The sequence below is a fragment of the Cetorhinus maximus genome, chromosome 6, assembly GCF_964194155.1.
Source record: "Cetorhinus maximus chromosome 6, sCetMax3.hap1.1, whole genome shotgun sequence".
Classification (NCBI taxonomy): domain Eukaryota; kingdom Metazoa; phylum Chordata; class Chondrichthyes; order Lamniformes; family Cetorhinidae; genus Cetorhinus; species Cetorhinus maximus.
The window spans coordinates 13517142-13577839 of NC_135884.1; the positions used below are offsets into that span (position 1 = coordinate 13517142).

At 41.2% G+C, this 60698-nt stretch overlaps 1 protein-coding gene across 4 annotated transcripts; it reads left to right on the forward strand.

Annotated features, from left to right (window-relative positions):
• The first annotated feature begins 411 nt into the window (after window positions 1–411).
• On the forward strand, window positions 412–40253 carry LOC144681545 (RNA-binding protein 5-like). 4 transcript variants are annotated; one of them, XM_078543201.1, is made up of 26 exons: window positions 412–528; window positions 7388–7465; window positions 8786–8999; window positions 11139–11294; window positions 12620–12692; window positions 16751–16824; window positions 18342–18422; window positions 20165–20225; window positions 20762–20824; window positions 21879–22039; window positions 22816–22913; window positions 23646–23733; window positions 24217–24297; window positions 24949–25042; window positions 25862–25935; window positions 26278–26356; window positions 26457–26548; window positions 27024–27050; window positions 29297–29461; window positions 29790–29936; window positions 31657–31743; window positions 32633–32824; window positions 34116–34190; window positions 36065–36162; window positions 37687–37816; window positions 39903–40253. In XM_078543201.1, the coding sequence occupies exons 2-26, from the start codon at window positions 7440–7442 to the stop codon at window positions 40026–40028; spliced, it is 2562 nt and encodes an 853-aa protein (XP_078399327.1). In that variant the 5' UTR covers window positions 412–528; window positions 7388–7439; the 3' UTR covers window positions 40029–40253. The 4 variants fall into 4 exon arrangements, with proteins under 4 accessions (XP_078399327.1, XP_078399328.1, XP_078399329.1 ...); XM_078543202.1 differs by having other exon boundaries at window positions 18345–18422; XM_078543203.1 differs by lacking the exon at window positions 27024–27050.
• Window positions 40254–60698: the final 20445 nt, after the last annotated feature.

Consider the following 60698-nt stretch of genomic DNA (forward strand, 5'->3'; position numbering starts at 1 on the left):
AGTCATCATCAGTACCTATGTGACGAACATTCACACTCAGTTGACATCGACGATCATGGTCAGTTATTCCCGAGCTCCGCTTTCACCTGAGTCACTTCCCTTGGTTGTGGTCACTCCTGGAGTTAAGTCACAATGTGGACGAGCCACATAAATACTCCGATTGGGCGCTGCAATAAATGTGTGCATATTAAATTAGCTGAGTCTAGCTGCTCTGAAGGAGCAGAATTAGGACCCTCAAATACAGAACTACAACTCCCACCACTCCCCGGAAGCCATTTTCTTATTTGCGACCTTCAGGGAGGCAGGCTTCCCTTCCTCCCGGCGTGCAGCGCGTTAACGGGAATGGGCGCGGACCTCCTTTCTCCCGGCGCCCTCAGCGCGTCGAAGAAAAATGGGCGGACCTTCTTTCTCCCGGCGTGCAGCGCGGCGGCTTTGGTTCCGATCGGACGGGGAAGCAGGCGCCATTTTGTCGGTGTTAGCTGCGAAAAGAGGCGAAGCGGCAGGGAGAGGCGCCTTCTAGATAATTGGGTAAGTCTCAACCATTGTGGCACCGCTTTGAAGACTTATAGCCACCGACTGTGTCCCCCCCCCCCCCCCTCCCAGCGTCTGTAGTTTAGAGTTTGGCGGAAAAAGCGAGTGTTTAGCGGGACCAGGAGCTCGCCAGTGCATCGGGGCTGTCATGTTGGGAGGATTGAAATCCCGGCCAAGACATAAAGCCTCAGCCACTGGGCACTGCCACACACACCATCTTGCAGCGTATCATAGTGCAATGGCATCTCAACCAGACAGCTTGCATTCAACTCTACTTTTATTAATTGGCATGGGGATTGTATAAAACTACACTTTTACATTGTGTACCTTTTTAGAATACTCAAAATTTTATTATTTTGCAATCTGTTCTTTCCAAATTCAGCCTTCAAATGTTTTGAGATGGCTGGCAGCTGCATGTTCTTTTTTTTTATATATTACATTTTTCCTTTTAAAAGCTGTCCGACGCCGGATATTTTGCCTTCATATGTTCTGCTTTGCTAAATTTTATCGAGCGCCAATATGATCGAGAGCTATCTTCCTTCCGTTTTTTCATATGTATTTATATCTTCAAACCCTGGGTCACTGCAAAACTTGGAATTATATGGAATCTATAGTACAGAATCAGACGAACTGGTTTACACCAGAATTTATACTCCATGGGTGGCCTCCTCCCCACTCTTAATTATCTCTGCCAATTTTTGTCTATGTATTTCTATTCTGGTCTCCTTCATCTGTGTATAATTGCCACACTGTGGCACAAAGTTCAATATCCTTTCAACTTTCTGAATTATTCAATATTTTCTTAGTGCATATCTTATATTTATGTCCCCTTACTCTGGATTTGCCCACAAGTGGCAACAGGCTCCACATCCACCCCATTGAACCTCCTCATAATTTTGCCCAGCTCTATCTGGTCTCCTTTTTAGTTTCTTTTTCCAGAAAGAGCGATCCAGTTCCCCTCAACTTTCCTGGTAGTTGCCACTTCAATTTTGGCAAAATCCTGCTAAATCTTTCTGCACTTTCTCCAGCACTTCAGTATTCTTTTGTAGTGTGGAGATTGGCACAATACACCAGGTGTAGCTGAACCAAGACTCTGCATGTTTGAAATCTCCACCCCCCCCACTACTGTTTTACACTATTCCTCTAGAAATGATCCCTCCAACTTTGCATTCATTAGCCTTATTAACTTCTGTAACTACTTTTAGCAATTTATGTATCTGTAACCCCAGATCTTTGCCAGGTGCCTCATTTAGCTTTCTTTCCAAGAAGTATAGCTCCTTAATTCCTCCTACCTATATTGAACTTTAATTGCCATTTCACCGCCTGCTCAAAGACTGTTTTCCTATATTATGGTGCAATCCTCTATTTGCTATTCCTTTCAAATTGGTAACTTCTGCAAATTATGCCACCATACCTTAAATTTAAGGCTTCCATCTTTTTTAGGCACTTTCTATCCATTCTGCTACCTGACCCCTGATTGCATATGACCTTATCTCAAGTACCTTCTGCAGCATCATTAGCCTTTTGAAAGTTAGATCCACTGGGCAACTTCTGTTGCCTCCATCTTGGTGTCCACTTCTTGGGCCAGGAGTCCTCCCTCCTACTTAGTCCAACCTTTTACCCATCTCCCAAATTCTCCCTCCACCTGGACCCCGTCCTCTGGCCTGATATCCCTTTAGATACTGCTGGAGTGACACCTCAATTTCCCTGCTCGCCTCACTCAAATCTGTCTCCCTCTACACTTGCAGCACTCTGTTTTCTCAGGTCCAATCTTTAACGTTGTCATCAGGTTTGCAGACAAGGGGTGGTGCTTTTCTTGCCTGGTGTACTGAGCTCTACCTAGCAGAGGCCAAACGCCAGCTCTCTGACAGTTCCTCCCTGGGCCACAACGCCACTATTGAGCAGCAAGCCATTCTATCTAGGACTGTCACTGACATGGAGATTTTCCCTCCACAGCCTCCAACCTCATTTTCCCCCAGCCCTAAACAGCCTGCTTCTGCCTTTTTCCCAAAATCCATAAACAAGACTGTGCTGTTTCTGCTCCACTAAACTTATTTTGTTATGGCAGGCGGATGGTAAATGCCGAGCTGCCCAAATCCCAGAGGGAAACTTGAAGCAGCTGCCACAACTATTTGCAATTTGTACTTATTTCGAGATGGGGGCTTTGAATTCAGTAAAAAGGCCACAAAGCCTTATAGGTTTCTTGCAAAACTAAATTAAACCTTTATTAATAGAAGAAATGATTTTAAGCACTTACATAGATCTACAAATTACTACTATGATAACTTCTAAATCCCCTAATCTAAACCCCAGTTACACCTCTGTTAAGGCAACAGTAAGACACACACATGTTAAAAGACCCAGGCAAAGTAACACAATACCCTGAGCAGTCAAATTCAAAGTGAGTTTTTCTCAGCTTCGGTTCCTTGTAGACAGCAGCTTGAGGCTTACATGCTGGAGGCTTTTCACACTTGTGTTAGATCTTAGAATGACTGCCCTTACACCAGCCTCATCTCCTTTATTCAGATTTCCCCTTTGAATGCAAATTCCCATTGTTTCACTATGTCTTTGGACCTTACCCCTCTAATATTAAAAATCTATCAGAGCATCAGTTTTACAAATAATTTTTGGGAAAAATAAACACACTGTTTCTTAACTTCTCCTGGCTAGCTGTAACATTTCATCCCCCCTTTTGAATTCAATTTAGTCTGATTTATTTAAAAATACAAATGTTCCCTTCACACTTCACATTCTGAAACTTCCCCCATGTTTACCTATTTAACATTTCAAACCTAGCTCATCTTATACATCAAAGCCTTCAAACCAGCTGCCTTTAATTCAGTTAAGTCCCTCACACAGACACAGACCCCACTGTTAGTCTACAATAAATTCCAATAACATGAAAATTATTATATCTTCCTGACAATTTCTTTGAACTTATTTTGTGCTCGGTTGTATTTCTTCTCCCCAGTCTCTTCCTTCCTACATCCGTGACTCTTCAATGCCCTACATCAGTTCAACAGTTTCCAGTTTGCTGGCCCGAACTGTTGTCTCTTCACCATGGATATCCAATTTCTCAACACCTCCATCCCCCCACCGGGATGGTCTTGAGAGCATTCTGTGTCTTCCTTGAATGGAGGCCCAACCCGCCCCACTACTACACTCCTTCACCTGGCTGAACTTGTTCTCAAATTGAACAACTTCTCCTTCGACTTCACTTCCTCCAAATAAAAGGCATTGCTATACCTGCTCTTTTGAGGGGTGTGTGGATCACTCCTACTCGAGGCTCCTCCTCATCTCTTCTGGTAGATTGATGACTATGGGGTGGGCAACAAATGCTGGCCTTTCCAGTGATGCCCACGTCCCATGAAAGAATAGGAAAAAATATTGGTCCTGCCTTCTGCCCGCGCCATGAACTGGAAAATTTCATTGACTTTGTTTCCAGTTTGCACCCTTATCACCTTCACCTGATTCATCTTTGACTCTTCTGTTCCACAACTTCTCTGTTTCCGTTTCTGAGGATAGGCTTCAAACAATATTCACTACAAGCCCACGGGTGCATGACATGCCTTGACTACGTGTCCTCACACCTCACTTTATGTAAGACCTCTTGCATCTGTTTATGACAATGAACCTTCCATCCTATTGCTTTTGATTTTCTTCCTTTTTCCTCAAGAGACGATGGATTTCCCCCATTCGCACCTCATTTGGCCACATCTTTTTCTTTACCCATTACTGCTTTTGTACCATGATACATTTTATCATTTAATCCCTCCTGTCCTCCACCTGATCACGCACCTTCCCTTTTGACCTCCTTCCCTTCCCCCCTCCGCCCCCCCCCTCTCTCTCTCCCTCTCTCTCTCTCTCTCTCTCTCTCTCTCTCTCTCTCTCTCTCTCTCTCTCTCTCTTCCCCCCCCCCCCACTCCATTTGCTCAAAATCTAGTACATTTGTGTTTCCTCGGTTGTGTTGAAGGGTTGTCAACCTAAAATGTTAACTCTGTTTCTCCCTATAGATGGTGCCTGACCTGCTGAATGTTTGCAGCATTTTTTGTTCTGCTGGTCCAGGCTTTGTTTACTCTCTAACCTGACTGAATTATTTGAAGAAATATTTAGACAAAGGCTTTCATTTAACTATCCACACTAACTTTTTAAAATTTTGTCTCTAAATGGCCTGTTCTGTAATCTTTTGCCAAATGTTCTAGTGTCTTTCCTATCACCAGCACTAAGTAACTGTTGTATGGTTTCCTCGATTAGTTCTAACTCCTGTTTGAAGATGAGAATTACTTTTGCTGTTCATCAATCCTCTGGCACACTCCTTTTTCTATTGTGTTTCTGTATATGTACGCAGTGGTGTTTGGAGCTGGTGGATCTGTTTCCCAGTTCAACTTTGTCACCTTGCCTTGGGTGTCCCACCGCCATTGCTATTCACTCATTCTTTATTTCTTTAGTGCTTCCTTCCATCATTTGACTGAGTTGACCTGTTAATCCAACAGTCATTTGGCTTGCACTTCTGTATTTTTTTCCCTCCTTCTTTGATTCTGTTCATGTTTTAATCCTGAAGAATATGAAGGCAGGAACATTCTCTTCACAGATAATGTTATGATAGTGCTTTGGATGCACCTTTGAGGCAAGCACGTTGTTGGGCTATAATATAATGAGTTCAACATCCGATCTTGGTGTCTATGATGTCTGAAATGTAAGTGCTCCATTTTCCACCACAAACGCACTTCACACCTCTAGCACTAAGTTCACAAAACTTTGAATTATTATTATTGAACTCTTAGAATGCTTAGACAAAACAATACCTACAATATGGGTACATGTATTTTTTGTTCTTTAGTAATTGCACAAATAGTTGTTTAAGTACTGAGAGTCCTTGATGAACATGTTAGTTAACAACAAGCTAGGGTATTGTTTAATTATTTCTGTGGGTTATTTGCAAAAGCATGGTAAACAAGCCATTTGCAGGATGTTTGAAACAAATATCTTTAAGGCTGTGAATGGCCTGGAAACAGTTTGGGAAGTAAATATGTACAAGGAAATCTAGTTCATCTGGATTAGTTCACTGCTTATCGTGATTGTGCCTGGGATAAAGGTGAAATCGGAATTGAAGGAAATTACTGACACTTTAAGTCTTATGCCTGCATATACTTCCTGCTGTGTAAATTCCTGCATTCACGCTGATAATGGAAACTGATTATGAAAGATTGTTGAGCTGTAATAACACCATCTTAGTCAAAGCAGTGCTGCTTCTGTAGGGAGGTTATAATTGCAGTGCAGAACGTTTCCACTGTGTAAATGTTAGAACTGTAATGAAAGTATAAAAGTAAGGACTAAATGGGGTCTGAATTATGTGTCTGTGATCTTGTCCAGCTATTCTTTGGCTTCTAAACTCGCTTTGCCTGAAGACATGTGCTTCTGACTCCAAGTGCAAAGCCCAGTGAGCCTGACTGGTACACATTGTATTCAGTAAAGTCAGTTTTCAATATTAAATAACGGGGATTAAAGAACAAAACTTTTGCAAACATGCGTAGCTTATTATTGGATGTGCTGTGAAATAATTTTTACTTCAGTACATAGGGATTTGTTTTGAATTACTGGATAAAGTCATGTAGCATTTGGAACTTCAACTGAGAAACTGAAGTTGCTGGTCTCTGAACATGAGTGTGTGGGGATTTACTGAGCAAAGTATTAACAAAAGCACTGCTCCTGTGGGTTTGTTGAAAATAGCCAATTTTTACTCCTTCCCTGTTGCATAGTCAACATATGCTGGAGATCTTATGGGTATGCAGCTCTATTTAAGTGGTTACTTGGGTGTTGACTATCCAGTCTGACAATCCTTTGTTGCTTCTGTACAGTGGCACAGGTTAGACACTTAATGTGGGAAGTGAGGGGGCAGGTGGCATGGCTAAGCCTGCATTACCTCATTCGAGTTAACTCCATGCTCTAGAATTGGTGTCCTTTTGAATATAATGGGCCGTAACTTCCGAGCTCCACAGTGACAGATTGGTGGGGTGGGTGGGATACCCCAAAGGTAATGTTTGCGCGGCGATTAGCCAGAAGTGCAAACTTCCTCTGGGCAATTGCCCTGTGCCGGGAACCATGCGAAATGCAAGTTAAATCACAACCTTCAGATAGTTCCGACTGTGTTACTCAAAAAAAGTGATAAGAAATAAAACCTCTTCAAATTTCTGGGTAACAACTGTAAAGAACCAGACCAGCCCCACCAGGCCTTGCGGGCCCAACTCACCCCATACCTGCCTGAGGCCCGTGCCCATTGAGGTCTGACCTCTAGCATTTATTCTTCATTTTTATGTCAGATAACACTCAGACACACTCCAATGTTTTTCCAGGACGATCCTGAATGTGTAGCTGTTAAATAATGGGCCCAGGTTGTTAGACACTGTTAATGATTATGGACCACAGACATTTTCTACGGAAGGACATAGCTAAAAGAGACTAATTGACACACCCTGTATTATGTTTAGGGCAGTAATCAAATCATGATTCTACTGGCACTGTACTGGGAGATAATTAACCCAGGGCCTAGAATTTGACTGTTGCCTGGCATTTCCGTTGGCATTTGTGACTTATGTTGTATCTCTTTCTGTCATATGGGGCTTGAGGTTTTTTTGTGTAGAGGTTTGCTGAATTTTTTGGCGATTGAGGCATTCTGCAACAATGGACAAAGGGTTTTGCCAATATTGTAACATAAGGTGTTGTGAAAGGTGTTTCAGCTACTTTTTGGAAATGGGAGGGAGGAGCTGGGTAGCTGTACGTTGCAAGGAAATTCAGTTTTTCTGCTTATTTCATTTCCAAGCTCATGTGTTCAGAATATTTTTCTTTTTCACTACAGATTGTTCCTCTCAAAAGCTTTGGAAGAGCTGAGTTCGCAATCATCAGTAACAATGGGCTATGATAAATATGATAAACGGTAAGAATTTCTTAATTCTATTCAGTCATTTCCATCTCCTGTTTCATGTCTCCTGCCCCGGCCCTTGGTCCTGAAAGGGTGATGGGGCTTGTTTTGAAGCTGTTGGCTTCTAGGTGTTGCATAATTTTGTAAGAGAAAGGACTTGCTTACCCTATTAACAAAGCTGTTAAAACATCTATTAGTAACCCATCTTTACAACATTTATCCCTCCATTTGGAAAATATCATGAATCATTGTGGACTGTGAGCATTTATGGAAGAGGAAAATCATACTCTTTAGTTTACTGTTCTATGGTTATTGTGTCATTATGCTTGCTAATCTGTCCTGAATTGGGAGGGGGGGTAGGTGCGGATGTTATCACAATGCTTCCCCTTACAGGCCTCATTTGTAATTCATCTAGAGTTTTGGCAAAGTGCATAATTATCCTGTTCTGGTTATTTTGCTGCTTAGTGCTGAGCTACTTTGTTAATTTAGTCCAAGCACTTTCAGACAAAATTGAGAAGAGCATGTTTGCCAGGTATTTAATTGAACAACCCGTTTTAGAGATTAAGTCCCATTTTAAAAAAAAATCGTGCAACTTAAATTTTAAATGATTCTTCTACATTTTTCATTTAGTTATTATGTTAGCTGATTGTTATTTTTTTTCATCAGTAAGATGCCAGAATAATTACTAAACAATTAAATTAATTTTAAGGTAAGTTTGTGTTTCTCAACTAAATTACCCCTGGAGGTGGGTGCATGAATGCTTGAAGCAATCAAAATTAAAAATCCTATTTTTAAAAAAAGTATCTTGCAGATGGCTGGAGTTGCTAATATTAGAAGTCACATTGAAATTAAGTTTCCTCTAGTGGCGACCTGTGCACCACTTGATGTAGCACTACGTCATGATGACCAGACCATAGGTGTCTACACTGTTTCTAGTAGCAGGTCACTTGTTGCAATATGGAACTCGGAACTAATTTTCACCCTACTCAACATTGGTCCTAGCAGACCTAGGCTGCAACAAGATCTTTCACCTCCACTACAACTGAAATCAGCCAACAGCACAGAGTGCAGTTTGAACTGTGGGTTTTTCTTACCAGTTTGGCTCAGTTTCTTGCTGATTACGATAGCTGAGCCATTGGGAAAGTGCCTGATCTTAGAAATGTACAGTTGCATTTTCCTTGAACTATTTTTGCTGTGTTTTAGACAGTTGATTTACGGGGAATAATGAGGATAATATGGGACCTAGAATTTCATCACGGCTCTATCTAGAAACTTCTGCTCAAATTAAAATTTTCTGGCAAACTGATGTTTTTTTTTGAATGCTAATTCTTCCAGTGAAACCAGTCGAAGTGAGCGGAGTGGCCGTTATGGCTCTGAATGGAACAGAGATGAGCATAGAGAGTCACGAGGTAGACGTGACTATGACTATAAGGATGTTGATTATCGTGCTCCACCAAATCACAGTCGGGACTACGAACGTGATAGGCGCCGCAGTGATTATCGGAATAATGACCGCTATCAAGACTACAGGAACTATGAGAATTCTGAGGTATGCAGTCCTATGTCTCTTGGAATAGCAATTGGTGTTACTCCATGTATCTTTCTTGGATATGGTCAAAGCTGCTGCTGTTTTAGATTGTGTAGTGTCCAAAGGGAAAGTGGAAGGCCTGTTCCCACTCGCTTGTCAATGCAGCGTTTGATACCACTGCTGTGGGTTGGCGTCAGGCCTTCAATGACCTTACCCTGTTATTTTAGCAAAGCCCACATTCTGTAAATGAATAGAAAGAAGAAAATAAATAACTTGTGTTCTTGGGATGTGGGGGGGGTGATGTTGAAGATAGAGAGTGTTGAGCCTTCTCTTGTTTGAGGTCGTCATTATCTGAATTTTGCCCCGACTAAGCTTGTCAGAATAACTCTTGTTGCCCTGCTGTAATCTAACGTGGACAGCTTTATTGGAAGAGGGATTGTGGAACTGAACATTGGAGTCACCAGCAAATTTTTTATTTTTATGTGGAATGTGGATGAAATCTGGCAGGGCCAGCATCTGTTGCCCATCCCTAATTGCCCTTGGACTGAGTGGTTTGCTAGGACATTTAAGAGTCAACCACATTGCCAAAGGTCTAGAGTCACATGCAGACCAGATCAAGCAAAGATGACAGATTTCCTTCCCTAAGTGACGATCAATGATATTTTCATGGTTACCATTACTAAGGCTAGCTTTATATTCCAGATTTATTAATTAATTTGAATTCCAATTGATTTGGCCCCTGGCAGCCAGCCATCTATCTGTGTGTTATTTTCCTTTGATCCGCATTGACATGAGTTTTGCTGGGAATCCTGTGTTGTGCTGAATGCTGTCATTAACTTAAGGTCACTTCTGTGTTGGTGTTTCATTCTTGCATCCATATCTGAGTGTTTCTGCTGCAACATAAATTGAGTGTGAGCAGTTATTGGTGAATAGATTTTGTTTGATACTATTGATGACACCTCCAGTCACTTTGATTAGGAGAAGGCTGGTTAGACAGTAATTGATGGTGGCCTTAATATTTTCAGTTCTTTTTGGACCAGCTATACCGTAGGTAATGTTGTGGATTTTACCCGGTGCCTCCCAGTGACAGGAATTTAAAGCAACCTGTTACTTTGTGGAGTATTACTGGATCACCAATATAGTATCTAGAGTTTTTAAATATTTAAGTTTTCAGTAGAAATCTGGCTTGCTTGTGTATCAGTCCTGGATGAAAGGGCATATGGGGGTTGCCTTATTTATTCCTCTCATCCTGTTTACTAGTTGCTGTGTGAATTATTTTATTCCTTTATTTTGCAGTTGATTCTTGGTTGGTTGGCTGCACTCTGGATCCAGAGATTCGGTGTTCAATCTGATGTCATTGTAGCATGCTAAAGATTTTTTTAATCAAGTTTTTTAAAACTTTTTTTGTGATTTGAGTATATTCAGTTTAAAAACTGATACTTCATAGTAATCAGATTTGTATGCAGTGTTGACGCTGCATTGCAGTTGGCAGAATGTCTCATTTACAGAGTGCATTGGCCGCGAGTGTCAACACTTGTCATAACAGGTTGGTAAACGAAATAAGTCTGGCTCTGGAATTCCACACCTTTAACCCTGCCAGAAATTTCAAGGCAATGATCTAATTGGGTTCAGGTGGCAGTAATAAATAGTTTGTGTTTTAATACGCTAGTTTACAGCATCAGCTAAACTCCTGAGATTCCTCTCTGTTAATCACACTCGGGTGCATCACCTGCTTAGCTTCAAGTTTAACCCTAGCTTTAATTGCTTAATGTTGTAAGTAAGCTTAGTGTATTGGCACCATTATGCTATGATTTTAAATCTAATTAGTTCAATATGCTTATGGTGGTTTAGACATCTCCATCTCAGATTGTTTATTGCCTTATCACTGGCCATGCTTCATCTGAGTGTTATGCGCTGCACGTGTTTTACCAGCCATACACCAGGTTGGAGGTGGGGAGGTGGGGGGGTGGGGGGGGGGGGGGAAACATTGATAACTATGCTGCTTAATGTTTTTCAACATTCAAATAAGAATTACAATAAAATTTCACATGCTCACCTTGATGCTTTACTAGAATTCTAGTATCAATACAGAGTTAAATATTCTTATTTGAAATGGGAATGGAAACTTTATACAATGAACAAAAATATTTCTGCTTCCAGAATTGTGAAGATGACAGCAGATATGAAAGATCTGAGGGAAGCCAGTACTATGATGGTGACTACAAGGACCATGATTACAGAAATGATGGAACTGAAGAGAGGGAAAACAAAACAATTATGTTAAGAGGCCTTCTGCCGTCAACAACCAGGGAGGATGTGCGTATATGTTTAATGACATCTTCATAATGTTTGGGTTTATTGGAATTGAAGGGAAGGATTCTGAGCAGCTTTTTTCAGTGTAGTTGTGGGTTAAAGTGCCTGTTGCGTGTGGTCCTGGAGGAGAATGTAAAATAAAACTTTTTAGAGGAGATGGGGGAAACAAAATGTGTAATCCATGTGCATGGAGTTACTAAGCATTGAGTTGCAACTTTGGTCATCTGGCAAGCAGCTTAATTTGGAAAACAAAGGTAGAATTAAAAGTGATTCACTGCTGATATCCATCACTGCAAGAACTATTAATTTATTATTTTTGCTTTACTGGAGTACATGGCAGCAGGCAGTCTCCTGTTTTAAGCCATGGAGGGAGCGAGCATAACAAAATATCACATTTGTTGCAAAGTTCCGGTGCTTGGCAAACATAGCCTTGCTCTCATGCAAGGTGTGACATTTTACAGGACTTGTGTGGGAAGGCTCAGTGAAGTTCAGTTCTGTAGACCTGTAGCTTCCTAAAAAGACCAGTCTTTTCTGGCCAAATAAGTCATTGTCCTAAGTCAATTTTTGTTGTATTAACAAACTGCAGTCCTTTGAATTAATTACTTTTGAAGGAACCAGGAAAGATCCAGCTTGCTCCTTCTGAACTCTCTCGGCCTGTATTCTTCCATTCTGTCTTTTGTTCTTCCCATTTGTACTAACATCCCACTATACCCAATACAAAAGCAGCGACACGGTGTATATAACTGGCATTATGGAACATTTACATGTTACCAGAGATGGTATGCATTCATCATTGGCAATTTCCTTCTATTTGTAAAATTACAAAACAAGTTGGAAGTTTTTCTTAATCACATCTAATTCCTAGTCTCCTGAGCATAGACTTCACTATTACTAGATGCTGTGGGGAAATGGAACTTTTAAATATCAAGTGCTTCTAGTTCAGGTATAGTGTGAGCAAGATGAAGAAAGCTCTCCCTTACCTCAAACTGAACAAGCTGCTTTTTACTGCACCAGTGTGGCATTTTCAATAACAGAAGCTGTTCTTGGGATCTTTGAGGTTGCTGAGCTGTATGCAGTTTTGTGTAGTGGATTTGCACGCTGTGGAGGTGGCATAGTTGATCCCATCTTCTGATGTCCTGCCATGTCGCTGAAGCCATGTTAATGTCCTCACCTACCACCCTGAAAGAGTGCAGCAATTGAATCTGGTGCTTTATATTTGTATGTCAGAGCTACTTTATAATAACTAATAAAAGAATAAATATTTTCAATTGCACGCCTCTTAAAGTCTCTAGGAAAATAAAGCAATGGATTTTAAAATTTCCTTTCAGATTCTTGAAATATTTCAGGACAGTGATGAATTTCAGCCCAAAGATGTGCGAGTGATGAAGTGTAAAGTATCAGGTGAGATTTTGGCTGCTCTTGCAGGTATTTTCGGAGAGAAAGATACCCCATTTCCTCTTTCCAATTCAGGAAAGACCACTGACCTCTGCCATGGCTGAGGTAGATGTGACCATTAGTCAGTTAAAAGTGAACTTGCTTTAATCTGCGATGGGCAAATTGCAGAGATTTGCATGGTATTAGAGATTGCCCAACAAGGGGACTCTTGAACAAAAATAGTCCATAACACACTGTTTTGAAAGTTACATTTGTATTCCTAAAACAAATTTGCTAAGTTATTCCATGCACTACAAGCAGCCCCTTGAAGCACTCAGATTGCCAGAACCTCTTCCTCACAAGCACCGATAGGATTTCAGCATTTGGATGAGGCAAACTTTTTGAAAATTTTAGGGAGTTTTTATTTGCTGCTTGAGTACTGAGATTCGGTTACTCCTAGTAACTTTTGGTTGCCAAAAGATTTTTTCCTTGAGAAGTTAACTCGTTCAAAGGGATTTAATCTTTTTTGTAGTGTGATTTGAGCCCTTTTAATATAATTTATCTTTTCAACCTTTAAAACGTGTTGACCGTAACGTTTCACTTCCAAAACATAGTTTCTTATTACACTTTGAAGGGAATGCGAGCTACTCCAAAATAAACAAAACTTTTTTTAGTTTGTGCTCTATAATCCCATGAGCATAGTAAAAGGCTCTTAGGCAGGGTGTTTGTTATTTCTCTGCAGTGCCTTTTTTAGTTAGCATCAGGATTGTTTTTATTCCAGCAATAACTACTTGTGTTTATGTCGCACCTTTTAACGTAATAAAACATCCCAAGGCCCTTCACAGGAGTGTTACAAAGCAAAATTTGACACTGAGCCACATAAGGTGATTGTCGGGCAGATGGCTAAAAGCTTGGTGTAAAAGGTAGGTTTTAACGAGTCTCTTAAAAGAGGAAAGAGAGAGACAGAAGCTTAGGGAGGGAATTCCAGAGCTTAGGGCCTAGGCAATTGAAGGCACAGCCACCAATAGTGGAGCAATTAAATTACAGGGGTGCTCAAGACACGGAATTAACTGAGCACAGATATTTCAGTTTGTAAGACTAGAGGAGATTTGAGTTGGGCAAGGGCAAAGCCATGGAGTAGTTTTAAAACTCTGATGAGAAATTTAAAATCGGTGTGTTGCTTAACGAAGCCACTGTAGTTCAGTGAGTGCAAGAGTGATAGGTGAGTGGGCAGGAGAGTTTTGGATGATCTCTAGTTTACTGTGGACAGGCTGGCCAAGGGGAGTGCTGGAATAGTCAAGTCTAGAGGTAAGGAGAGTTTTTTTAAGCAGGTATTCTTACTATTGCTTATATTAAAGCAATACCTGTGCTGTTCACTACCCAAGCACAATCTATAATTCAACATTATCAAGAATTTTGAAGCCAGTCTTTCCATTTACTGGTGGGTCTTGACTAAATAGTTTTAGTATATAGTGAGAGTAGTATTCAATCATTTATCCCGTGTTAATGATAATGCAACTTGCCAACAACGTACATGGGGAAAAAACTGGGAATATTAACTTGGCACAATGTTGAGTTTTTGTTTTCTTCCGAGAGAAACCAACTTAAGCTGACAGTGACAATTTGTGTCATGTATGTTGGCCAAGAAAGGGTCACAAAGGTTTGATGACCTTCTAAAGCAGTTAATTACCTTGATTTAAGTAGAAGAAACCCTCTGAAATTTGTTTTTACTATGTGCATTTTTTAATGGGACCTAGATATAGCGAAATATTAAATGTAGTGTTGCAGCCTAGAGTTTTCCCTTCAAAAGTGAAGCGACGCAGTTGCTTGGCACTGGGGTTACTTGGGATTGCAAAGTTCCATTTCTCCTGGAATAAGAATTGAAGCAGCTACCATCTTTTAACATCCAATAGGAATAGAGCTGCATTGTTTTTAAGCTAGTTTGTTATGGTCTCCTTACTTGCTGCTTGATTGGAATATTTAAAAACAGCTTGAAACTGGAGAGTCTGCAAATTCTTTTTATTAGTTTTATTTGGATTTGAATAAGAAGGGAATTAATTCTAATTATAAAAATTGTATTTTTTGTGCTTCATATACCATCTTAAATGTCAGTAGGCAGGGGTCAAGGAAAAGGTGCAAATTCCAGAATTTTCACATTCTAAGTGGCTACTTGCATCAGCAGTTTTTTTTAAATTACTAAAAAATGATTCCCATCCAGAATGAAGCTGATAATTTAGTATAATGGATATAACTTTTCAAAATGATCTCAGTAAAGCTTTCTGGTTGTATCAGTAGCTAAAATTATGGACAGAATAGACTAATTAAAAAGCTGCAATTTATTATCTGCTCATCCCTTTTTTGGTTGGAATCTATATGCTTAAAATTACAGATAAATGCAGAACTTTTGTGCAGATATCATTGGTTTATGGATATTCACACAAGAAGAAATATTCGGAATATTTATAAGGCTTCAGATGAGTACACAGAGATAACTGTATTGATACTTGAAATTATTCCGTAATTGCATTAGCCAGTGAAAGTCGGTTTTCCAATGTGGTTTGTTGTTTAAATGCCGGACCCACTATCCTTTACACGCTTCTTTGGAATTTACAAAACAACCAAATCTTCCTCTCTTGTAGTTAGTGAGGTATGCTTGCTGAAATGCTTTTGCTTAAGGGATTTTGTCATGGGCAGAGTAGCCTCTGACTCTTGACTTTGACAGTTAGAGAATCCCAGAATTTGTTGCCATTTGAGCCAAGGGAAGATGTTGCCCCTTTAAGCACTGCGTTTACATGAAAGCTTGAACATAACAAGCGTTTTCTATAATATGGCAGTGGCTGTGAGGATTATATTCCTCAGTAATACTGCACAGTTCTGAATGCGTGGAAACAAACCATCCGTTTAATAGTTATGGGGCTGTAGTGTCATATTCTGCCTTGTTATTTGTTACATTCTAAAACTGTGAACCAGAGGTAGCTGGGACAGGATTATCATTGTGATTTCATAAATAGGAGAGGTGGGATGTGAAAAGTTATTCCCATTTATGTAACTAGATTGAGCCTACATGATCCAGTTAATGGAGTATTAAGAAGAATGCAATATAAAATATCTTGAGTTTAGACTGTTTAAGACAGTCACTTGTTACTTTTAATCGTACTGGTATTTTTTTCCCCAATATTTTAGCTTCTGAGACAGCTTGGTGAAAGAAAGTTTTTTAAGTTGGAATTGATGATAGCATTTTGAATATGGAATAGTTGGAATAACATTTTAGAGAAATCATTTGTGTAGAATGAATGCACATGTTCTTCACTGATAACGAAACCAGGCTATCAGGCTGCTAAAAGTAAACACTGATTTTTAGGATTCTGCCTCCATTCGTGTACTACTGACAACCCTCGTGCAAAGATGCTGCATGAGATGGTCTAACAGTTCTGATACTAGATTTGTTTGACTTAAAATTAATTCTGCTTCACAAAATATGTAATGGTACAGCATAGACTCATTGCTCCTGGGGAGCTCCTGATACAGTATTGAGAGACGGGGCCATGACTTTAGGTATCCCTCGGCAGTTTGGGAATTTGTAACTAATCCCCTGACTACTGCTGCATACCTCCCATTGGTGATTCTTTCAACCATGAAATAGTGAACATTACCACGTGCCCTAACTGTTATCTGGAGGGGAGCAGTATTAGAATATACTGGGGGCCAACGTAGCATTGGAAACCATCTACATTATTCGAAGGGTTCAAATGTTTTAATACAGGTACGTTACAAATGATGCAAAAAATTGGCAATCTTAGCTGTATAAATCATTGCAATGATTTCTGCCGTAAACTTGGAAGATGATAGGTGATACTGATACCTGTGACAAATGCTACGAAGAATGTGTAAAAGTTTAAGTGCATTTTTGAAAACTGAGTTCAAATTATTCTGTTCCCTCCCATGGTTTTTAAAATAAAAAACAATAAGGCCTCTATCATGCCACACAAATAGACATTTGTACATAACACGTGGCGACAGAATGAATGGCTGCTTTAAACACGCTGACTAACACAATCCCGTCTATATCTGAATGCTGTCTCTAGGTCAAAGCCGTGGTTTCGCCTTCGTGGAGTTTAATCACTTGCAGGACGCAACAAGATGGATGGAAGCCAACCAGGTTGCTTCATCACAAGTCTAGATTTATTGGAGGGGGGGCAAGGATCAAGTGTTTTCTGCTGCACAAAAAGACCCAGAGGGACCAAATATTACCCTATCCTTTCCCTCAAATACCAGTACTTCTCAATTACATTTGTAAAACAAACACGAGTTATTATATGGGTGTTTGTGCTTTTATGTGCTTTTGTGGCCATGAACCTGATAACTGCTTGCAGTAAAAAAAAAACTAATAGTGGTTACTTGGTGCTCATTTTAATGGCCTGTGTCATGTGGCACCTACCCCCAAGTACATGTCTGTGAAATGCAACACTGCACCATTTAATTTGTTGTGGAGAGGCCCTTTTACATGTGGAAAAAGTTGTTGATGGACACCTGTTTTTTGGGCCTTTCCCTCTTCCATCTGCAAAATAACTTGAGTGGTGCATAGCTTCCAATGAAATGTCCAGTAATTGGCGGTATGTGCTGACTTAGCTGGCCTAATTTTCAGGGATGTGACTTCTAGTTTCTCAGATTTCTATCTTGAGCAGGAGGAGGAAGCTCAGAGTCATGATGATAATTCCTATGGCTCAAGACAGTTATTGTGTTTAGGGGAGATACCGTTTTAACTGTTGCTAGACATTGCTAGTGTGTCATGCAAATATTTAACGACTATAAACTTATTTACAAAATTCCACTAGAGCCAGGTGGGCTGCACAAATGCTGTACATGCATTGTTAATGGTTGTCTAAGGTGTCTTAAAGAACCTCAGCTTAGTTAAACAGATCTTATTAGCTAGGATGTTTAATCAGTTTACCCATCGTTAGTTGAGTGGATGTGGTGAAGATTTGTTGGCTGCTACTGAAATGGAGCTTTATGCATGCGCTAATATTTTAAGATTAGGCTATAAATATTATAGCTTATCACTTGACTTGAAAGATGCACTGTAATCGGCAACTTATTTGCAGGTACAGTATCTTTGTCAAGTGAAATGTCTAAGTTCTATCTTTTAATTGAGAAGCTGAAGGTTTTTGTGGAAATGTGCACATCCTTGATTTCCTTACGTAGTAAACTGATGTATGTTTAAAAACTTGTCCCTTTGGAAGGAAGGCTGTAAAACATGCCCAATATTTTTGAGATTGCTAACTCAAACTTCATGATATTTTATGAGGTAATAATCTCAGCATAAAGTTTACCCTTACAGATTAGGTGGGAAGAAAATATAGGAAGCAAGCAAAAGCCACCAAGTAATGTTTCATATAGCAAAGAAGAATCAACTGTTTATCAGTTAATCCAGACTTGCTTAGATTTGCATCTAGGTAGAAAAAAAATCATCTGTATCCTTCATCTTCCAAGAGTTGAGACCCACTTTCATCTTTGAGTTAAATCATGACTTGATTACCTAGGTGACTAGATCGTCTGCATCCGGGAGACCTTTTATGTATTTGAGAGTAGTTTTCATCCCTTGTTTGGAGCCAGTGTGATCTGTGTTGACAAATTTGTGCTACATTGTGTAGGTTCTGACTTACCCCTTGTTTCCAGCAGCGTTGTCTCACCATTCTTGGAAAGTCCGTTTCGATGCATTACAGCACAAAGCCTTTTGAAGACTGGAGTTGCAACAAGGTAGTAAAAATAGAAACCTCTTATGCTTGCCTTGAAATTTTTTTATCTCCTTGGTTAATACGTGGAAAATCTGTATTTCATAATGACATTTGATTTTTGGAGCCAAGACTCTGAAACATTCAAAACTGTTAGGATGTCGTTTGATTATAGTGCACCATACATAGGTTAATGGGGCACTGGTTTGAGATCCTGATTTCAGCACTTGTCTTGGGAGACCAGAGTCATTCCCATAGGCTCTGAACAATTTGACAAAGTTTGCCTATTTGGAGAATATTGTGTCTCATAATACAATTTCTAAGCACACATTGTCAGCCAGTGAGCATCATTGGAGGAGAAAAGTTGCTTATTTTCCTTCTTTCCTGTCCCCCAGGGTTTCAGGTGGTGCATGGTCTGTGAAGAAGAATAGATTTTACTTGGGTGTGGCAGGGGTGGTGAGGATGGTGGGGAAAAGTGTTGGTTGATTATAATGAGGTTTGAGTTTCCATGGGGACCTTATTTTTAGCCATCTTCCCATTTTGTATTCCCTTGAGTATAGAAGATTATGAGGAGATTGGATCGAGATGTTTAAAGGGTTCAATCGAGAAACTATTTCCTTTGGTGGGGAATTCGAGAATGAAGGAATGTAATCTTAAGATTAGAGCTAGCCCATTTAGGAGGAAAATCAGGAAGCATTTTTTTGCACAAAAGCTAGTAAAAAGCTGGAATTCTCTACCGTAAAGGCTGTGGATGTTGGGACGATTGGAACTTTTAAGACCGAGAGTTTTGATTGTAAGGGTGTTGGACACTATGGACCCAGGGCATTTATATTGTGTTGGTACATTTCTACAATGAGTTAATGGGATAGCCATGCAGCTTGAGGGTCTGAATGGCTTAATCTTTCTAATTTATTTCTAGGCTTTTGTCATTTCTGAACAGCCCACAGATGTATGCACAAGATTTGTTCCTTTCTTGGATTTGGAATGTGCCTTATCAAATGGTCCAGTTGAGATTGGAAAGTGACTAGATTTTTTTTAAACCACAGGAGCATTTTAGTGATTAACCTTGGCTAAATGTTTACACCTTCTCATGATTTCCCTGTGGGAAGATTGCGGAGAGATGTGCCATTGAACTGCTGTTTACTCTTTTGTTTCTCGGAGGACCAGAGTGTTAATTAGGGCGAGTTTCAAGAGATCATCTGTTCTGGGATGGGCGGAAGACAAATGTTGTCTGGAACTCAAAAGTTTACTGCAACTGCATGGCACTTGTAATTAAATTATGGTGGATCTTGTGCTTGTGGAGTTAAGGATATTGATATTGGGAATATAGCATTTTCCACATTCTATCCCAGCACCTGGATTAAACATTCAATCCAGGGCTGAATACAGGGGTATAATTGAAATTACAAGATTTCCACAGTGCAGCATCATATTCAGTGCCATGGCAATAAGCATTAATTCCAGTTTAAAGATTTTTTGTTCCTGCCATCAGTATAACACTTCAGGCTAAGCCTTGAGTGATTTTATAATTTATGCCCACCAGAATGTGAGTTGAGAAACCCATGTCCTTTGTAGCCAGAAGTTAGACTTTAAACTTGTTTAAGGCCAGATGCAAATCCAGGCCACAGATTAAAAAACAGGCCATGTTTTAACCTATTAAAATAATCCATTCTGTATTTCACAAATTTGAAATCAATGTGCCACTCTCTTAAACATTATGTTATTTGTATATTCTAGTGCTATAAACCTTGCCTTTTTTTTTTGTAGTGTGGAGTAACTAACTTCAAGCGACGAGAGAGATGCTTTAAATGTGATGCTCAGAAGCCTGGTAAGTCATGTGGAGGGTTTTATGGACTGTACAGTGAGAGTTTAGCTCGGAAGCTTGCTGTGTCACATGGTGCTAGGCTGAAGGTCTGTGCGTTTTCATTACAGCTCCCATCTCAGCTGTAGAGAAACTCTTGGGGTGGGGAAATCAGAGGGCAGAATCACTTATTCGCATATTTCTCACTTATGGTTGTGAATAGATGTTGATCAGTGCTGGGAATTAGGTGTCCAGGCCATAGTTTTGGTCAGCAAAAATGGAAGACAACAAATGATCAGAGTCTAGTTTTCTCAATTTGATGAATGCTGCAAGATTCTCTGGCCATCCACTGAAATTTGAGTTTGTGGTATCATTTCAGTTAAAATTTTTGGAATTATAGATCATTTAATTGCAGGCAAACAAAAATTAACTATCCCTTTTTGCGCATGAAAGGGTACCTCAGTCCTCAAATGGGCTAGTGTTTGCCATTGGATCTTGCATTCTCCCTCCATCCCTCAGTTTCATAAGTTTTGTGATGAGTTGTATTTCTCAATTTCTTCCAGAAACTGAAGAAGATCAAGTTCGTGTGCAAGGTGAACCATTTATGTCTGACTACGCAAATGACAGTAAGTTTTTGAGTTCTGAAAACCCATTGATTCCTTTGTGTTAGTACTTTGTAGTTATCTTTTGTTATTTTAAAAACTTTATTTCTCCCTGAGATGTACCTAACATGTCTCATTGATCTGATAGTGTCTAATCCAGCTTTGGTTTGGTAGTTTGGAAAAGGGTTTTCAATTCCAGTATCATTTTTTGAGTGTGCATGTTGAATTGTACAAGATTTCAAACTCCAGTCTTTGGAGTATGTTCTATATATTTGGTCAATTCATACCAGGACTTTGCTCAGAAATTGTAAATTTTCACTTTTAATGAAAATGAATATCAACCCCAGTCAAAAAACATGTAAGTCAATTAGAACTATGAACGGAGCTCTTGTTTCTGTGAATTGGCCTTGGGACATTACTCTGTTAAAGATACTATATAAATGCAGGTTGCTGCTGTTAAAACCAAGATTTAAATGTGCTTGGCATTGAGTGCATCTCAACATTGAATTATGCATGAACTATGGACTGCAGTTAGAGAATCAAATGAAAGCTATGATATAGAACAAATTAGAAGCAATAAATATTAAAACCTTGTACAGTTGAGTACCTTATTTTTAAAATGAGAACATTAACCTTTTAGTTTTGTTTGCTCAAGCTGAGGTGTGTTGTGATGTTTTCCACTTCAGCCATCTGCTGTCTCTATTGAACAATGGCACCTGATGTTAGAGAGAGTAGAGTTGTTGCTGCGCTTTGGAAATCTTGTAACTTCACTCCATCCTTGGCAGAATATCTTTTACTGCGCTAGATTGACATTTTCATTTCTCCATCAGCCATTTGAGCTTCAATGTCAAGTAATGGGAAGTTTTGGGCTCTGGGCCTATTCTTAACTGGCTGCCACCCTGTTTTTTCATCATGTTTAGAGCCCTTTGCTGGTTTTATTTGTTCACCATTATGCTGCCGAAAACCAATTTTAAACTTAAATTATAGGCATGTTGCAACACCGAAACCATATTCATGGACTTTTTGCATTTAAAAGCTGCCACTGTATTCTAATTAAAATCATTTTAATTGTCAACAGCCATTATTTTAAGGAACATAGGTCCACATACGCCAATGGAGTCTATCCTGAGTGCATTGGCTCCATATGCTGTGCTGTCTGCTGCAAATGTCAGGTTGATCAAGGACAAACAGACACAATTAAACAGGGGATTTGCCTTTGTTCAGCTGGATTCGTCTTTTGTAAGTTTTTGTTTTCCCTTTTATGTGATGATTAATAGCATAATGTGATTCTGTTTCCATGGGCTAATTTTAGATTGCGGCAATTAATGCTCTTAAAAAGTACTGTAATCAACTCTGCTTTATAATATACCTACCTCTCTGACCAAGCTTTTAGTTATCTGACCTAATGTGGTTCAGTGTCATATTTTATAATACTCCTGTGATGCATGATGGGACATTTTAATGCATTAATGGCGCTATGTAAGTTGTTTTTGAGATCATGATCATTTGTGACTTTGACCTATAAATATGGTGTTGCTGCCACTGAGATGCTATGCTGTAACTAGTTGAGTAGGGGAGTTTTGGAGAGCACAAGGCTTCTGAAAGGCTTTGGGAACATGTTTGTGGATGATGTGCTCATTGAAAATGCAGTAAGCTTTTTTTGATAGGTTCCTTGGAAATTTGAGCCCCCTTCAGGGTTTGTGTGTAACAGACATGTTCCTGATTAAGTGCAAAATGCAATACTTCATATATTATCTACCTTTTCTTTGGAATCTTGCCTCAGCATTGACAAGAACCATTGAGTTTACTATCGGGGTGAATCAAAAGATTACTGTAGAATATTTAGTAGGTTAACATGCTCCATCCTGCTTAATGGGCGAGTTGTCTGTCACTCCCTCAATTCTTGTAAGCTGTTTTTCAGGAGCCATATACTCTCTAATGATGAGCCTGGAAATATTTTAAAAGGCTGCCACAGTATGCATTCTTTAAAACTGTAACTTTTTTTCCTTTTACAGGAAGCTTCTCATCTTATTCAGATACTGCTTGCGTTACAGCCTCCATTAAACATTGATGGTCGGACCATTAATGTTGATTTTGCCAAATCTTTAAAAAAGTAGGTTTTCTCCAAATGTAAACACATTTTAAATTTGGCTGGACTACTGTGATCAATATACCTGCTGGGCTTTAAAACATAATCTTGCATTTTGATACTTCTTTTAAAATCATGCAGTCCTAGGCATCATACCTAGTTGATTGGTATGTAATGGGCTACTCCAAACCCTTCCAACAGTGCCACTTTGAACTGACTGGTTACATTAAAGTGACACAAGGACAACTCTAATTTTATTTTTCCCTTTCCCATGTTGTTTTATGATCAATGATTGAAGTGTGACTCTATGTACACTGTACATAGCGAGTACAACGTTTATAATGGATCAACTCTCGTTGGCACCAGGCCAAAACAGTGTGGCTACAGTGGAGACTCAGCCGACAGGCGAATATTACATCCCCATTTAGTGATGCCACAAAATGCTGCAGTGTGCTGTCTTCCTTGCTTTGATTACATCCATTCACTACCCTAGTATTAACAGTTATTTCTTCCCTGGCGATGATTGTGTCTATTTTTTCAGTTCATGAAATAGTAAAGATTTTTGACTGAGAGCGACAAATTTCCAGGCTAATGAGTTTTAGAATGTAGGAGGATGTAAGCGTCACTGTTGCACCTTGAGAAATTAGCTGTGACCGTTGTCACACAGGCTTTTCTATCTTTCTAAGTTAAATGTGAACTAATTGCTGCTGTATTCATTCTGAAACCTTCAACAATCCACAATTAACTTTATTTTAGGGACCATATCCTTTCTGATGGTAATAAGATCAGTTCATCAACTGTTGCAATCACAGCTATAGCTGCAGCCCAATGGTCGTCAAGCCAGGTAACAACTCCTTTTTATGCGGTTCCCCTGTGTGTATCTGCACTGCTTGTTTAGTAATTTAGTATAGCGACAGCAGCTCGTATTTTTAGTATGATCTACACTAGCTCACTTAAGTCTGTGCCCTTGGTCTGATCATAATATTTATGCCTTACATAATGTGGATGGAATTTTCCTTCGTTTGTCATAAGTGTGGACTGGTGTAAAGAACTATAGGCTGCTCAGACCACTATCTTTTCCAGCTTCACCTGCTTTTCTCCTGAGTTTTGACCCGAACTAGGGTTGTAGTTCCAAGGGCACAGTGCCCTTCTTGGTCACATGGTTCTCCATGTGTGACCATCACCATTGGATACCATCAGGCCATTCGTCTGTGGTTTGCTTCAACTTCACTTGATCCACTTGTCATCTTACACCTATAAATGACTGGATGGTGGGAGCGAATTATTGACCCTTTTTTTTTCACCCAAAGATTTTTAATTGTTGCAGGTGCAGCAAGGGTCAGAAGATGGAAACATTGACTACAGCTACTTCCAACCTGGACAGGATGGCTACAATCAATATGATCAAGTATGTGCAAGAAAGGAGGAAATATTGAAGTGTCTAAATCTAGACTTTTTGTGACTAATGTAAAATTTATGTATGCCTTCAGTAGTGAGACACTATCAAAAAGGCATAATAAGTATATCCCTTTGACAGTGAAAGATATCACTTTTGATTTTTTAGGTTCCATGCAAAACAACTGTATTTGTGCAGAATTTTAGATCTTGTATTTCAAAATGCTTCATGTGCAATGGACAAATATTTTGGGGAGTCACGATTTTCATTTTCCCTTGGTGTGACCACACTGGTACTAAGGACTGCAGTCATGCTCGAGGATCATGATGAAAACTACCAATTGTTTGAGTAAATTGCATGAATTCTGTGAAAATATACATGTTCTTTGTGTAGATTTTCCTGATTCTACATAATCTTTGTCTCTGCACATTTATCACGTTGCAAAAACATTTGGTTTAAAGGTTTGACATTTCTAAACATAGTTTGTTATTGAATGGGACAAATTGAGAAGTATCAAGAGAGTTGAAATTTCAGTGAACCCCAGCCACTGGATGTTTTTCTGCAAAAAAGGTGCACTGTAAATGCAAGTTGCTGCACTACTAGGTGAGATTAATAATGTTCAAAGCAAAAGCTGTGATGTTTTTACTTTTGTATCTGTTTTAGATGTCATATGCACAAGATTATGGACAGCAAAGTGGCTCTACAGATTCCACCCAACCAGGATTGGCAGTCTACCAGGCTCCAGCAGTAATCTCAGGTGGAACTTCTTTTTATCTGTAAAATATTTTATTAATACCTTTTGGTTTATCCTGTGGTCTCTGAAACTGTGCTGCCAATGCCAGAGAAGCATGGAGCAGCTCTGGCTCCCAATTTCTTTTGTTCCTTTTGAGAAATTGCCTGGCCTCCGCCTAATGTTTCTCCACACTGAAATTGGGCAACGGTTTGGTGTGATATGGATACGACTTTGAGGCTTACCACTTTGTAGGAAGAACATTGGTGCTCCAATGTGCTGTCCCATCCACTAAAGCTATTGTTACAGATTTGAATAAATGTTGTTGTCCAGCCTTTGAAGCACTTTGTTTCACATTTACTATTCCTCTTGCCCTTTTTCTCACTAGACCGTCTTGCAATTTATTCTTCGTTCAATGCATTATCATTTTTTTTCTTCCACCTTCTGTATCCATGCAGTATTTCTTGCTGACTTTATTTTTTTAATTATCGGATTGCCATTCGTTCAGTTCCATTATTATCTCCTTCTCCCACTGGAAAGTTTTGTTTCTGGCTAACAGAGACCCTGCTTATGGACAGAGTGCTTCTATAATAAGTTACAAAGCTGTTTGCTGCTCACTGAGCATATGGGTATACTCTACCTCCATTAGAATTAAGTTGTCTTATCCTGGTTAGGGAAGGGGCCTTGCACCACTAAAATAAATTTGCTCATGTGGGATGTTGACTAGACTAAGCATTTCTGATTCAATATGCTAATAAGTGTTTGACCTATTGTTGATGCATTTGGACAATACTTAGAAACAAACTGAGGAGCTAGGTGATCAGTTCATTTTTTCCTTCTTGCCAGCCCCTCCTACAGTTGCTAAACCTGCAACAATTTCCCAGGATGGTCAGCCCTACCAGCCGCAGAGTCAACCTGAGGTATGTTGGAAGTTTTCTGTATTCTCATGTTTAATGGGTTTTTAAAGTCACTGTACATCAGATAATAGAAAAGTACTCTTCAGTTCACTGTCAATCCCAAAAGTGATTTACTGATCTCATTTGGACTGTCCAGAAAATATACTTGTTTTTAATGTGTGCGCTCTCAATTTTCCTTCTCTCCAGCCTTCCTTGGCCAAATGTTACCCAGTTACTACTTTTTATGCAAGATGGCATGGATGGGAATTTGGCTGTCGTACTAACTGTTCACATTGTGGACAGTGTTAATAGTATTGATTCTGTAATTTTCTTAATACCTTTAAAACAAGGTTAAATGTTTTTCAGGCACTACAAGCAAGCCAGCCTCAGAATACAGATACCACTCCACCAAATGGTTCTTCAGATTCTAAGGATTCAAGTTATCGTGAGTACTTTGCCCAGATTGATGCCTTTTACTAAGGACTTTAGGTTTATTGAAGTACTTTTTTATTTAGCTGCTGAGTCGTATTGTTTATCCGTTCCAGCTGTACCAGATGTGTCCACTTATCTATATGATGAATCATCTGGATTTTACTATGATGCCCAGACTGGATTCTACTATGATCCAAATTCCCAGGTACATACACCTATTTCGCAAAGCAGCAACAAGAACTGTTTTGATTCATTACAGCATTGAGACAACTTCTAAAGATTGGACTGTCCTAAGTGCCACAAAGGTTCAATGGGTGAAACCAAACACTTGAATAAATTAACAGTGGCATGCTTCTGAATGTTGAGATATTTAAAAAATTTTGCTTTGCTTCCAATAAATTGACAACTTCAGCTTAATGAAGCAAACATTTTGATTTTGTGGGGCTTAAGAATTTCAGGGTCCCATAACTAGCCATAATCAGCTCAAACTATGACAGTGAAACAAGTCTTAGTTACAATAGTGCTTATTATCAGCAATACCACACACTAACATACTGCTGTTTATCTGGACATTTTTCCTCATTCTTTTTAAGCTTTTGACATAACTTATTCTAACTTCCATAGCTTTTCCCCCACAAGCCTAATCTTGTAATTTGCTTGTTTGTCCCTTTGGTCCCCAGATGCATTCTTCAGATGAAGTCCTCAAAGTAAAAGACCGCTGGTTAGGTTTACAGGTTATTTTCCAGTTTGAGCTAATTGATAGTTATGTCACATGTAATTATGTCAACTTCAGCATTATTTTAAGCAGCACTTACAGCTAGTTTGTTTAGGATAAAGTTTGGTAATCAGTGGAACATTTTGGTATTTAAAATATGGATTTGATATTTTGAATGTTGAGGCAATAGGTTCAATAGCTGAATTATAAAATATTTGCGATTTCAGTCATGTGATGTTATGCTGCTTTTTATTCATTCTTTCATGGAATGTGAGTTGCAGGGAAGGTCAGAATTTATAGGGTCATAGACAGTTACAGCACAGAAGGAGGCCATTCGGCCCATCATGTCTGCGCCGGCCAACGAAGGTCTGGCTAACTAATCCCATTTTCCAACACTTGCCCATAGCCCTGGAGGCTATGGCAACGCAAGTGAATATCTAAATACTTGTTAAATATTACGAGAGTTTCTGACTCAACCACCCTTTCAGGCAGTGGGTTCCAGACTCCCACCACCCTCTGGGTGAAAACGTTTCTCCTCAACTCCCGTCTTAGCCTTCTACCTCTTACCTTAAATCTATGTCCCCTGGTTATTGACCCCTTTACTAATGGAAAAAGTGCCTTCCTGTCCACCTTATCTAGGCCCCTCATAATCTTATTACCCCCCCCACCACCACCACCACCAAAATCAGGTCCCCTCTCAATCTTTGCTGCTCCAAGGAAAACAACCCCAGCCTATCTAATCTTTCCTCATAGCTCAGACCCTCCAGCCCAGGCAGCATCCTGGTAAATCTCCTCTGCACTCTTTCCAGTGCAATCACATCCTTCCTATAATGTGGTGACCAGAACTGCACGCGGTACTCCAGTTGTGGCCTAACCAGTGGCAGTTGTTGCCCTTGAGTTGCTGCAGCCCATCTGGTATAAGTTACACCCACAGTGCTGTTAAGGAGTTCCAGGGAATTGAACGAACAGCAATTATAGTTCCAAAACAGGATGGTGTGTGGCTTGGAGGGGAACCTGCTGGTGGTGGAGTTCCCATGCATCTACTGCCCTTGTCCTCGGAAGTGCTGTTGGAGGAGACTTGGTGAGTTGCTGTAGTGCATCCTGTAGATGGTGTACACCGCCACAGTAAGTCTGTGGTGGATGGGTGCCAATTAGTGGGTTGCTTTGTCCTGGGTGATAACCAGCTTTGAGTGTGTTGGAGCTGCACTCATCCTGGCAATTGGAGAGTATCCCATCACACACCTGACTTGTGCCTTGTAGATGGTGGACAGGCTTTGGGAAATCAGATGGTGAGTTCCTCACTGCAGAATTCCCAGCCTCTGGCCTGCTCTTGTATTCACAGTATTTATATGGCTGGTCCAGTGCAGTTTCTGGTCAATGGTAACCCCTAGGATCTTGATGCTGGAAAGTTCAGCAGTGCCATTGATTTCAAGGATAGGTGGTTAGATTCTCTTGTAGGTGATGGTCGTTGCCTGGCACTTGTTTGGTGTACATGTTTCTTGCCACTTATCAGCCTAAGTCTGAATGTTCTCTGGGTCTTGCTGCATGTGGGCACAAACAACAGGTGTAAGGACTTTAAAAACATTTCTTTTGCTAAGTGCATGTCACACAAACGTATGCTCCACGAATGGGTAATATATAGTAAGCAATTATAATTTGTCTATTTCAACTGAGATGCCATCCAAATGCCAGACATGGATCTCCAGGAAGGAGAGTGAATCCAAGGAACTGTTGTTGTGCCTTGGATACATTCTGGTGCTGTTTCTGAGGTCTCCAAAGTAGTTGGCCCTCGCTGTTCCACATGGTTGTTTTATGGTGTGGAGGGAAACCGTTTCAAAGGGGATATCTTCAATTTAAAATAAATAATATTGCCAAAACCTTGGTGTCTAATGAAAAGCCATGCACCACTCGGGGATACATCTGATGGATACATTGGGACAAAGCTGAGAATCTAGGCTAAGATGGGAGAAGCAAGCTAAAAATGAATTGATCACTGGGGCCATTCAGCTGGTGTAAACTTTCCCCCTTATATAAAATCCATGTCGAGTGACACTACCTCTCTGAATTGGTAAGTGTTCAGCTCAAACTGATTCTATGTATACTTGAGCCACAGATCTTGGTTATGTGTTTGGATTTAAATAAGTTGGTGAACAAGTTTTTTTAAAAAGCAAGTTAAATGATAAATGTTACACAGTCATTGTAGGGCAGTAATGTATTCCTAAAATATTTTTGTTCCAGTACTATTACAATCCACTGACTCAGCAGTACATGTATTGGGATGGAGAGAAACAAACTTATTTGCCTGCTCCAGATCAAGCCGCACAGCAAAATAAAACCACTGGGACTAAAAGCAAAGAGGGAAAAGAGAAGAAGGAAAAGCCAAAGAGCAGGACAGCGCAACAGGTGAGAATTTAGTGGTCAACTTATGAACTCCAATGGATTTGCTTCCCTCTCCCCTGATTATTCACCATTGTCGCTGCGACACATATTTGCTCTTGGACAACGGGAATGTTACTGGAATGAGTAACTACCAGAATTCACTTTAGTTGCCTCTCCTTGTGGGGAATTCCTTGTCCTCTACCTAGTGTTAAAATTCATTGAGAAATTCTGTGCATGCTAGTTCAACATTTTAAAAACCTGCCCTTTGGCAGTGATAGTGTGCTGCCCTTTGACAGGTGTGTGGAAGCTAAAGATGGCACGTTAGTGAACAGTTTTTTCCTTTCACCTGTAGATTGCCAAAGACATGGAGCGATGGGCTAAGAGTCTGAACAAACAGAAAGATAATGTCAAAACTGCCTTGCAGATGATTGCATCTAAAGAAGAGGAGAGGAGAGAATCTGCAGCAGCCGATGCAGGGTTTGCTTTGTTTGAGAAAAGGGTAAGATAGTGGAATTTAAAAGTTGAAAGCATTTTCTTTTGCTGCAGGGATGGGGTGAGGGAGGTTGCCTGGATAACTTGTGGGACATGTGCTGCAAATTGAGTGCTAGAGTAATTTAATGCTGAACTAAAAGGGAATGTGGGAAGAGCTGAAGATAGATAAGGAAAGTAAAGAGGATGAATGAGCATGGATTCTTAAAAAAAAAACAATCTTTCTACAAATGTAGTAAAAAGAAAATTGAGAGGTGGGACCCCTGAGAGAAGAGTCAGAGGATAAACTGAAACCTCAGTACTTGCATCTGTGTTTACAAAAGGAAAACCTATTGAGGGGGTAAATCCTGAATTTGTTAAAATTGAGATGAAAAATGTCATAAATAGAAAGATGATATGAAATGAAAGAAGACAAAGTGCTGGGGTCTAATGGGATGTATATGAAAATCGTTGAAGAAAAGGGGAAGAAATAGCGGAGGCTCTAGAAATTGTATTTCAGGGTTGTATTGTAATACCTAGTTTCAAAGACACTCTGCTAACCTGGATAATTACAGGCCAATTAGTTTAAAGATTACATTTCCCCAACCATAGATGTTAACGGTGAAGTTGCTCTATAAGCAGATGAAGGGAAGCAGCAGCCAACACTCATTTCAGAAAGGGTGGTTGTGCTCGAGAAGCCTTGATAGTTCTTTGAGGAGCTAATAGGTACGGTGGATGGGGGTAATCAGTGGGTGTCTACATTGACTTTCAGAAAGCCTTTACAAGGTAACACAGGAGAATGAGTTATGAAATTAAGGAAAGGGTGGCAAGGTTTACAGTGTGCAGGTGGGTGGCAGTCCCATTGCTCTTGTCTGGTTCTGCTGTTCACTGTGTGCATCAGATTTGTGGATGATAAATAGGAGGTATAATGACTAATACTGAGGACTAAAGAGGCATTAGGGAGACATTGATAAGATGTTGGAATGGACAAAGGAGTGATACATGTTGTTCAGTGCACTAAATGTGAGATGGTACCGTTTTCATTTTTTATGGGGCAAGACTGGATGATGAGGAAAAGCAGAGGGTTTTGGGGGTTCAGGTTTACAAGTCATTAGAAGCAGTACTTCATGTAGATATTACAATAAGGAGGTAATAGAATACTTGCTTTATGGCAAGGCATATAAAATTCAAGATACAATAGTGAATCTATATAAAATTTTTCTGCAGCCACAGTTTTGAATACCGTACACGCTTTTGGACTTCATACTATAGGAAGGATGTTGAGACAATGGAGAGGAAGCAATACGGGTTCACTAAGATGCTGCCTGTCCTGAGAGATTGTAAAGAAAAAACTTGCAATGGGCTGTCTTTGCTAGAGCAGAAGACCTTACATGATTTGATGGATTAAAATTATAAAGATATGTGACCAGATAGAACCACGCTGTCAGTGGTTGAGGGACCTAGGATGAGGGGACATAAATGTAAGATTAAATGTAAAAGATTCAGGACAGAGTGCGAGAAACACTCTATTTGTGATGTAATTGCTGTGTAATTCTTTGTGGTCACTGAGAGCCCCTAGTGGCTGATGTGATGCACTTCATTGCTATAGAACTTGCTGCAAAAAGCCTGAAACTTTGTTGCATAGCCTGATTCTGTTTTAGAATTTCCATTGCTCCTGTCTTCAATCCCTTCTCGTCAAATATCCTTCAAAGCTGCAATAGGTTAATGGGCTTTATACTCGTCTGTTACAGGGGATGATGGAACGGCAGCCAATGGTACTAGAACCTTTCACTGGTTTAGTGGAACACCTACGAGATGATGACGAAAGTCCATTAAAGGTTTGAATGTCTTTCTTTCAAGTCTCAGTTTTGTTGTTTTCTCCTTTTTTAATCCATCAAGTTTCCATTTATCTCAGCTGCCTGAGGTGACTGGCTGAAGTCCATTTCACAGCCCTTCACTGTTGCAAGTTATGCATTCCTTTAGTACAGGGTAATGCCTCTTGATTTTTTTATTCTTTCTGTGATGGTGGTCATGGAAAGGTACCAGAAATCCAAACAGCATTGGAGGGCCAACCATGCACCAGTCTGATGCATTTGAAGCCAGCTGAAATTTGAATTTGAGCCAGAAGGTAGAAATGGAAGTGAAATTGTATAAAGCAGCAGCTTGAAAGAACATTATTTTTCCTTTGTATACCATAGCACGCTGCAGTAATATCTGCCATTTTGCTGAGTGCTGAGATTTCCCTATCCCGTAACCTCCACATGAGCTATCAAAGCCGATTGCGCCTTCTCAGGTTGCATATGAGAGTATACAAAAGCTTAATGAAATTAGATGACAAATTAAAGGAATCAAGAGCTATTTTTTAAGTCCAGGTGGATTTGATTAAAAAATGATCACTCTGGTTTATGCAGTTGAGAGTTTTGAGTGATCTTTGGAGCAGCTTCTGCAGACATTTTCTTAAAGCTTTGAGTGAGAAATTGAACAATGTTTCTTTTCATTGTTTATATTTCATCGCCCTTCTCTTGATGAAAATTAACAATACCTCTGTGATGTTCTTGTCTTCATTTCTATTTCTGGTATACTTCACTAGTACGCAAGACCGTCATTTGGGGGCACTTGATCATCTTGCCAGTTTTCACTATCCGCTGAATAATTAAAGGTTTCACTGAAAAGGTCACAGTCTGAAATATGCATCTTTTAAACTCAACCTTGGTATCTATTTTGTAGAGAAAGTCAAGTCCACTGCAGGGACTTGTAGCATCATACAGCGGAGAGAGTGATGAAGAAGAGCAAGAGACAATTCAAGACCTGGAAGAAAGGCTGACAGATTGGAACAAAATAGCTTGTCTGCTGTGCAGAAGGCAATTTCCCAACAAAGAGGCACTTACTCGGCATCAACAACTCTCTGACCTGCACAGGGTAATGAGGGAAGAACTAATAGGGCAGAATCTTCTGTTCGGCGAGCGGGGGGTGGGCGGGGCCCGCTCGCCGACGCGGGGTGACGTCGGTCATGGGTCCTGATGTTACCTCGCGTCATTTAGATTTTCAGTTCAGCGGGCACGCAGCCGAATCGGCTGCACGCCTGCCGAGCTGTCAAAGGCCAATTAAGGCCATTAAAGAAGTAATTAACATGATTAATTGACCTGCCCATCCAACCTTAAGGTTGGCGGGCAGGCCGGGAGCCCAGGCGGGCTTCTGAAAAAACATGAAACCTCATCCACGGGTGGAATGAGGGTATTAAAATTTTTATAAAATGTTTAAGTAAAAGAAATTGACATGTCCCGGCTCATCTGACAGTGACACGAGTGGACATGTCAGTAATTTTTTTTCCCCCTTTATTGAAATTTTCAAACCTGAGCCGACCTCCCTGAGGCAGCACTTTGCCTCAGGGAGATCTGTGGGCTCTTTCGCGCGAAAGAGCGCACTCCCGGCTCAGGGAATCTTCCCCCCGCCCCCGTCACAGGGAGCACAGCACTTCCGGGCAGATGTCTAAGGCCCGCCCATGTAAAATGGCAACACACCCCCAATCGGGGGTGCCGATCAGGAACCCGCCTGCTCCCGCACAACCCCCTCAGACGGGGGAAAGATCCTGCCCATAATATTTGTAAAATCATGTGTAAATGTGTGTCCATGCTACAAAACATTAAGCAATAATACTTCAGTTGGCTGAATTGTCATCTCAGTCTATGTTGTGCCACCTTGATATTGAGTCTATTACAATAATTTTACATGAGAGTTAGTCTGTTATGGCCCTTTGGTCTATGATGAGAAAACATGCACCACTCTGACACATATGTGAAAAGATGCACCAAAATGAATCTGAGACCAAAGGATAAAGGAAAACTATTATATTTTTTGAGAGAATCCTGGAATGAATCGTTTGTCTTCAATTTTAAATTTTGCAATGGTACAAGCCCATAGACTTAAACTCTACATAGAACGACAGCCGCTGACAAAACCACTTGCTCTTGTATGTACCCTGCAGCCATTAGGAAGTTCAGTAAATTTACAAAGCTTTTGAAATCAAATCCAGTTCACACTACTGGAAGGTCTGTTTTTTGCTGCTAGTTCTAGCAAATATAATTGACTTTAGGCTTGCCTGTCACGTCTGGTGAGAATGGTGTGTAAGGTCTTAGAGGAGAACAATGGTCTTCATATTGCAGCCAATTATTAAATGACTTAGCCATAACTGTGCTTTTTATATTTACAGCAAAATTTAGAGATCCGTCGAAGGTCAAGAATGTCTGATCGAGAACTCGAAGCATTAGAAAAAACAGAAAATGAAGTAAGTTCACCTGTAATCAAAGCAACAAGTGCAAAGAGCTTGTGATAGATGATGCAGCTGCCTCCTATTTCTCATCTATGGTCCTCTTCAGCGACACGTTAGGTTCGACGTGTATGTTGATGACATCCAGCAGAAAGGGTGATAATTTAAACAACACTTTCTCCTCTCACCACCCAATGTAAACAGAAAGGTGTTGTTAATTTATTTACCTCTTTATAAGCTGCAGTTTATTTCCCAATCCATCAGTTTTGGTGTGATCCAATTTTCTTTTAATACCCCCACAGCAAACTAAAGATAGGATGAACTCAAATGGTTAGTTTATTTGCATACACTCAAAACACAAAAGGAGAGTTGCAGCCACACTCCGACAGCAAAGAGAGGGATAGAGAAAAAGATTTACAGCGCAGAGACCACAGAAAATTAAATATTGTTTTATGTGGGTTCCAGAGTCCAGACTCAAAGTCCAATGAGATATTCCTTCATTGAGGTCAGTGGGTTGAAAACTGATGCTGTATAATTCACTTTTTCCGGTGGTGTTGATGTCACACAATGAGGCATGCAGAGATGAGTCTTGTCGGTGATGGTACAGAATTTCCAGCAGAAGCAGTGTAGATGGGGCCAGGTGTTAACCTGGGCAGAACTCCTTTTCTGCGAAGCTGCCAGTTAGATGGTAAATAGACTGAGCTTTGTAGTTCAGCAAGGCAATATTACTCGTTCCATAAGCTAGAGGTCCATGTCACATGACTTCCACCTCTCCACACTGTCTTTGACAAGGATGTGTATCCCTCATTTGGGTCCCCAAGAATAAATGTCTCAACCATTAAGAATTGAAAGGAAAGTCGTGGGACTTGTTGTCTTAGCAGACAGGCAGACTACTGTTGGCTAGCCTGGGTTATGAAATGCAGATGGCCCTTGTATAGCCCTCTTTGAATTTGGCCTATGCAGCTCCCCAGAGATAACAATGTGCGAGTTTCCCCCATACTACTAGGCAGCTCCTTTTGTTCGGGGGTCACACAGACATGGACTCGGCCATTTTAAGGATCTTTGTTCAGTTTTTTTAAATTTTAGAAATAGCCATGAGGATATATATATTTTATAAAAATATACAATGTGAGGCCTTAGTCCCTCACACAGCTCTACCTCACCATCATCTGTCTCGTCCTTCCACTACCTCTTGATTGTCATGCTGGTTTTCTGACATCCAGTATTGGATGAGGAAATTTCATCAGATTAAATATATGGAAGAACAAAGTTATTTTGTCTTTAGTCCCTGCCATATGCTTCATTTCCTGGCTACAGACCCTCCTTGGTGACTTGAAGTTGAACCAAAATTCTTTGCATCCTCTGTCATTTTTGATTGAACTGAGCTTCAGTTACCACCCACTCAATGTGGCTGTCTCAGCCCCTGCCTCAGCCCAATAGCTGCTGAAATCCTCATCTGTGCCTTTTTTACCTTTGGCTGGTCCCTCAACCTCTGTAACCTCTTCCAGCCCTACACCACTTAAATCCATGCACTCCTCATATCCGGGTCTCTTGCGTATCTCTAATTTTCATCAGTGATCATGCCTTCAGCTGCCTAGGCCCTAAGCTCTGGAATTCCCTCCTTGAACCCCCCCCACCCCCGTGCTTTTAAGGTGCTACTTAAAACCTGTCTCTCTGACCAACTGGTAACAATATCTCTGGCTCTGTTATTTGCTATGTTCCTGCAAAGATGCTATATGAATGCAAGTTGTTATTTGCAGTAACTGGATCGAAGTTGCTTGTTATTTGAAACATCTTGGAGCTGAAAGGGGTAGAATCCATTTTTTGTGAGAGAATACTGCAAATACATGAGGGATTTTAACCATTTTGCTTTACATCAATTCCCCTCACAGATGAAGTACAGAGACAGGGCAGCAGAAAGAAGAGAAAAGTATGGAATCCCAGAGCCTCCAGAACCCAAGAGGAAGAGGTTTAATAATGCTGCCGTAATGTAAGTTTAGTTAGTATTCTCAAAACAGCTGTGTCAGTTGTCTTAAAATAAATAAACTGACAGAGATCCTGATCAAAGCTAGTAAAGAACTTCTGATCTGAGTCTGAACTATGTTTCCCTCATTTGCTCTTCTAGCTGTTATATTTTAGAACATTTTCTGACATTGGGATTTTAATTCCAAATTGCTGCTGTCAGTTTCTCTTTTGTGAACTGAATTCTTCCTAGCTTTATGTCCAAACATCTGATATGTTAAAATATCATAGTAAGTCTGCTTTGAATGTACTGTGGCATGAAAAAAATGCAGTAAGGCAGAATTAAGTGAGGAGCCACATGCAGTCACCAAATCTGTGAATTATATCGGAAGGGAAAACCATGTTTATGTGCTTTATAATTCAGTGACTGAAACAAAATTCAAATTATCCTAATTAAGAAAAAGCCTCGTTTTGTTCTGGTTGCCCATTTGAATCTTTTATTGCTAGAAAAGAAAATTATCAGGAGTAAGTTTTCATTAAAAAATGAATGGGCCAAAAGCTCACGTTTAATATGAGGATAAACCTGGAGGAGAACCAAATTCATGACAGCAGATTTCTCCAGATCATATAGCTGAAGCTAAGTACACTTAATTTTTTAACTCAATGGATGTGATTCTCACTCTTGCTGATGCAACAAGGGAAGTTATCATGTTCATGGAGGAATGCACTCAATGGTTAAATACCTGTAAAATTAATAACTTGGTCCCTGTGGTGGTACCTGACCTACACATCAAGCTTCCCATTTTTTCTGTTGCCAGTTTTCTGCTTTCCTGTAGGTGTTTGCTTCTTGACAAAAGCTAGCAGTAAGTGAATTTTCTCATTGTGCCTGCTGACTCTTTGCTTTTGACCCTTGTGTTCCTAGCCTGTCTGGAGAGTCTAGAACTAGGAGGTGCGGTCTCAACTTAAGAGATCAGCCATTAAGATGGAGTTGAGGACAAATTTCTCCACTTGAAGGATTGCGAATCTTGGAATTCTCTATCTGGAGAGTGGGCTTCTCTATCTGGGGAGTGGGCGAGGAGTTGTGCATGCCCATTAGGTATATTCAAGGCTGAAGTTGATCGGATTCTTGGATTCTAATGGAATTGATGGATATGTGGATTGGGTGAGAAAGAGCTGATCAGGTTAGGAATTGACCATGGTCCTATTAAATGGTAGAGGAAGCTTGGGGGGCAAAATTGCCCTGCTCTTTTTTCTTATGTTCTTATGACTCACTTCAGACTTGTACCAGACTAGATCAAGTTAAGATGAAGTTGATTTATTTCTGTGGAATTCTCTGGATTTGATTGGTGCTTGAAGCATTTCAAATAACGGAGTTTTATGGTGACATGTGGATCAAATTGCCTTTCTTCAAAAGGGTATAAAAATTGGAATGGAAATCGAAATACATGATGAACATTTTCTTATTGGCAAATTGAACTTACTTTCGTTGTCATTGAGTTCTTTGAATGCTTACGACAATCAGAAATCAAAATAGATCTTTTTGTTACAACAGTGACTTTGAGCAGCCAACAAAAAATGGTATTAACAGTGACAACATTGGGAGCAGGATGCTACAGGCTATGGGTTGGAAAGAAGGCTCTGGGTTAGGTCGAAATCAGCAAGGTATTACAGCGCCTATACAGGTATGATTTATATTTTCCATTTTCAACTGTTGTCATTTGTTGATGCATTCATGTTTTTATGTGGGATTTTTTGCTCAGGATGTTAATGCCTCGATGTCAATAAAATGTTTCGTTGATTCCTCAATGAATAGATTCACCATTTTAAGCAATGGAAGCCAACAAAGTTCTAGAATCGAGGGAGGATTTTGGGATGCTACGTACATTGAAGCTTATTCTGAAGAGGGTAGGGTAGAGGTTAATTGTGATACCCTCGCTATTGAGTCACTAGGTGGATCACTATTCAGCATGGGGCAGCACAAAATGGGTATGGTGTCACCTGTAAATCACCACCATCAAGAAAGGAGTAAAGGGGGAAATTTGAAAAGGTTTTGTTTATTGGAATTGTCATGATTTGAGAATAGGTGTAAAGTTTCCTCCCATCATGGTGCTGTTGCCAGAACCATAGTCCCACTTCAAATTAAAATGAACATTAATTGTTACTTTTTGTGTAGAGTTAGGCATTGAGCATGGGATTATCTGACCATAACTTAAATACTAGTATTTATTTATGGTTTCTCCTGCATCTTGCTGAACTGACACTCCAAAATATACTGCGTTATGGAATGGGTGTACTTGGGACCCTTATTGAGGAGAGGTGTTTAGTGGAGACTCACCATATTTACTTAGGGAAAAAGTTAGGCAGGATTACTCTGGTGTTGTGTGATTGCCAATTAGAGCATCATTTGAAGAGACCAGTAGTCTGAATGCCCAATCAGCCTGGGTAACCCAAGATGTTCTGAGCATACCTTACAAAAAAAAACTTTCAAGATTGGAGCAGGGGGGTGGGAGGGGAATAGAAAAAGAACTAAGATTTTTTAAAAATACTTAAAAAATGTTAATCCATGGATACAAGTGAATGGGTTTGTTCAGCCAATTTTGAAGTATATTCTGGAAATGTTACTCTTGACTTCTTACTCTAACATTGTGAAGTAAAATCAAATGTACAATTTCACAAAAGGGGGTTACTTATCACAACAGCATTCTGAATTTTATCAAACATCAAGTAGTTTCATCCCTTTTTATTTATAACAGTTTATTTAATTCATGTATTGTTGAATGTAATTCGGGACCTGACAGACCTGTACCAATTCAGTTTGGTTCACAACGAGGAAGGATTCTGCAAGTAGTTTCAGTGGATGTTTGTTTAAACTTGTTTCCGTGGTGCAAGTATAAAATTGTAATCAAGATATAGAAACTAGGAGCAGGAGTAGGCCATTCGGCCCTTCGAGCCTGCTCCCGCTTTCTCCCTATACCCTTTGATCCCTTTCGCCCCAAGAGCTATATCTAACTCCTCCTTGAAAGCATACAATGTTTTGATCTCAATTACTTTCTGTGGTAACGAATTCCACAGGCTCACCACTCTCTGGGTGAAGAAATTTCTCCTCATCTCAGTCCTAAATGGTCTACCCCATATCCTCAGACTGTGACCCCTGGTTCTGGACTCCCCCACCATTGGGAACATCCTTCCTGCATCTACCCTGTCTAGTCCTGTTAGAATTTTATAGGTTTCTATGAGATCCCCCCTCATTCTTCTGAACTCCAGCGAATATAATCCTGATCAACTCAATCTCTCCTCATATGTCAGTCCCGCCATCCCAGGAATCAGCTGGGTAAACCTCTATAGCAAGTACATCCTTCCTCAGAAAAGGAGACCAAAACTGCACACACTATTCCAGGTATGGGCTCACCAAGGCCCTGTACAATTGCAGCAAGACATCCCTGTTCCTGTACTCGAATCCTCTGGCTATATGGTCTGGTATAAGCTGAAAGCAATCTTAACAGGTGCTAACTGTCGACTTTTCTATGAGCAGCACTCATCCACTCTAATTGGGGAGTTATGAGAGGCAGTAGTTCTTCCTATCACAATGAACTGTCTCTGGATGAATGAACCCAGAGCTGCACTGATCATTAATTCCATAACAATCGGAGTGGTTGGAGCTTGTACTCTCATTTTAGGGAGCATTTAAGCATGACTTCTACACATTTCAATATGGTGACAATTCAATGTACACAGATCAATGTGATAACAACTGATTTTTAATTTCAGGCTCAAACAAGGATGAAGGGTGCTGGTTTGGGAGCACGAGGAAGTTCATATGGTGTTACTACTTCAGATTCCTATAAAGATGCTGTTAAAAAAGCTATGTTTACAAGATTTAATGAATTGGAGTAATTTGAGAGTGATTGTAAATATGTAAATACTTTTTCCTAATTTTTGCTACTGGATATGTACTTGAGTAAACAGTGCAATTTGTCTGTAGGAAATGTAATTTTTTTGATGCTTTGGTTAAATCTTATTTATGTTAAATGTACAATGTACATTTTGTATTGTCCATCAAGTGTATAATAATGTATCTACTGTTTTCTTTTGCAGAATAAATTTTGAAAAGAATCTAAGCAGTTTTCTTTGTAGTCAGCTTGCTCTTTACAAGGATATAATTTTCAGAACATGAGATCAAGGAATCTCTTACCACATAAGTAATCCATTAAAAATGGAAACCTAGAATTTATAGAGATGATGTGATGCAGCAGCTGAGACAGGAGTAGTTTTATTTTGTGTAAACTGTTTCAGTCTTTACGGTGAACATAAATTGTAGTGTATTTTCTATAATTTGAGACTTGCCAGTCTTGTGTAGTTAGTCCAGAGTACACACTCTTTCAAGAGCTGGTGCACAATACTATTTCTTTGAATCTAGACTTTGATGGTTACACACACTTTTTATATCCTGCCCAATGTATGCAGCTTAGTGTGGTGGTTAATTGGTCAGGGATATATGCAGTCTTATATGAAAAGTTCTGGTAGGAGCTCAGTTGAGACATAACCTACTGCTCGTGACTGTAACATTTCTTATATAAAGTGTGTTCAGTTCTCCTGGTGTCCTGGCCAACAATTATCCTGCAGCCAACGCCTAAAACATGATCTGGCTTTGTTATTCATTGCTGTTTATGAGAGCTTGTGTGCAGTTTTGCTGCCGCAACTCTTAAATTACAATAGTGACTACTTTTAAAAAAAAATAAAGCTCAGTGGGACTTCCTGTGTTTGTGAAAGACGCTATATAAATGGAAGTCCCTTTCTATTTTACTTATGAACAAAAACTTTCAGGTCCTGCGGGTTGATCATTATACAGAGGATATGCATTGGAGTTACCAAGGCGTGAATGCAGGTTTCAGCAGATGAGCTGAGACGGGACGAAGTTAGGTAATGTTACGGAGTTAGAAACAAATGGTCTTAGTGATGGTGCATCTATGGTTGGTATCTCATTTCTGGGCTAAATGACAGCGACGTTGGGAGCAGACAAACTATTGCCAGGGAGAGGGATGGAGTTTTAAGTGGGACGTAAACAAGGGATCTTGGATAAGTAGTTTGATAATTTAGCAACGGGGTGGGTGGGGGGAAATAATCTTTGTCTTTGTTTTAATATAGAGCTATTGTTAAGAGTGAGGTTTTAGGCGGTAGGAAACTCAAGGCTGCCCACTGCTGGGGTGACTGCTGTTGAGTTTGGCAGCCATTAACAAACCTGACCCAGACCTCCCTGTCGCTTGCCATTTTAACACACCACCCTGCTCTCATGCCCACATGTCCGTCCTTGGCCTGCTGCAATGTTCCAGTGAAGCTCAACGCAAACTGGAGGAACAGCACCTCATCTTCCGATTAGGCACTTTACAGCCTTCCGGACATAACATTGAGTTCAACAACTTCAGATCATGAACTCTCTCCTCCAGCCCTACCCCCTTTCCGATCCCCTTTTTTCTAATAATTTATATTTTTAAATATATTTTTCTTTTCCCATCTATTTCTATTATTATTTTTAAAATTTGTTTCTATCCATTATCTTATCTCCACCTTTTAGCCTATTTAGATCCCTACCCCACCCCCACTAGGGCCATCTGTCACTTGTCCTGCTTTCCACCCTTAATGTCACCATTAGCACATTCCTTTAGCCAGTATCACCACCGCCAACACCCCTTTGCCCTTTTGTCTATGACATCTTTGGCAATCTTCTTTTCGCCTCCACCTATCTCTGGCCCTCTATCCAGCGTTCCCTGTCCCACTCCCCCTCAACCAGCTTATATTTCAAAACAAAAAATTGCTGGAAAAACTCAGCAGGTCTGGCAGCGTCGGCAGAGAAGAGCACAGTTGACATTTCGAGTCCTCATGACCCTTCAACAGAACTAAGTATAAATAGGAGGGGTGAAATATAACTAGCTTATATTTCACCTAATTTCTATTTGTACTTAGTTCTATTGAAGGGTCATGAGGACTCGAAACGTTAACTGTGTTCCTCTCCGCAGATGCTGCCAGACCTGCTGAGTTTTTCCAGCTATTTGTATTTGTTTTTGTTTCAGATTTCCAGCATCTGCAGTATTTTGCTTCTATCTTAGTGAGATAATAAAATGGAGCCCTTCGCATCTCGCTCAATAACCTAATGGCGGCATTTCGTCGTCGAATACAACAAAACAAGACCAGCACCACGCAAATCGGGGGCGCTCTGTTACCGTTTATGAAAGTTTGGGCAGTACCATCCCTTCAGCAGAATAAAAGAAGGGGCCATTATGCTGCGCCTCTGATGCGGGAGGGAGTTAGGAACAGAAATGCGCCTGCGCTGGCTGCACATGCAGTAAAGTGGGCGGGAGGGGAATTGCGCAGGTGCGAACCCGGCCTCTGCGCCGACGCCACGCCACACCGCGGCCGGCCGGCCGGCCGGCCGGCCGGCGGGCGGGCGGGAGGGGAACTGCGCAGGTGCAAACCCGTCGTCGGCAGGGCGCCTGCGCAAGTGGAAAGCCTGGCCCTGTTGTCAACGGTCATTCTGACTTAACCGTTGCAGGCAAATAGGTCTCGACATTGGGAGAGTTATTATGCCCGTGGAAGAGACCTTGCCAGGCCGACAGGGTGCGATGAGATGATCTGACATCACAAAGTTGCCTTTCGAGCCGCCCGGACCTTTAGAAAGCCAAGCCAAAAGTAAGCGAAGCCAGAAATAAAAGCAGGAAACGCTGGACGAGCTCAGCAGGCCTGGCAGCTGTGTCTGTGGAGATGCTCCAGAGTTACTGCCAGGCCTGCTGAGTTTTTCCAGCATTTTCTGTGGAAATGTAATGGATTTGCTCCTGTTTAAGGGGAGGGTGGAGCAAAATAGAAGGCCAGGGACAGATGGGAGCTCAGGGGAAATTGACAAAGGTGTCATGGACATAAGACAAAAGGGGAGTGTTTATGGTAGTGTTAAAGACTAAAGAAGGTGCTGATAGTGGCATCCAGGTAAGATAGTAGCACGTGTTAATAGCAGAACAAAGGTCAGCACCCTGTGGAAGCATGACATAGAAACAAGCGATCGATGGCCCTGTTGGGGTAGGGGGATGGATTGGGGGGAAAAGGATAAAAAAACATTTTAAAAAACAAACAAACAAATAATAAAAATAAAAATATTGGATTAAAAAAGGAGTAAAGATGGAGGAGAGAGCTCATGGTCTGAAGTTGTTGAACTCAATGTTAAGCCCGGAAGGCTGTAAAGTGCCTAATCGGAAGATGACTTCCTGTTTGCATTGGGCTTCGTTAGAACATTGCAGCAGGCCAAGCACAGACACATGGGAATGAGAGGAAGATGGTGAGTTGAAATGGCAAGCGACAGGAAGGTCTGGGTCATGCTTGCGGACTGAGCGAAGGTGTTCCTCAAAGCGGTCTCCCCAATGAAGAGGAGACCTTCGAATACAGTAGACAAAATTGAAGGAGCTCCAAGTGAATCCTGTAAGGATTCCATGTTATTCTCCCAGTTCCTCCACCTCATCTGTTCAGATGATGCTACCTTCCAAAATGGCACTTCTGACATGTCTTCCTTTTTTGTTAACCAAGGGTTCTTCCCCAACTGTGGTTGACAGGGACCTCAACTGTGTCTGGCCCATGTCCCGCACCTCTGCCCTCACCCCATCCCCTCCCTCCAGAACCATGATAGGGTCCCCCTTGTCCTCACTTTTCACCCCACCAACCTCTGCATTTAAAGGATCATCCTCTGCTATTTCTGCTAACACCAGCATGATGCCACCACCAAACGCATGTTCCCCTCAACCTCAACCCCCCATCAGCATTACAAAGGGACCATTCCCTACATGACACCCTGGTCCAATCTTCCATCATCCCCAACTCCTCATCCCCTTCCCACGGCACCTTCCCATGCAATCGCAGAAGATGCAAAACCTGCCCCTTTACCTCCTCCCTTCTCACAGTCCAAGGCCCCAAACACTCCTTTCAGGTGAAGCCAAACCGCAGTGGATGGGGAACTGCGCAGGTGCGAACCCGGCCCCTGTGCCGACGCCACACCGCAGCGGGCAGGAACTGCGCAGGGTGTGAAGAGCTGTAGTTGTGGGAATCACTGGGCTTGCAATGAATATTGGTAGACGGTCTATTACCAGAAATGGAGACAGGGCAATGAAGGGAAGTGTTGGAGATGGACCATGTAAATGAGAGAGGGGAGGAAATAGGAAGCAAAATTGATAAATTTTTCCAGATCCAGATGAGAGCATGAAGCGGCACTGTCAGGAAGATATAATAATTCTCATAATATTATTGGAATTTATTGTAAAATAGAGTAATAGTGGGATGTGTCTATATGTGTTTGTGTGTGTGTAAGACTTAATTGAATTAGAGGCAGCTAGTCTGGACGCTTTGATATAAGAAGATAAGTTAGGTTTGAATTGTTAATTAGGTAAACATGGGGAAATTTAGAAACAGGTGTCAAGGGAACATTTGCATTTTTAAATAAACCAGACTAGATTATTTTCAAAGGAGGGGGTGAAATGTGTCACCCAGTCAGGTGAAGTTTAGAAACTGTGTTTATTTTTCCCCAAAGATTACTACTGGTAAAACTTAGTGCTATAAGAGGGCTTTATTATCAGGAAGATAAAGTCCAAAGACAAAGTGAAACAATAGGTATTTGCATTCAAAGGGGAAATTATGTATATAGGCGTGAATGCTGTGTGTAAGGGTAGGCATTTTTTAAGATCTTCCAAGTATGAAAAAGCCTTCAGCATCTATGCCTCAATCTGCTGCCTTCAAAGGACTGACGTTAAGAAAACTCACTTTGAATTCAACTTGTTCAGTGTTTCTTTGCTTGGGTCTTTTAAAATCTGTGTTTTACTGTTGCCTTAACGAAAGTATAACCGGGAGTTAGATTGATTAGGGAATTTGGAAGTTATCATAGTAATTTGTAGAAACAGTTATGTATTTAAAAATAATTTCTGTGATTAATAAATGTTTAATCTAGTTTTGTAAAACCTATAAGACTTGGCGGTCTTATTACTACTGAATTCAAGACACACATCTGGGGTTGTTTTCCTTGGATCAACGAAGGTTAAGAGGGAACCTGATAGAGGTGTATAAGATTATGAGGGGCATAGATAGGGTGGATAGGAAGGCACCTTTTTCATTAGGGGTCAATAACCAGGGGGCATAAATTTAAGGTAAGAGGCAGAAGGCTAAGAGGGGAGTTGAGGAGAAATGTTTTCACCCAGAGGGTGGTGGGAGTCTAGAACTCACTGCCTGAAAGGGTGGTTGAGTCAAAAACTCTCGTAACATTTAAGAAACATTTAGATATTCACTTGCGTTGTCATAGCCTCCAGGGCTATGGGCCAAGTGCTGGAAAATGGGATTAGTGTAGTCAGATCTTTGTTTACTGGCGTGGACACGATGGACACGATGGGCCGAATGTCCTCCTTTTGTGCTATAAACATCTATGAGTAATTACAATTAGGATTACCTGCAGGGGTGAGGAAATCGGACATAATTGAAGATATAGCACAACTTTTGAAATTGAGAGGAATACCTGAGAGACCGAGTTCTCCAAGGGGTGGTTCATTGGAATGGACTCAAATTCAGTTGTAAATGAAAAAAATGGAACTAGAAGCAGCAGAAAAAGAACGACCATTTCAAAGGGGAAAGGCAGAAGAGAAAAAGAAAACAAGAAAGGGAATTAGAAATGGCAAGGTTAGAAAAGGAGGAGAGAGAAAAAAAGAGAGAGAATTCCAGCTTATAATGCAGGCAGTTAAAAAAGAGATGCCAGTAGGTGAGGAAGGACTTATTTCCATATCAGAACCCAGTGGGGAGATGTTTAAATTTGTACAAGCTCTTCCAAAGTTTGAGTAAAGAGATGTTGAAGCATTCTTTATTTCATTTGAGAAGATAGCTAAACAGATGAAATGGCCACAGGAAAACTGGACATTGTTGTTATAATCCAGGTTGGTGGGTAGAGCACATGAGGTTTATGCTTTGCTGTCAGAAGAAGTGAACTATGCTGTGGTAAAAAAGGCTATTTTGAGTGCGTATGAGTTGGCTCATGAGGCATACAGGCAGAAATTTAGGAATATGAGAAAACAGCCTGGGCAAACTTATATTGAGTTTGAAAGAGTAAAACAAAGTAATTTTGACCAGTGGATAAAGGCATTAAAGATAGAGATGACATATGCAGCTCTCAGAGAGGTAATTAACATAAGAAATAGGAGCAAGAGTAGGCCATTCGGCCCCTCCAGCCTACCTCGCCATTCAATAAGATCGTGGCTAATCTGCCCCAGGCCTCAACTCCTCTTTCGTGCTAGTTCCTCATAGCCCTCAACTCCATGATATTTCAAAAATATATCTACCTCCTCTTTAAATACTTTCAGTGATCTAGCCTCCATAAATCTCTGAGGTAGAGAATTCCAGACATTCACTACCCTCTGAGAGAAGAAATTCCTTCACATCTCAGTTTTAAATGAGTGTCCCCTTATTCTGTAACTATGTCTCCTATTTTGAGATTCCCCCACTAGTGGAAACATCTTCTCAACATCTACCCTGTCAAGCCCCCTCAGAATCTTGCACGTTTCAATAAGATCACTCCTCATTCTTCTAAACTCTAATGAATAGAGGCCTAACTTGTTTAGCCGTTCTTGATAAGTCAACCTCTTCATCCCAGGAATCAGCCGAGTGAATCTCTTTTGAATTGCGTCCGATGCCAGTATATCCTTTCTTAAATACGGGGACCAAAACTGTACACAGTACTCCAGGTGCGGCCTCACCAATACCCTGTACAGTTGTAACAAGACTTCCCTATTTTTAAACTCCAAACCCCTTGCAATACAGGACAAAATTACATTTGCCTTCTTAATTACTTGCTGCATCTGCATGCAAACTTTTTGTGTTTCATGCACAACAACTCCCAGATCCTTTTGTGCTGCACTTGTTTGTAGTCTCTCTCCATTTAACTAATAGTCTGCCTTTTGATTTTTCCGACCAAAGTGCATGACCTCACACTTTCCTACATTAAACTTCATCTGCCAAGTTTTTGCCCACTCACCCTACCTGTCCAAATTCCCTTGCAGATTTCTTATGTCCTCATCACAACATGCCCTCCCACATATTTTTGTATCGTCAGCAAATTTGGATACATTACACAATGCCCCCTCCTCCAAGTCATTAATATAGATAGTAAATAATTGAGGCCTTCGGACTGATCCTTGTGGCATTCCACTAGCTACGTCTTTCCAACCTGAAAAAGACCCATTAATCCCGACTCTGCCTTCTGTGTGTTAACCAATCCTCAATCTGTGCTAATATATTAGCCCCAATACCGTGAGCTCTTAGCTTGTGCAATAATCTTTTATGTGGCACCTTACTGAATGCCTTCTGGAAATCCAAAACACTACATCTACCGGTTCCCCTTTATCAACTCTGTTTGTTATATCCTCAAAGAACTCTAGCAAATTTGTCAAACATGATTTCCCTTTCACAAAACCATGTTGACCCTGTTTGATTGCATGAAGCTTTTCTAAATGTCCTGCTATTTTTTCCTTAATGATGGACTCTAGCATTTTCCCAACGACAGATAATAGCCTGACTGGCCTATAGTTTCCTGCTTTTTGTCTCCCTCCCTTCTTGAACCAGGGGTATCACATTAGCAGTTTTCCAATCCGCTGGGACCCTCTGGAATCCAGTGAGTTCTGCAATATTTTGATCAATGCCTCCACTATCTCTGCAGCCACTTCCTTTAAAACCCTTGGATGCAGACCAGCAGGCCCTGGTGACTTGTCTGCCTTTAGTCCCATTAGCTTCTCAGATTACTTTGTGTCTCGTGATAGAGACTGTTACATGATCTTTCCTCCCATTAGCTTCTTATTTGATATCTTTGGAATGTTTATAGTGTCCTCCACCGTGAAGACTGATACAAGATATTGGATTAAATTATCTGCCATTTCCCTGTTGCCCATTATCAACTCTCCAGTCGCATCCTCCAAGGGTCCCACACTCACTTTAGCTACTCTCTTTTTGTATACCCGTAGAAGCTCTTGCTGTTTGTTTTTATATTTCTTGCCAATTTACTTTCACAATCAATTTTTTCCCTCTTTATTAGCTTTTTAGTCATCCACTGCTGGTTCCTAAAAAATTCCCAATCCTCTGGCCTACCACTAGTTTTTGCCGCTTTGTATGCCTTAGTATTTGATTGGAAATCTCCTTGACCGCCTTTGTTAACCACGGGTGGTTCATCCTTCTCATTGAGTCCTTCTTTTTGACCGGGATAAATTTTTGCTGAACATTATGAAATATCTGCTTAAATGTCTGCCACTGCTCATCCACTGACCTTCCCCTTAGTCTATTTTGCCAGCCCGCTTTAGACAATTCTTTCTTCGTACCTCTGTAATTGCCCTTATTTAAGTTGAGGACACCGGTTTGAAATCCAAGTTGCTCGCCCTCAAACTGAATTTCATATTTTACCATGTTGTGATCGCTACCCCCAAGAGGATCCTTAACTACGAGATCTCTTATTACTCCTACCTCATTATACATTACTAGATCTAAAATAGCCTGTTCCCGGGTAGGTTCTGCAACGTATTGCTCTTAAGAAACAATCCCTGATGCGCTCTACAAATTCGTCTTCCATGTTACCCCTGCCAATCTGATTTGTCCAGTCAATATGCAGATTAAAACCACCCATGACAATTATAGCACCCTTCTTACATGCCTCCATTATTTCCCGATTTATACTTTATCCTATAGTGAGGCAACTCTTCGGGGGCCTATAGACAACTCCCACCCATGACTTCTTGCCCTTGCTATTCCTTATTTCCACCCAAACTGATTCCACATCACGATCTATTGCACATATATCACTATTCACCTCCGCACTGATACCTTCCTTTATTAACAAAGCTACCCCACCTCCTTTTCCTTTTTGTCTATCTTTCCAGAACGTCGAATACCCTTGAGTATTGAGTGCCCAGTCTTGGTCACCCTGCAACCACCTCTCTGTAATAGTTATCAAGTCATATTCATTTATTTCTATTTGTGCTGTCAACTCACCTACCTTGTTACAAATGCTGCATGCATTCAGATAAAGAGTCTTAAGCTTTCACTTTTTACCATTATTACACATTCTGGCTCTAATTTCTGCTGCACCCGTCTGCTAATATTTTCTGCCCCTTCCTCTCACATTTTGATTATCGTTCGCTGCTTCACTACCCTGCACCTTTGCTCTCCCGTTTATTTTTGGTTTTCTAAACTTCCCTTCAATTGAACCCCTCCCCACTAATTGGTTTAAAGCCCTATCTACGACCCTAGTTGTACAATTCACCAGGACACTGGTCCCAGCATGGTTCAAATGAAGCCCGTCCCAACAGAACAGCTCTCTCCTTCCCCAGTACTGGTGCCAGTGCCCCATGAATCGGAACCATTTCTCCCACACCCAGTCTTTGAGCCACGTATTTACCTCTCTAATCTTATTTACCGTCCACCAATTTGCTCATGGCTCAGATAGTGATCCAGAGAGTATTACCTTTGTGGTTCTGCTTTTTAGTTTAGCCCAGAGCTGCTCGTCCCTCAGCAGAACCTCTTCCCTAGTCCTACCTATGTCGTTGGTACCTACCTGGACCACAACAACTGGATCCTTCCCCTCACACTCCATTCAGCCCAGAAGAGATGTCCTTAACCTTGGCACCAGGTAGGCAACACAGCCTTCAGGACTCTGCCTTTGCTACAGAGAACAGTATCTATTCCTCTAGTACTACTACATTTCTCTTTTCTCCCCCCACTTGAATAGCAGTGTGGTCTGTTCGCTCATCCTCCCCGCAGTCAGTGCCCTCATCCACACCGGGTGCAAGAACCTCGTACCTATTGGACAAGGGCATTGGCTAAGGCTCCTCCAAAGCTAAATTCGGATCCCCATACCTGCCTTACTCGCAGTCACACCCTCCTTTTCCTGACCACAGACCAAATTTGATGCAATTAATCTAAGGGCTGTGACTGCCTCCTGAGAACCAGTGTCCAGGTAACTCTCCCCCTCCCTGATGTGTCGCAGTGTCCGCAGCTCAGACTCCAGCTCATCAACTCTGAGCCGAAGTTCCTCGAGCAGCCAACACTTGCTGCAGATGTGGTCACCGTGGATCGCACCGGCGTCCACCAGCTCCCACATACCACAGCTGCAACACATCGCCTGCCCAGCCATCTCTATTCATTTAATTAATTAATTTGGATGTTAAATATTTTAAAAGTGAATTTCTTAACTGTACTCTACAGCTGTAGATTTAAACTACTTGGCCAATCGAGACAGGGAAGAGATATCCACCAATCACCTACCTGTTTTCCTGTGACGTCACACTCTGGCTCTGACAGGTAGAAACAGGTTGAAGGGGTTCCCTGCCGTCGGTTTTTATCTCCCGCCGCCACTACGCTTCTCATACAGGTCTGCTCCCCATGTGCTGGGCCTCTCTCTCTGCCGCCGGTTTTTATCTCCCACCACCGCTGCCCTTCTCACGCAGGTCTGCTCTCCATGTCCGAATTCCAGTTTTTAAACTGTAAAACTCCTGGCTCTCCTCTCGCTGTTTTAAACGTAAAACTCTTGGCTCTCCTCTCGCTGTTTTAATCAGTGAAAATCCCAGCTCTCCTCTCGCTGTTTTAAACGGTAAAACTCCTGGCTCTCCTCTTGCTGTTTTAATCTGTGAAAACCCCAGCACTCCTCTTGCTGTTTTAAACTGAAAATCCCGGCTCTCCTCTCGCAGTTTTAAACTGTGAAAATCCCGGCACTTCTCTCGCTATTTTAAACAGCAAAAATTCCGGCACTTCTCTCGCTGTTTTAAACAGTAAAAATCCCGGCTCTCCCTTTGCTGTTTTAAACTGTAAAAATCGCAGCTCCTTTCTCGCTGTTTTAAACTGTGAAAATCCCGGCTCTCCTCTCGCTGTTTTAAACTGTGAAAATCCTGGCTTTCCTTTCACTGCTTTAAACTGTGAAAATCCCGACTCTCTCGCTGTTTTAAACTGTGAAAATCCCTGCTCTCCTCACTGTTTTAAACAGTAAAATTCCCGGCTCTCCTCTCGCTGTTTTAAACTGTAAAAATCCTGGCTCTGCTCTTGCTGTTTTAAACAGATGCTCACCAAATAACTAGCTTCTTTTGTAGCAGAGTATGACCACTTCCTAAAGGCTGAGAAAGTTAGAATACAGAAAGAAAACAAGCATCTCTTTCCCTAACTCCCTTAATTACCCAACTGCCAGCACTCGATTCTAAGTTGCACTTATTGCAGTAAACCTTACCTAAAGTTCCTCTTTCCCCCATGCGCTAAATTAAAATGCTTGATGGGCTTGTCTGGGAATTGAACTCAGGATCTCCCACATATTAATTTGATGACAATCCCAAAGCGAGAATCATACCCCTAGACTAACAAACCAGCTCCAAATCTTTTGGAAGAATTTAAAGATTCAAGTTTCCCTTTGGGATTTGAACAACTCAGCATTTACCATAGGCTGTGTCATAACAGGCACTGATACAGTCAGTGGGGAGTATTCCATCATACTCCTGACTTGTGCCTTGTAGATGGTGGACAGGCTTTGCGGAATCAGGAGGTGAGTTACTCATCGCACAATTCCTAGCCTCTGACCTGCTCTTGTAGCCACAGTATTTATATGACTGGTCCAGTTCAGTTTCTGGTCAATGGTAACCCCCCCCCAGAATGTTGATAGTGGGGGATTCAGTGATGATAATGCCATTGAACATCAAGGGGCGATGGTTGGATTCTCTCTTGTTGGAGATGGTTATTGCCTGACACTTGTGTGGCACAAATGTTACTTGCCACATGTCGGCCCAAGCCTGGATATTGTCCAGGTCTTGCTGCATTTGGACATGGATTGACCCAGTATCTGAGGAGTCGTGAATAGTCTATTCTACCTTCAATGCTGAAAACATCCCTGGTTGCCTCACAGAACTTGAGCAAAATATGGACATGTGGAGCCAAAGAAAAAGCTGAGAGTGGAGATGATAGGAAACTTGGTCAAATATATCTGGACGTACTTGTGTCAATTATTACCAAAATGGGATCAAAAACTCCTTGTCAAAATTTTAGGAATGCACTTGCACACTTTATCATTTATCTTCAGCAGCAGTACTAATTTCCCTTCCCATATTTTTATGGAGCATTTTTTAAAATCATTTTCCCCTGAAAGGATTTGAAGAAAGGTATTTTTAATAAAAGCAAAATACTGCAGATACTGAGCATCCGAAATAAAAACAGAAAGTGTTGGAAAAACTCAGCAGGTCTGGCAGCATCTGTAGAGAGAGAAACAGTTAATGTTTCGAGTCCATATGACTCTTCAGAGTAGGAATTTTGTTGGTATTTAGCGGTATTTTTAATGCTGCGTTCTAAAGGCAATGTGCATGTTCACCGAGGAAAAGTGGTTAATATGCTAAATTGCTGTAAAACATATCCCAAGTACTACCAAAGTGGTTTCACTATAGAGATGGAGGTTCTAGGAAGACTAAATGTGCTCAAAACAAATAAACCCTCAGAAATATATGTTGCATTTAACTCAGAGTGAGAGAGACTGGGGAGGATTTTTTTAAGGCATTTTTATGAGGAAGCCAATGGACTCTGGAGAGATTCTAGTAGACTGGAAGTGGGAAAATATGATGCCCATATTCAAAATAGATGGCAAAATAGCCACAGATAACTACAGTCCTGTTAGTGGTACTTCCATTCTATGCAAATAATAAAATACATTGGAAGTAAGTTTGAGTGTTTTCTGTACAACAATAATTAACAGCAGCTGGATCAGCCTCTTCAACTTCTTTGAGGAAGTGACAACATGATGTACCTCAGCTTCCAGAAGGTTTTTGATAAAGTTCCACATGAAAGATTAGTAGTAAAACTGAAACTCTTGGAATATATAAGAAACTAGCTAATGGAAGAAAACAACGGAGTTTTTGTTAGGAGAGTTGTAGCAGAGTGGGTGAAGAATTGAGTGGGATATGTCAGGGTTTGGTGCTGGGACCAATGACTAATTCTTTACATAAGTGACCTAGATTTAGGAAGTTAAATCAATGTGGTTAGATTTGGAGATGTTATCAAACCAGCGGTTGCAGTTGAGGCAGCTCAAAGTATATAATGAGCCTGACAAAATATGCCTAGGCAGATAAAGTTTAATGCTGACAAGAGTACAGAAATGAAAAATAGATAAGAATAAAGTTGGTGGAATGGAGAGTCGTGGTAGACCTTGATGCTAAATATGTCCAGCCAATGCAGGGCAACAATCAACAAACCTATTGAGATATTGAACTACATAGTCAAAATTGTAGAATATAAATTAGTAAATGAAAACAACAAAGTGTGTAGTGAGACAGCACCTTGAACATTGATTCCAGTTCTAATTGCCAAAGGAACAGGGGAGACATAGTGCGAAGACAGATAAGCCTTGGAGGCAGTGCAGAGTAGAGCCACAAGTTTGAGCCAGATTCAGGGCTCTGAGTCATTAGGAAAGACTGGATAGCCTAGATCTTTTCAGCTTGAAAAAGCAACATTGGAAATGTGATCTTATAACTGTATGTTGGATTAAGGGTATAGAAAAAGTTAATTCAGAATATCATTCTAAATTAATCTGTAGCAGTAGAACAGGAGACGCAGGTTCAAATTAGTAAAAGGTAATTTTAGGACTTATATCTAGAAATGGTTCTTCACATAAAGAATGATAACTATGTGGAATAAACATCCTGCTAAGGGCAGTAGAGGCAGCAACCCTAGATTCATTTAGAAAACAATTAGATGTAACATTGGGAAAACATTTTGAATCTTTATGGATTGGTGGATTAAGATGACCTTATGGTGCTCTTTAACTGTAACTAGCTTGTGATCTTGTGAAATTGGAGACTGTGGGAAGGGGATGTTCTCCCTGGACGAAGGACAGAATGGAGAGGCGTTATCTGTTTAAGTAAGACAACCCATTGAAATGGAGTAGTGTATCATGTTCATTATTTATCCATTAAATGCAAAGGTAAATTCAAGGAGTTTTATTATCAGCAAAATGTAGGAATATCTAACAGTGGTTTTCGAATAAGGGGAGGCGATGGTGTAGTGGTATTGTCGCTGGACCAGTGACCCAGGGTAATGCTCTGGGGACCTGCCACGGCAGATTTCAAAAAAATTGAATTTGAATTCAATAAAAATCTGGAATTAAAAGTCTAATAATGACCATGAAACCATTGTCGATGTAACTCCAGACCCACAGCAATGTGGTTGACTCTTAAAGGCCCTCTAAAATGGCCTAGCAAGCCACTCAGTTGTAACAAAAAAGGAATGAAACCGGACAGACCACCTGGCATCGACCTAGGTACCAGAAACCACAATGGCAATCTTAGTCCTGTTGACCCTGCTTACTAACACCTGGGGGCTAGTGCCAAAATTGGGAGAGCTGTCTCACAGACTAGTTAAGCAACAGTCTGAGATAGTCATCCTCACAGAATCATATCTTACAGATAAGACACCACCATCACCATCCTTGGGTATGTCCTGTCCCACTGGCAGGACAGACCCAGCAGAGGTGGCGGCACAGTGGTATACAGTCGGGTGGGAGTTGCTCTGGGAGTCCTCGATCGACTCTGGACCCCATGAAGTCTCATGGCATCAGGCCAAACATGGGCAAGGAAACCTCCTGCTGATTACCACATACCGCCCTCCCTCAGCTGATGAATCAGTGCTCTTCCATGTTAAACACCGCTTGGAGGAAGCACTGAGGGTGGTAAGGGCGCAGAATGTACTCTGGGTGGGGGACTTCAATGTCCACCACCAAGAGTGGCTTGGTAGCACCACTACTGACCAAGCTGGCTGACTCCTAAAGGTATAACTGCTAGACTGGGTCTGCGGCAAGTGGTGAGGATATCAACAAGAGGGAAAAACATACGACCTCATCCTCACCGCAGATGCATCTGTCCATGACAGTATCGGTAGGAGTGACTACCACACAGTCGTTGTGGAGATGAAGTCCTGGCTTCACATTGAGGATACCCTCCATCGTGTTGTGTGGCACTACCACCCTGCTAAATGGGATAAATTTCGAACAGATCTAGCAACTCAAGACTGGGCATCAAGGAGGTGCTGTGGGCCATCAGCAGTAGCAGCTGAATGGTACTCGAACACAATCTGTAATCTCATGGCCCGGCACATCCCCCACTCTACCATTACCATTACTATTAAACTAGGGGATCAACCCTGGTTCAATGAAGAGTGCAGGAGGTCATGCCAGGAGCAGCACCAGGCATGTCTAAAAATGAGGTGTCAATCTGGTGAAGTTATCACACAGGACTACTTGCGTGCCAAACAGCATAAGCAGCAAGTGATGGAAGCTAAGCGATTCCACAACCAACGGATCAGATCCAAGCTCTGCAGTCCTGCTAAATCCAGTCATGAATGATGGTGGACAATTAAACAACTCACTGAAGGAGGAGGCTCCACAAATATCCCCATCCTCAATGATGGAGGAGCCCAGCACATAATGCAAAAGATAAGGCTGAAGTATTCACTACAATCTTCAGCCAGAAGTGCTGAATGAATGACCCATCTTGGCCGCCTCCAGAAGTCCCCAGCACACAGATGCCAGTCTTCAGCCAATTCGATTCACTCCATGTGATGTCAGTAAAAGGCTGAAGGCACTGGATACTGCAAAGGCTATGGGCCCTGACAGCATTCCGGCAATGGTACTGAAGACTTGTGCTCCAGAACTTGCTGCATCCCTAATCAAGCTGTTCCAGTACAGCTACAACACTGGCATCTACCTGACTATGTGGAAAATTGCCTGGATATGTCCTGTACACCCAAAGCAGGACAAACCCTACCTGACTGAATGTGGCATCAAGGAGCCCTAGCAAAACTGGAGTCACTGGGAATTGGGGAAAACGCTCCGCTGGTTCGGGTCTTACCTAGCACAAAGGAAGATGGTTGTGGTTATTGGAGGTCAATCATCTCAGCTCCAGGACATCACTGCAGGAGTTCTTCAGGGTAGTGTCCTCGGCCCAGCCACCTTCAGCTGCTTCATCAATGACATTCCTTCCTTCATAAGGTCAGGAGTGGGGATGTTTGCTGATGATTGTACAACGTTCAGCATCATTCCCGACGACTCAGATACTGAAGGAGTCCATGTCCAAATGCAGCAAGACCTGGACAATATCCAGGCTTGGGCTGACAAATGGCAAGTAACATTCGCACCACTCAAGTGTCAGGCAATGACCATCTCCAACAAGAGAGAATCCAACCATCGCCCCTTAATGTTCAATGGCACTACCATCACTGAATCCCCCACTATCAACATCCTGGGGGTTACCATTGACCAGAAACTGAACTGGACTAGCCATGTAAATACTGTAGCTACAAGAGCAGGTCAGAGGCTAGGAATCGTGCGATGAATAACTCACCTGACTCCGCAAAGCCTGTCCATCATCTACAAGGCAAAAATCAGGAGTGTGATGGAATACTCCCCACTGGCCTGGATGAGTGCAGTTCCCACAACACTCATGAAGCTTGACACCATCCAGGACAAAGCAGCTAGCTTGATTGGCACCCCATCCACAAACATTCAATTTCTCCACCACCGACGCACAGTGGCAGCAGTGTGTACCATCTTCAAGATGCATTGCAGGAATTCACCAAGGCTCCTTTAACAGCATCTTCCAAACCCATGACTACTACCATCTAGAAGGACAAGGGCAGCAGATAGATGGGACACCACCACTTGGAAGTTCCCCTCCAAGTCATTCACCATCCTGACTTGGAAATATATCGCCATTCCTTGACTGTCGCTGGGTCAAAATCCTGGAATTCCCTTTCTAACAGCACTGTGGGTGTACCCACACCACATGGACTGCAGCAGTTCAAGAAGGCAGCTCACCACCATCTTCTCAAGGGCAACTAGGGATGGGCAATAAATGCTGGCCCAGCCAGCGAAGCCCACAAGAATGAATAAAAAAAATAAAATAAAATCATTTGTCAACACTGAAAATCAGTTCAAACTTCTTTATGATGCCACTTTGTCATTATGGTGTCATCCCCAATTGTGGAAATATATTTTAATAGTCTCTATCGAACAACAAAATTGTAGTTATAACCTAATACAGCATCCCAAGGTATTTCACAGGAGCATTATAAAATAAGTCTCCGAGGCACATAAGGTGATATTAGGTCAGATGACCAAAATCTTGGTCAGAGGTAGGTTTTAAGGAGGTAAGTGTGATAGAGATATAGAGGTTTAGAAAGTAAGTCCCAGAGCTTGGGGGCCTAAGCTGAAGGCATGGTTATCAATGGTGGAATATTTAAAATCGTGGATGCTTTAAAAATTCGGAATTAGAGGAGCACAGGTATCTCAGAGTGTTGCGGGGCTGGAGAAGAATCTAGAGATAGGGAGGGGCGAGGCCATGGAGGCGTTTGAAAACACAGAGGGTAGAACATGAGAGGCCAGTCAGGAGCATGTTGGAATAGTCATTTCCAGAGGTAGTGTGGGCATGGATAAAGGCCTCAGCAACAAATGAGCTGAGTTAGGGGCAAAGTCAGGTAATATTACAGAGGTGGAAATAGGCTGTCTAGGGGTGACATAGAAAAGTGGTCAGAAGCTCATCTGAGTCACATGACACCAAAGTTGCGAACAGTCTGGTTCAGCCTCAGCCAATTGCCAAGAAGAGGGATGGAGTTAGTAAACAGAGTTGGTGGTGGGTTCTCAATATTTACTTGGAGGAGATTTCTGCTCATCCAGTGCTGACATTCAGATGTGGCAGAGTTGGGTGTGTCATCAGTGTACATGTGGAAACTGATGTGCTTTTGGATGATGTCACTGTATGTAGATGTGAAATAGATCGCTGGGGACACCAGAGGTCCTAGAGCCATGGCCCATCGAGTCCACGCAGGTAACCGTGTGGAAGCATCCAAATGAATAGATAAAGAATTTGGGAGGATGTGGATCTGACACATGCATACATGATGACCAGATAGCTGATGAACAACAGTTATTAGTAAAGAAAGAGCTGTGTTTGTATGGCAACTTTCATATAGGACACCTAAAGTGTTTCATAGCCAACAATGTGAAGTCATTGTTATGTAGGCAAATTTGGCAACTAATTTGCATATAGCATGACCCCACAAACAGTGAAATAAATGAGCAATTAACTTGCTTTAAGGTGGCAATGATTGAGGGATAAATTTTGGCCCAGAGATCAAGAGAACCCTTTCCCTTCTTTGGATAGTGCCATGGGACCTTTTATGGTCATCTGAACAGGCAAGTGATCCTCAAATTAATGTTTCATCTGAAATATAGCACTTCAGCCAATAAGCATTCCCTTTTACTGTGCTAAAGCATCAGTCTATATTAAGTGCTCAAGCCCTGAAGTGCTATACAATTTTATGATTCATGTTTGCGACACTCCAGGTACCTCATTATTGGTGAGAATTCAAAAGAATCTACACATTCTAGATGTAATTCTTGTCAAAATTGTTCAGTTTCTATGCTAAGGAAATCAGTTGAAATTGCTTTATGATGTCATTTTACATTGTGATGTCTTTGGTGAAATTTCTCTGAAGGCAATACAAATTCACTGTTTTAGGGATAGGAGGGGGTGATACCAATTGTTATGCTGGATCCACGTCCCCTATTGTGTGTGTCTCCTGAATTCCTTGAGAAGTGGGACAGGTGCTTGCTGCATCTGTCTCCTCACCCCCATGCAAGTATCACTGAAAGAGGTAGGGACTGATGGCATGATATTATCTGTGAATGTTAGTTTGGCGCGAAGCTGTCTCTGAGTTTGGGGCCATAAATACCACGTTAGAGACTAGAGTACATAATCTAGGTTCATACTTCAGTGTAATACTGAGAGAATGCAATGTTTATCTACAACAGTCACTTCTAAAGTAATTCATTAACTGTAAAGTGTTTTAGGACATTGGGAAAGGCACTAAATGCAAGTTCTCATTTCTTTATCAGTTTAGATTCTTCCTTTTCTGCGAAAAATTTCCATTAATTCAAACTTAGTAGGCGCTAACGCTAAAACGCTTTGCATGATACACGTGTACACAATGTATCAGGATGAGACGCTTGGGGAAGTGGAGCGGCAATCGTTTAAAACGTTGGTTACATCATTGCAGTTGGTAGCAGAGGAAATGTAAAAGTGAGATCTTGTAAAAGTTTACAATGCTTTTTAAAACCTTTTCCTCGATCACAGTAGCTCCTCCACAGAAATCCCTATGCTCCTCCCCCCCAGTTAAGCATCGATTCCAGTTAGTAGCACTAACTTTTATTTACTGCTTTTCCTTCATCTGTTATTAATTGCTTCTTTTATTTTTCTGGGAGATGTCTGATTCACTGAAGGAGGGATCAACCAGGGTTCCGTCCAGAGCTGCATATCTGGTTTTGTGGTATGGGTAGGTGAGGAATTCGGCCAGGCTGCATGACAATTTTTGGCTACGGATCGAGCCATACAATAGCACAGCATCTAGAAACATAAGGGAATGTGGCCTTAGCCAGAAGGAGATGAATTCATTGTGGCTGGTAAGACTGGAAAACTGATGTAAATGTGACAGCGGAGCACAAGAAAACTAAAGTGACGTAGCACTTTCCTGAAGCATATGTGTCTATAACACAGAAAGAAAGAAAGACTTGCATTTATATAGTGCTTTTCACAACCACTGGATACTCTTTTGAGTTATCAACAGTCACGGATTGCAACTCTTTTCGAGTACAATCACAGTTCTTGGTTTCCGGGAGTGGGACATGAACCCACAACCCTCTGATTCAAAGGCGAGGGTGCTATGAACTGAGCCACAGCTGACACCTCAACAACCACTGGATGTCTCAAGGCACTTCACAACCAATTAAGTACTTTTTTAAGTGTAGTCTTTATTGTAATGTAGAAAACACCACATGTGCGGCCAATCATCCAGCACAAAGCAGCTCACTTGATTGGCACCACCTCCACCACCAACACACACCGGCAGCGGTGTGTACCATCTACAAGATGCACTGCAGGAATTCACCAAGGCTCCTTTGACAGCACCTTCCAAACCCACGACCACTGCCACCTAGAAGGACAAGGGCAGTAGCTAGATGGGAACACCACCACCTGGAAGTTCCCCTCCAAGTCACTCACCACCCTGACTTGGAAATATATCACCATTCCTTCACTGTCATTGGGTCCCTTCCTGACAGCACTGTGGGTGTACCTATACCACATGGACTGCAGCAGTTCAAGAAGGCAGCTCACCACCACCTTCTCAAGGACAACTAGGGATGGCCAACAAATGCTGGCCCAAGCCAGTGAAGCCCACATCCCATATTTTTAAAAAACACAGCCAATATACCCACAGCAAACTGCCTCAAATTGCAATGTGACAACGACCAGATAATATGTTTATTTGAGATGTTGATCGAAGGATCAATATTGGACAGGAAAACTCTGCTGCTCTTCTTTGAAATAGTGTACATGGGATCTTTTACATATCCCCAGAGCGGGCAGATGGTTTAACATGTGTGTCATGTGAAAGATGGCACTTCCGAGAGTGCAGCACTCCCAATCTGCACTGTGAGCTTTGATTTCT

Bases quoted from the DNA above. Each gene is read 5' to 3' on its own strand.
- LOC144681545 (XM_078543201.1), top strand. From the start codon at position 7,440: ATGGGCTATGATAAATATGATAAACG. The intron at 26,549-27,023 runs GTACATACACCT...TTTGGTCCCCAG, and splicing joins ACTATGATCCAAATTCCCAG to ATGCATTCTTCAGATGAAGT. The intron at 32,825-34,115 runs GTAATGAGGGAA...TTATATTTACAG, and splicing joins AACTCTCTGACCTGCACAGG to CAAAATTTAGAGATCCGTCG.